The 63,603-nt window shown below is 44.6% G+C and overlaps 5 protein-coding genes across 5 annotated transcripts in view; 4 read left to right on the top strand and 1 right to left on the bottom strand.

Annotated features, from left to right (window-relative positions):
- Positions 1-2,892: 2,892 nt before the first annotated feature.
- On the bottom strand, positions 2,893-6,946 carry LOC110001105 (CD209 antigen-like protein C). Its single transcript, XM_020656538.3, has 6 exons — positions 6,376-6,946; positions 6,031-6,132; positions 5,741-5,947; positions 4,397-4,533; positions 4,183-4,283; positions 2,893-3,949 (listed from the first exon to the last, which is right to left on the bottom strand). The coding sequence occupies exons 1-6, from the start codon at positions 6,524-6,526 to the stop codon at positions 3,802-3,804; spliced, it is 846 nt and encodes a 281-aa protein (XP_020512194.2). The 5' UTR covers positions 6,527-6,946; the 3' UTR covers positions 2,893-3,801.
- A 6,121-nt stretch (positions 6,947-13,067) lies between these two features.
- LOC110001106 (probable ATP-dependent RNA helicase DDX5) lies at positions 13,068-21,138 on the top strand. The gene is made up of 13 exons (XM_020656539.2): positions 13,068-13,282; positions 15,258-15,441; positions 15,582-15,678; positions 15,788-15,921; positions 16,204-16,269; positions 16,676-16,817; positions 16,934-17,094; positions 17,429-17,601; positions 17,849-17,959; positions 18,078-18,139; positions 18,229-18,288; positions 19,761-19,982; positions 20,342-21,138. Exons 1-13 carry the CDS (start codon positions 13,242-13,244, stop codon positions 20,794-20,796), a joined length of 1,908 nt encoding a protein of 635 aa, XP_020512195.1. The 5' UTR covers positions 13,068-13,241; the 3' UTR covers positions 20,797-21,138.
- A 950-nt stretch (positions 21,139-22,088) lies between these two features.
- Positions 22,089-27,920, top strand: polg2 (polymerase (DNA directed), gamma 2, accessory subunit). The gene is made up of 8 exons (XM_020660469.3): positions 22,089-22,868; positions 23,638-23,743; positions 23,845-23,950; positions 24,655-24,840; positions 24,923-25,060; positions 25,176-25,256; positions 26,549-26,640; positions 26,746-27,920. Exons 1-8 carry the CDS (start codon positions 22,379-22,381, stop codon positions 26,909-26,911), a joined length of 1,365 nt encoding a protein of 454 aa, XP_020516125.2. The 5' UTR covers positions 22,089-22,378; the 3' UTR covers positions 26,912-27,920.
- Positions 27,921-28,252: 332 nt separating this feature from the next.
- On the top strand, positions 28,253-42,723 carry srp68 (signal recognition particle 68). Its single transcript, XM_065959899.1, has 16 exons — positions 28,253-28,411; positions 28,881-28,947; positions 32,036-32,149; positions 32,424-32,619; positions 32,723-32,805; positions 32,921-33,030; positions 33,657-33,736; positions 34,185-34,325; positions 37,709-37,807; positions 38,382-38,446; positions 38,583-38,736; positions 38,875-38,969; positions 39,720-39,849; positions 39,933-40,008; positions 40,126-40,178; positions 40,501-42,723. Exons 1-16 carry the CDS (start codon positions 28,324-28,326, stop codon positions 40,726-40,728), a joined length of 1,779 nt encoding a protein of 592 aa, XP_065815971.1. The 5' UTR covers positions 28,253-28,323; the 3' UTR covers positions 40,729-42,723.
- A 5,392-nt stretch (positions 42,724-48,115) lies between these two features.
- Positions 48,116-63,603, top strand: part of evpla (envoplakin a) — an 18,035-nt gene continuing 2,547 nt past the window's right edge. The window contains exons 1-22 of the mRNA XM_065959898.1: positions 48,116-48,280; positions 54,613-54,712; positions 54,811-54,965; positions 55,456-55,579; positions 56,107-56,238; positions 56,338-56,379; positions 56,489-56,650; positions 56,749-56,856; positions 56,939-57,034; positions 57,226-57,336; positions 58,020-58,166; positions 58,320-58,474; positions 58,572-58,669; positions 59,229-59,401; positions 60,078-60,253; positions 60,374-60,512; positions 60,604-60,797; positions 60,901-61,051; positions 61,200-61,283; positions 61,539-61,646; positions 61,738-61,830; positions 62,368-63,603. The exon at positions 62,368-63,603 is cut by the window's right edge and continues 2,547 nt beyond it. Of these exons, the coding sequence (XP_065815970.1) occupies positions 48,234-48,280; positions 54,613-54,712; positions 54,811-54,965; positions 55,456-55,579; positions 56,107-56,238; positions 56,338-56,379; positions 56,489-56,650; positions 56,749-56,856; positions 56,939-57,034; positions 57,226-57,336; positions 58,020-58,166; positions 58,320-58,474; positions 58,572-58,669; positions 59,229-59,401; positions 60,078-60,253; positions 60,374-60,512; positions 60,604-60,797; positions 60,901-61,051; positions 61,200-61,283; positions 61,539-61,646; positions 61,738-61,830; positions 62,368-63,603 (3,831 nt within the window). The 5' untranslated portion in view covers positions 48,116-48,233. The remainder of the gene's footprint in view (positions 48,281-54,612; positions 54,713-54,810; positions 54,966-55,455; positions 55,580-56,106; positions 56,239-56,337; positions 56,380-56,488; positions 56,651-56,748; positions 56,857-56,938; positions 57,035-57,225; positions 57,337-58,019; positions 58,167-58,319; positions 58,475-58,571; positions 58,670-59,228; positions 59,402-60,077; positions 60,254-60,373; positions 60,513-60,603; positions 60,798-60,900; positions 61,052-61,199; positions 61,284-61,538; positions 61,647-61,737; positions 61,831-62,367) is intronic.

The raw sequence follows: 63,603 nt of genomic DNA, 5'->3' as shown, positions 1-63,603 counted from the left end.
CATCAACAGTAAGTGCATCAACTTATATTCATATATATTTTTAATGCATTTCTACTCTGCCCTCATTCCATGACATATTTCAAATAAGCATGCATTTTTCTCCAAATCCACTGATCCTCACCCACAGCTTGGTCAGTATGCTATGAAGTTCTGTCTTAATGAGATACCTGTGGCCTCTGAATGTCAATGTCAATGTTAGTACATCCAATCTGCATGAGGTGGAACAGTGTCTCATCTGTCAGTCTGTTTCTCTCTTTAGATTAGATGTGCTTCATTGTTGAGAAGTTGCTCTCACAGATGTAAGTGCTCCCAAATATGCCGGCCATTGAGAGTGCAAAATCCCTGAGGAGTGGAAAGCGTGACTCGGGTAGTAGTCTCCAGAAGGAGATTCCCCTCTCTTGGCGCTTTGCTTGGAAGAAGGGGTCTGACTGTAGTTCACACAGTTGAAGCTGCAGCTCAGGGGGCTGTGCACTGACAGCAGCAGAGAGCGGGTCAGTGAATAACACCATGCGTGGCTTCATGGTGTAGAAATCTTGAAAGCGGTTCTTAAACTGCTGCTGCAGTTTTTCTATCTGTACTTGAGAAGTGTTTTCTCGCATTCGGGGGCATCTTTGCGCATCTGTTCACATGAGGGGAAGTGTGCCAAATTTGGACGGTCAGATGAAAAGTCTTCCTTAAACAGGGTTAGTTTACTCTGAAATGCATTCACGTGTGCATATAGATCCGACACAGTCTGGCTTCTTCCCTGTAACTGCATATTCAGGTGATTAAGATGTGAGGTAATGTCTGCAAGGAAAGCCATGTCGAAGAGAAACTCTGTATCCCTGAGTTTACTGCAGTAAGCACTTGTATCGCATCGGATGCTGTCCTCCAAGAACACTGGGATTTCAGCGCGCAGCGCAAAAAACCTCTCCAAGCATTTCCCGCGGCTCATCCACCTTACCTCTGTGTGCATCTGTAAATCCCCATACACAGCGCTCACTTCATCCAAAAAGGCTACAAACGTCTTATGATTGAGAGACCTGTTCCCTCCTCGAATGAGATTGATAACCTTGGTAACTAAATCCATGACATGGCTGAAGTTCATTGACTTGGCACAGAGGGCCTCCTGTAATATCAAAATAAAAGGATTTAGCTACATTTTAACCTGTGATAAAAATTCTCACAAAGAATACCCACATTCTATTAATAGCTAGCAACAACGTTACCCACCTGATGTATGATGCAGTGCAGTATTGGACAGTCAACGCCACTCTGTTGGAGGAGCCCGGCGAATCCAGTGTGTTTTCATTGCATTGACGGCGCACCATCGATAACAACAGCTGATAGCTTGTCCAGTTTCAATAACTCCTCGTGCACTTCAAATGAACTGTCAATGGCTCGTGCATAAATAAGAAGCTGGCTAACATCCGTCACATCCATACTCTCATCCAACGCTAAGGAAAAGTACTTGCAGTCATCAATGACTTCTTTAAGCTTCACCTCAACATGATTTTGAATGACGAAAATTCTTCTGGTCACTGTGCGTCGGGATAGAGAGATCGTTTCAAAATTCTTAGCCATGTTATCGTCTCCAAAAGCTTTAGCCATCTCTACTGCACACCGCTTCACTATTTTCGCCATCTGACCATCCTCTATCGGTGGGCAGCATGAATTACAGCTGGGGTCTTGTTCAAATGAGTTGCTGGTTTCCAACGACAGTGACACCAATAATTTTTGTAAATTGACTTGCAGGCCACACAGAATGAGGATGGGGCAGCATGCGGCCCGCAGGCTGCCAGTTGCCCATCCCTGGTGTAGGGTTTGGTTTGAAAAAGGGCCTGTGTCTGTCTCTGTCCGAGGTGCTGAACTGACAGAAACAGAGCGGGTTGTTTATGTTTCTGTCCGAGGTGCTGAACCTGAGCAGAACTTTTGTCTTAAATTTTCACCAACAAGAACAAACACAGATATGCTGTTTGTCTGCCTGGTGGAGATTACAAGTGTTTTCTTTCTTGATATTACATAAAGATGGCGCCGTGGATGGATGCCTCGGTGTGTTGGTGCGCGTTGTTTTAATCTTTATTCCGATTGAAAGCGATTCTGGATTCATGATAATGAATAATGGGAGCAAATATAAAAGCCTAAGTAATCATGACCAATAACAACAGTCCTTACATACTCTAGAAGAATTGAAAAGGATTTAAAATGATTAAATTCAACATCAGAAATGTGTTATGACTCGGCAAGAGAGTACGGACCCAAAAGGAAAACTCCGGCCACAGAGGCACAATCCAAACAGTCTTTAACGAGGGACAACAAAATAACACAATGCCAAAAGAGCATTGGTAGCGAGAAAAACAAAATCCACAAAGGTAGAGACTTCCACGAGTAGGCGGGCAGGCACGAGCACAAAACACCAGGCACTGAGGCAGAGAGACACAGAGACACAGAGGTAGAAGTTAGCAACACACTAGCAGTTCACACAGAACGATACTTAGAGATGTCGGCCAAAAACGAGGTAAATACCACAGAGAGATATTGTATACTCAGACGACGAGTGGTGAAAGGACCGGAGTAGATAAACTGTTGGAGATGAGGATGATTGATTGCACCTGGGCTGCCTGGGGAGAAAACCACGCCCACCAGCACTCACACACACCTGACACACAGGGGAGGAGAAACAGAGGGTTGAGACAAACAGAGGAAAGCTAACAACAAACATGAGGAAGGGAGGGGCTGCTAAGGATGAACCATAACAAAATGAGACCATTCTGCAATGTTTACATCATTTATGTTTACACATGGAACAATGCCCATGTATATTTTTATGAGGGCAGATGCAGGTGGTCGTAACTTCAACTTTTTAAAAGCCTCAATCAGGTTTCTGTAGTGGTTTCTAAGTAAATCTTATGTTCTTAAACTGAGTTCTTTCTTAACCACTCTATAGTGACGACATTAAACTGTTTTACGCGTTGAGTTGGCTTCACACATGTTCCCATGTGTCCACGCTAAAACTACCGTGTTGCTCCGCCGTCACTCGTTTATTTCACTTAGACAGCATAACACATAACAATACACTTCACTTCCTGTCTCCTGATCACATGACTACGGAAGTCCTACAGAATCAGAACAAATCTACAAAATAAAATAGGAATAATCTCAGTAAATATTTTCAAGATAAACACAAACATATCATCAAACTTATTACTGCAAAATGCCGCTTACAGGTTTCTATGTCTTTTTACCTTTTCGGGATTCTGGCAAATGCATCACAGTGTTTCCACAGTGGTGCCATTGGGGCGGCCCGCCCCCCTTGAAGGTCAAGTTAATTAAAAAAATTAAAAAAATAAATAAATCTAAATTGTTTTTTTTTTTTAGATTTATTTTTGGGCTTTTTGTGCCTTTATTGTAGAGATAGGATAGTGGATAGAGTCAGAAATCAGGGAAAGAAGTCATTTAAGGATACCTTTCTGATAGAACAGGACAGCTGTCATTAAAAGTAACATGAACACCATTAAAGTGTTTGTGTCGGCGTCCGTCTGCCCCCCCCCCCCCCCAAAAAAAAAAAAGCTGTAAGCCTAGGTGAAACACTGCATTAGTATATTTGTGGATTTGTTCAAAAGTAAGGGACCTTACAAAATAATGGTTTCTCACCCAGTTAGCAATCATCCCACTGACACTGGACGCTGCGCAATCTTCCCAGCCTGAACATGAACTCTGTGTGAATATTTTCCCTTGAAAAGCAGCGTATAAACATCTGCACACCTTGACTTATCGCTGGCTTTTAGCATAAAGTCAGGAAGGTCAAAGGTGGACGCAGGGCTACATATTAAAAGTCTTTTCACAGATCCAGAATCTTCGAAGTTCACACGACTCATCATTCCAGCTGTTCACCAAAGCGTACATCTTTATTTCAGTGCAGTCTTCATCTCTGTTTGGAACACCATTTGGCTCCCTTGAGTTCCAGTAGCTGAAATTCCCAAGTAAAAAAATTATAAATATATTCTTCTCCTTTGGCCACTAACAAATTCTATTATTATAAATATTTCCAGAGAAAATGTTTTAATTACATATTTGATCAATTCATTCACATTCACAAAATGTAGTTTTTTGCTTTTAGGATCAGTAAAATTAGTTTTCAGCTCGAGATGTATCTTGAGATGTTATTGTGCATCAACGCAATGAATAAAGTAGAGTGCAAACCTTGTGTTCAGCGGAGTCCCATCCACCCATTTCCACGTCCCCTCTTTCTCTCTGTCAGACAGTCCGATCCACACGAGCTTCTGGAAACTTCTCGCAAAGTCCTTGTTGACAAAGAGGATCAGTCATTTACAAACCTGAAATATCAGCAGGTTCTAACGGTCCTCCATCTGCAATACTGATTTTATTTATGTCTCACACACACACACACACACACCTGTTCTTCTTTGCTGTTGATAATCATCAGGTCTGCACCTCTCTGTAAGCAGTCAGCTCTACTTTCTTGCCAGGGCTTCTCCAGAGAAGAAATGTAATAGAAACTTCCGTTGAAATGCACCCAACCTTTAAGGCCTTCTGTTGAAATAAGAAATTGTTGCAGAAAAATGCAAAGGTGGTCAACAAATTATGCAGAATAATTTTCGAATAACCGCAAAGCTGCACTCTATGCTATAACATGGTGTTTTTTAAGAGCTATTGTCTAAACTACTAAAGGAAAGTCATTTCAACTTCATCTATTGCCGACAGATTCCAAAGGAACGTGTGAAATCTGTTTCTGCACTCCGTAAATGATTGCGCCCTCTCTGGTCAATTGTCGAGTTTCCATTGCGCGTTCTGTGATCCATCTCTGGTGCATGCCAGAAGCAACGCTCTGCTCTCCTCAATGTACGCACCGAGTCTATTTTCAACGGGGCTTGCTGCAGGCAAACAGGGAGTTGGTCAAGGGAACGCACAGAGCATCTAGTCAATTTCAAAATATAATCACTGTACGGACTCCTGATTGTATATCCCATCACCTAATCAACATTACGTCCAAACAGGCACCAAACAAACAACAAATCAAGGCAAAGTAACCTGTTCTTTTTGCACTTTGTCCCCATTATACCCACGTTATCTTGCGCTCCACTTAAAGTCAAGGTTGGTCATTTCCTCCAGATCCACTTTTTAAAATTTTGGTTGAAATTGTCTTTAGGTCCTGACAGAAATTAATAACTCATGTGCCATGAAAAAGGAACCAAGAAAATATATCATCTTGAGGGCGCGTGGCTTTAGAGGGAGCACAGAGGGGAGGGGGTGCAGACGGAGCACTGAGGGAATGCTACTTTCAAAATCATGCTAGTTTTGGAAAATTACCAACCCTGCCTTTAAGCTTCAGAAACGGACCCAGTGGGTTATAGCGCGCACCGTCAGGTGGAGCAAAACCATGACGGAGACGGAACACAAGGATGCTGTGGAATCCATTCAACTAAAAAACGTTTTAAAAGTTCATTTCTTCTCATAGTGAGGACGGACGTGACAAAAGTTTACTGTTTCACAAAGCTGCATCATCAAGCAAGAAAACAAGAAGAAAATCAATTTCTTTATCTTTATTTTTTTGGACTAAAGGAATGACAGTTTGTGTTGCAGACTGAATCTGTTTCCCGAGGCATATAACGTTATCAGGTGATGATGGACTGTTAGACGGAACAAAGAGGGGCGGGGAGTGTCTCTAACTTTGATTTACATAATCTGTTCACACAAAACAAAGAGTTTAGTTTAACATGAACTGAAAATAAATATTTACCAAGAAGCTTTTTCTGAACCTCCTCCAATCTGTTTTGTAGCATGTCTCGTTCTTGAGCCAAATTGTTGTAGCTGCTCTGTAACTGGTTCCTCTCTTTGTCCAGGTTGTTGTAACTGCTCTGTAACTGGTTCCTTTCCTTGCTCAGGTTGTTGTTACTGATGTTCAACATGATCATGTCTGATTTCCATTCAGAGTTGTGTTTGTTGTCTGTTCATGAGTGAACAAAAGACAAACAGACGCTGTAAACAACCATCACTCAGATGTATTAACCCTGCTTATAACGTACTCACATTGGATCATCAGAGTAATGAGTCCAGTCAGGAGGAAAACACACAGCAGACCCAGACACACCGCTGCAATTCTGGACAAACTCTTCTTGAAGTGTCCGGCACCTGAAGGTGAAAGGTAAAATTGTGAGGTGTTTGTTTCTCAGTGAAAAAGCTAATGAATTCACAAATTCCATCACATCATGAACACATCCCCCCCCCCCCCCCCTTGCATCCTCTCCTCTTTTCATCTTGAGATACATCATGTCAGTGCCTTCATTTCTTTGATAATGACCTCATGAACAATGACAGGCAAACTCATCTCTGTGTGCCACTAGACTAGATGACATGGTTGTGTGGGTTCATTACCTGTGAGTGAAGTTCCCGCTGTGCTCATCTCCAGAGTCTGAAATATTTCTTCATTCGCATAAATAATCTCCGAGCCGTTTAGTAAACCCGTCCTTTTGCAAGGCTGGCCTGGAGGTTCATCTACATTAGCATATATGTCTGATTCATCCATGATGTTCAGCTTGGTGGTTTGGTTTAAGCTTAGTCCTGATGTACCAATGTGTGTTTCTGTTAGTATAATGATCACTATAAGCTGTTGTGTTCATATATAAGTTGTCCCCTTTGTGAGACAGTCAGCAGCTCTGGAGCGTGCAAAACAGGAACCTGAGGGTTGGTGGTGAAAGTATTCTGGGTGACCACTTACTGCAGCTGCATGACGGTGGTTTTCATTTTCTTGTGGAGCTGAATCTGAAACTCAAACCGTGATCGGGCTGAGTAACTACATGAGAAAACAGACGGACAGACAGACAGGAGCTGTTTTCACACAGCACTCCAAAAACTTTGTAATAAAGACGCTGCGGAAATCCAAGACGGCTGGCAAGGTCAGAGTCTGATACTATAATCGTAGATTTTGCCTTGGGCAGAGTGGGCAAGATAATACTGGTGAGCAGAAAAAGCAGCGTCATCACTCACGTGATAAAACGGCCATCACCCCCAGGAGAATCTTCCTGCTGCGTTCACACATCAGCCCACCCTGACTTCAAACATACATTTTTCAAGGGGGCTGGCAGGAAAAGTTGGGTGAAAAACAAGGCTGTTTGCATTCCCAAACGCAGCTATAACCCAAGAACCCTCTTTAAACTCTGTTTAAGTTTAAAGCTGTTTACTTTATTATCTCTGTGTTATATGTATATATATCTATAGATATAGATATAGATATTGTGATATAGTAATGAATCAGAGTGTTAAGAAATGAAGAGAGTGAAAATGTGTTATGTGGTCAGTTGTGAGAAACCGGTTGAGTCCTCTGGAGATATTAAAGGGAACAGAAACTATTTTGACTTCTGTAAAGCTGCAGATCTGAATCTACAACAATGAACAAAGTAGGAGGTAAATTATGCTTTTAATATATCATAAATCATAGAGATAGAGAAAGCTCTTATACTTTATCATAAAACAGTTTATCACAAGTCACAATTTAATTTGACTGCCATCAATATAGCAGATATCAAATATATCCTAACTTAAAAGGTCACATATTCAAAATCCTCTTCACCATGTTCCTCTAACTCTAATATGTGCCCCTTCTGTCTACAAACCCCCCAATGATGAGAAAAGTCCATCCTCTCCGTCTTTTGCCTGCTCAAACAGGCCGTTTGGAGATTTTCCCTTCATGACATCACAAAGGGCAGTAGCCCCTCCCCCAGGTGGGTGACACTCCCACAGCTAGGTGTTTGTTCTGCCCTCTGAGTCTGCCTTCTCACCGTAAACAATAGGACATGAAGCAAGAAAGCCAGAGTACACCCAAGCCCTTCCAGAGAGGGGGTGTGGTCAGACACAGCTCATTTACATATTTAAAGCTACAGACACAGAAACAGCCTGTTCTGAGCAGGGAAATAGAGGGGTTTATAGGCATGATCAAATACAGGATCAGAGTGGATTTAGAACAAGAAACTTCACACACATGTTTTGAGGCGGAGGAGGATATGTGACCTTTAAACTATCTGGGAGTTATTCCTTTACAATAAAATGACAGAGTGAAGTCAAACTCCCTCTGGACTTGTTGTTCTCAGCTCTGTGTTCGTTCGGGACGCTGAGTGAGGCTTGAATATGATCTCAGGTGAAATGATTGAAGAAGGAACCAGCAGGGGCCCAAAGAGGATATCCTGTTTTTGTCTTCCTCTTTCATATGCTTTCAGACTAACGTCTAATGTATCAGGAGTAACTACAGTGGGGAGAGAGAGAGAGCGATAATTAAACTGGCTCATTAATGTTTGGTAAATTTGGGGGGAAATAATGTCTGAGGACCTGTGCGTTCAGCCCGGACTTTGTAAGACAGTCCACCGTTACGAGGATGACAAGGACAGCGTGGTGAACATCTACGTCAGTGCAGAGAGCCTGAAGGTGTTTGACAACCCGTGGGAGGGCAGGTCACCGAATATACCTGAACCTGCAGAGGCTCAGCACCCAGGTAGGGACCTGTCAGGCATGAGCAGTGAGCAGTGAGCATGTGTGCAAAAATAACAAAGTGACATACATTTAACATTTTACTCCACGATCTGCTGCATGGTAATCTGTTGACTCTTAAACGTTATTTTAAACTGAATAAAACACAGCTTAACTAAAGTATTTATTGTACCACCTTTTGTGGATTATCTATCCATTAAGCGTCTGTGAATCACCAAAGAAGGAGGAGTCGGGCAGATTCAGCGTTTCGGGTTGTTGTGTGTCTCCTCCTCCTGGCTGGGATCGCGGCCCTCATTTACCTCAGGGTCCAAAGTGAGTTTTGTTTTTGTAATGCAGCTGAGTGTTGTGCAAAGAAAAAAGTACAGAAATTAGATCCTCAGTTGTGTTATATTACGGTAACATGTTGTTGTTGCTGTTGTTGTTGTTTTCCTGTATCGGTTCAAAAGTGAAGAATGACAAAGCCAGCTGGAAAAGAGAGAGGAAGGAGCTAATGGAAGAGAAAGAGAACTACAAAGAAATGTGTGAGCGGTTGTTTGAGATGTTCTGCGGTAAGTGAAATAAAACATGTTGTGTCATATACACTCTACACCTGTCCGAGTCAGAGCAGAAAGCAGGAAGTGTGCGCAGGTGTGAATCACACTGTGAGAACAATTAGTCATGGTAACGTATAACTCATTGTCAGTTTAAAGGTACAGTCAGCAGCTTGTTCCTACAAAATAAAATACAGACTTATACAAAAGTAAAGCCGCTGACTCATAACTTCTGGGCCGCCGTACATGTGTGGCTGTGACTGTCTGCAGACACCTTGACCTCTAAATGTCCTCTGACTGGACTTTCATGATTTGGTTGACTCGGGACGTTTCTGTGCGGAGAGCTGGTGTGTTTCCTCCAGCCAATGACAGTAAGCTTAGGAGTGGATACAATAGAGAACAAACCATATGATGTATTTATGTAGACCAACCCGGAAGTAGCATCGCCCATGTTTGAAGCGTTAATGCAGCCGACAGAAGTAAAAAGCTAACGTTATGCTACAAGCTAACGACACCACGGTGGGATGATTGTGACGTCACTAGCGTTATGCTTCAGACGATCTCCGATAAACTAATCCACGTAGCTTAATAAATAGTTTACTAACATAATATTCACCTTAACCTAAAGATTAAACCTACAGGAGACATCTCCGACTAGTGAGAGAGTTCCCGCCCTCTGTGTCCGGCGTGATGACCTTTAATGTCCCCGACAACCACTGTAGACACATTTAGCCTCTTGTTAGCAACCGCCTTTTTAAAGACGAGTAAAAACTTCAAACTTCACAAGTGGAGGTATTACCTAACGTAGTTTATGTGCTCTAACAAAACACCAACATCTCTTCAGCTTGTGTTAACCACAGACCTTATTTCAGGAGTCTAACCACAAACACATTCAAAATCCCCGTTGACTTTTAGACGTTAGACCCCATGGCGCTCAAATGCTAACTTACTTCCGAGTTTTAGGACTCAGTCCTGTGGCGCTCTATTCGGCAATTGGACGTGATTCAAAATTAGTTGGCTAATTTATTTACTGTTATAGGTCTTTAATTTTGGAATGGTAAATGGACTTGAGCTTGTATATATCTTTTCTAATCTTCTGACATCTCAATCATTATCTGTAAAGCGTCAATTCATAACAAGTGTTATCTCGAGACGCTTTACAAAAGAGTATATGGGGTAATGTGCAGGAAGGATTTCTTAGAGCGCTTTTCCACCGCAGGTCAAACTTACCCGCTGATGGCAGAGGCTGCAGTGTAAAGGGACCAGAAGTAACTCATTCACACACATTCACAGTGAAGCAATTCAAACGGACGTGGAAGACAGTGGCTTGTCCAGAAGGGTGGCCAGGCCCCTTCAAATCTGATTAGCCACCCCAGGTGCCGCCCCAATATCCAAATTTATGATTGGCTCTTTAGCTAATCAGAGGCGGGACTTAGGATGAAATCAACTATTCTGGCTGTCGTACTTTCAGTTTGCTCTTTCCACAAAAAAATCCAAGCAAAAATGTGTGCACACTGTCCGACTTGCAAAAGACTTACTCGCCGATAAATGTATTTTTGCACGTTAGACAGCGTATAAGAGTTTGCATGCAGTTTTCAAAGTACTTAAAATCATGATGATGCACTTCTTTGTTTTTGAGTCCCTAAAGAATCAAGAAAATAAGATTTATATGTTGCCACATATCATTAGTCGGGGATAGAAAGGGTACAAAAGATAAATTAATTTTGCATGCTTGTGCCCACAAACTTCAGGCCGCCCCTGCATAAGTCCGTGCCCCAGGTGTCCAAAAAGCCTGGACACGCCCCCGCGTAGCAACAAAGAAGAGAAAATTAGGAAGACATAATAAATCAGTTAAAACACATACAGCTGGAAACAAAGTGGCAATCAAAATCCTAAACTCTGCAGGAGAGGGAAGAACTTCAATCTCTAGAGTTTGCTGGAGGGCGCAGATTGCACAAAATGCAGATTAATCCAGTTCAGTGAGAGCTCGAGGGACTTTAAGAACGAGCCACTCAGTAGAACGGGGTCATGTGGTGCCTGAATTCCACTCCAACAGATCGATTGAGTTTTTGCCTAAATACTGATGAAGATCAGGTGTCTTTATTCTCTGAAAATCTGGTTTAATGTTTTGGTTGGTCATTTTTATCAAGAGTGAAGAGTGTGGGATGTCGTGTTTTCTGAAGAAAGTAAATCAACCCTTAAATACTGTGATAATTCAGAAAACGAACAGAGTAATTATTGCTCTGTGTTGAAGCTGATGTAAATGTTTCTCCTCTGAAATGCAGGAAAGAATAACTTAACATGTGCAGAACTGGACGGATGTAAAAAACCCTGATAGAGGAGGCGTCCAGGACCGGGTTGATCCAACACCGCTGGAAAAAAAGTTGAACCCAGTGTCTCTTCTCACCTCATCGACCAATCAAAATCAAGAAGAGGATGGACTTCTGATATTAACTTTGTCAACAACAATCACCGAGGAGAAACTAATCTGACGCGTCTTTGTGTGTCTAGAGCTGCTGCTAAGGAGTCCTTTACTTTTAATTTTCTTTAATTGGTGAATTTCTTTGAATAAAAGCAAAAATTTAGCATTAAGAGCAATTTAAAAAGTTCATACTGTCACTAGTGAGGGACGTGGAAGTGCAGCAAGCTATTTTTCACAATAGCAACAAAAGGCACCAGTTAGAAGTGCTCTGAAATTGACTCTGGACCAATCAGAGAGCCCCTTCTGATAGCAACTAAGTTCTTTTAGTGCGAGGAGGATGGACGTTTTCTCATCATTGTGGGGTTTGTAGACAGACTAGCGATACATATTAGTGTTAGAGAAACATGGTGAAGTGTATTTGACAGAATATGTGACCTTTAATTCACTTTAAATTTGGTTTAAAGTCCCCATGAAATGAAAAACAGGCATCCATATTCCAGATTTTAATCGATAATCTGCCAAATATATGTCAATAAAGCATCATCTGAGTATTTTTACATTTAAATAACTGTATTTTCTTTTCTTGTAAAACGTTCCAAATGTCTGATGATGCATCCTGCACTCAGGTGTGTTTACACAAGCGACCAATTGCTGGAGCCATTACTGGTGTTTTGTTTTGTTGGGCTGACCATTGGGTGGCACCGTGAGCCCAGGCAGGGCCAAAGTAAAACAACAACATGCAGAGGAAAAAGGAGGGGGTGCGGGGGGGGGGGGAATATATGTAAAAAATATATGTAGGGAATAAAGTTGAAATATCTTTCAACATTAAATTTGAAATATCGGTTGGAATAGTCAAAAAGTTGAGAAAAAGGTAAAAAAAAAAAAATGTGTAGATTTAAAAAAAAAAAAAAAAAATGAGAGAACAAATGTTGTGATAAAAGTTATAATACAAAAGAAACAAATTAAAAATGTTGACAAAAAATGTAAAATATTAAGGTTTTTTTTAATGTCTAAAAAAGAAGTTAAAATACAATTTTGGGTAATTTCAACTTTATTCTCCAAATTCTATTTCAATGTTTTCCTCAACATGATAATGAATAAAACAATTCCTGCTCTCGTGATTGTTCCCTTATCCTCTTCCGTGAAACATAAATGTTTCAGTCGTTTTTAAAACTCCTCCTGTCACGACATGCGAGACAAAATAGTACCACGGTGTTGCCGGCAGGTGTTACGCCGAGAAATGCACCCCTGCCAAGAATCGCATGCACCTCGCGGAAATGTTAGAAAAAGGTATAAATCTTATTTCCGGTGGCAGATCTGTGACTAAAAAGTATGAGAAGTTTATACTTATTAAAGATTAAGTGTCTTTATCGATCTGTAGACTTGGTAGAAGACGCATTTTCATTACCCTGTGTAAATATGACCTGCAAAAAGTGTTTGACTCCTAAGTGTCTTTAGAGTAAATTTAAAGGAGGGTGAAAAATAAAGGCAGAATTGTGTTTTGATGGTTGATGCAAAATAAGGGAGTGTGGAAATATTTCTGCATTCTCCTCGGCAGGGATGCAATTCTCGGCGTAACACCGGTGTGTGAGCGTACCGCGCATGGATACACTGTGATCCGCCTCGTGTGACGTCACATCCGTCTCTCCCAGAGGGACTTTTGTCTGCCGGCATTTTCTTTTTGTTTTGGCCGATTCCTCGGTGTCCACCCCTGAGACTAATCCTCTGAGTTTTGTTTGAGAGGCGTAAGGGATCCAGAAAGAAGTCGGATTTCTCCCCCCCCCCCCCACACGCTTCTCTGCTACACCATGCCCGGGTTTTCAGACCGAGATCGTGGCAGAGACAGAGGGTGAGTCCAGTACCAGCTCCGTCAGCGCTGTCATGGCGACGCTCTCTGGACCGTCACCGCCGCCTTGCCGTTTACGTGTTGTTGTTTAGTTGTTGTTTTAAGCTTCAATCGTCGTTTAAAGTTCCGTGTGAGAGCCGACACTCGTCCCGTCGTTTCTGTGTTACGTAGTTTTCTCCGGTTTCCGTGCCGACAAAGAGGTTAAAATGGCAGCTGGCGGCAGGTTGCGTGTGCATGTGACGCAGTCTCACCTGAAGAGCTGTGTCGCAGAGGCCGTGTTTGTTTTTAATTAAAGACTCGTTTTACAGCTTTAACGTCAGCTCCAGGGGCTTTTACTGGACGTTCAACTTGTTGTGATTCATTGGCGTGTTTACAATCCGGTGCCTGCTTGTTGAAGTGGAGATGGGGTTAGAAACTTTCCCGACATGTAGTCTGGAGCTCTGAGCTGTTTGGGTGTGACGTGAACACGATGTGTGCGTTACGTATTCAGATGTAACGATTCACTCAACGATACTGGGTTCACGATTCTCTCACGATTCATTTCACAAAATGAGACAAATGATGACTGATAGAGATTCCTCTAGGGGGCTGCACACCTGCCTGTCAGTGGGGAGGTGATGTGAGCTTCTCCTTGTGGTGACTGCTGCATCACGTTGGTTGTTCTATTTGTGTAGTTCTGTCTTCTTGTAGGGGGGCGGCAGTAGCTCAAGTCTGTGGGGGATTTGGGCTGGTGTCCCGGCGCGGACCAAATCTGGAAGTTGGTCTGGTAGCTGGAGAGGTGCCAGATCACATCCTGAGCACTGCTGAGGTGCCCCTGAGCAAGGCGCCGAACCCCCTCCATCAGCCCAGGAGCGCCCGCCGTGGGCCGCTCCGTCACTCTGACATGTCTCCATTAGTGCATGTCCATAGGATCCATAGGATGTGTGTGTTGCGTGACTTGGAGAGTAGAGATGAAAATTCAGCAAATAAGTTTTACTTTTTAATCTAGTGTGGGATGTCGTGTTTAATCTAGTCGTGTTTTCTGAAGAAAGTAAATCAACCCTTAAATACTGTGATGATTCAGAAAACGAACAGAGTAGTTACTGCTCTGTGTTGAAGCTGATGTAAATGTTTGTTTGTCTCGTCTGTTATCTTCTCACCTCTTTCATTTTCTGTCTCGGGGAAGCCAAAATGCTTCCACACCTCCGATTTAAAAGACGGTGGTGCGTCCTCTATTTCTAAATCTTGCTCTGCAGCTGCCGACCGCCTGATGCTGCTGCAAACGCTCTCTCGTCATTAAAAAATGATTTTAAAAGAAGTGACGCTCAGAAAGAAACACACAGGGGGACTAGAGCCCTTAAACACGCTGATCCAACCTTCACAACAGGGTCCTAAGACGCTGACTAGACTCTTCTCCTCTGTCGCCCCCCGGTGGTGGAATGAACTTCCAAACACCATTCGATTCAAGTCCCTCTGCACCTTTAAGAAAAAGCTAAAGACCCAGCTCTTTCATGAATACCTACTAACTTAATGATGATGGTCTCCATATTATTGATGATGATGATGGTAATGACGATGGTTTTTGTTTGATAACGACGACTTATAAGATGGTTTCTATACTGATTAGAGCTCTCAAGAACTGCCCTCAATGTTGTGCTTTGCCTCTGGTCACTTCCTGTCAGCACCTGTGTGTCCAATCAGACTCAAAGCTGATCGTTTGCTCTTACTGACATTGTTCCCTTTTTTCTAGATCCTTGCTTGTGTTGTTCTTACTCTCTGATGTACGTCGCTTTGGATAAAAGCGTCTGCTAAGTGAATTGTAGAATTTTAGAAACAGGTCTTAACAATATAAACAATAAGAATCACACGTCATTAAAAAAACAGCAACCGCGAGCAAGAGTGTCTTTTGTCTTTCAAACCACATCAAGGGTCTCGAGGGTTGCTGATCATTAAAGTGGTACTTGGCAAGTTTTTCATGCGTGTCCTTCTCTTACATAAGGTACGGTGGAGGACCCCCTCGTTTTGGCGGCGGCGGCGGAGGAGGCAGTAGGGGCGGACCCCCCCCTGGAAAGTTTGGAAACCCTGGCGAGAGGTTGCGGAAAAAACACTGGAACCTTGATGAACTTCCAAAGTTTCAGAAGAACTTCTACCAGGAGCATCCCGATGGAGCTCGTAGATCACTTGTAAGACCCCCTTTTTCGCTGTTTCCCTTTACCAACGGCTAAAACGCTCCGACCCCAACAATGAATAGATTGTTCTACATATTCATATGTGTTCCTCAGTTTAACAGTAGTCTTTTGTTTATTTCCTCTTCCAATCACAGCAAGAGGTTGAACAGTACCGGAGAAGCAAAGAGGTGACTGTCAAAGGCAGAGATTGTCCCAAACCAATTATCAAATTCCATGAAGCTGAATTTCCAAGTGAGTAGAAATTGATGCTATCACATAAACAATCTAGAACAGTCATTTTCTTATCTGCTTACGCTGGTAAAACAACGTTCAACCAAACTCGCGTACCTTTCTGCCCCAGGCTACGTTATGGACGTCATCAACAAACAAAACTGGACTGATCCAACTCCCATTCAGTCTCAGGGCTGGCCCGTCGCCCTGAGTGGGAAAGACATGGTTGGCATCGCTCAAACGGGGTCTGGGAAAACCCTCGCAGTAAGTGAATTATTTCCATATTGTGTTTTTTTTTTGTAAAGCCCTTATTGGTTTTATTTGTTCTTAACCTCTCTATTTAAAGAGTGGAATTGAATTTCATTTGAGATTAAATGTATCTACCAACCTGAATTAATGCTGACAGCTGTCTGCTGAGACTTTCTGCTCATGGTGTGGAAATTCAAGACTTTGAGGCGACTAGCGTGCATGAGCACTCTGATATGTGCACTACTAATCAGAATGTGTATTTAAACCTCTTTCCTTTTTATTTTTCTCTTTGTTTAGTATCTTTTGCCTGCTATTGTGCACATCCAACACCAGCCATTCTTGGAGCATGGAGATGGACCAATCGTGAGTACACAGAACATTGTTATAGTGTGTAAACCTGTTTGATTTATTTTGAAGAATATGAAATGACTTTTGAGCTTTCCCAGTCTTAAACTAAGGGCTCAGATAATGCAGATTTCAATATGCTGTGCCAAACAATTTGTAAACAAAGGTTGCTACTGTGATACTTTTAGATGGAACGTGTTGTAAAATGATAAAATCACTCAAAATCATCATCGCATTTGTGATAGATTGCATCGAAAAAGTACCAAAGCTTTGAGATAAACTACAGAACTTGAGCCACAAGTTTCTGAAAGTTTCCCCACCGGAGTGGTAGAAAACTTAAGTTGACTGAACTATCTAAAATAAAAGTCAAAGATGCAATATTCAAGTGAATCTGATTTTGTACATTGCATGCATCTTTCTTTAGTGCTTGGTGCTGGCACCGACCCGTGAGTTGGCTCAGCAGGTGCAGCAGGTGGCTGCTGAGTATGGCAGGGTTTCCCGTCTCAAGAGCACCTGCATCTACGGGGGTGCACCCAAAGGACCTCAAATCAGGGACCTTGAGAGGGGTATGCCTACTGTGTTACTCTCACTAAATCAATTAATTCAATTCATCTGGCCCTTCTCTGCTGTGAGGCATTTGTTTTCATTTTTAATTATTATTATTGTAACTTCTTTTTTTTAGGAGTTGAGATTTGCATTGCGACCCCAGGTCGTCTCATTGACTACCTGGAGTGTGGTAAGACTAATTTGCGCCGTTGCACCTACCTGGTGCTGGATGAAGCAGACCGCATGCTGGACATGGGATTTGAACCTCAGATCCGCAAAATCGTGGATCAAATTCGGGTAAGTCGTGTTGTTTAATTCAACATGAAAGATAATTTATAGCTTTTGAGACATCGGAGCAGATTGTCTCAGTTAAATGTGGACAAGAGTTTAAAATATTCAATGGCTATAAACGCTCTGTTCTGGAGCTCCCCTTACATTTCATTGTCGCTAACCAACAACAATAACTCAGTTCAGTTTCTAAAAAAGTATGAAGGTGTTCTGAAGGTAGGAATTAAAAGCATATTGACCAAACAATCCGCTTCAAATACATTATCAGTCAAGCTCTTATTAATACCAGATATCCAGCTGCTGTGACCACATTTCAAAGTCCTCCTTTCTGCCTGTACACCAGCCAGACCGTCAGACCCTGATGTGGAGTGCCACCTGGCCTAAGGAAGTCCGGCAGCTGGCTGAGGACTTCCTGAAGGAATACGTCCAGATCAACATCGGCGCGCTGCAGCTCAGTGCCAACCACAACATCCTGCAGATTGTAGACGTCTGCAATGACATGGAGAAGGAAGACAAGTGAGTGGATGATTCCCTCTTAGAGAGTCTGTGAGCCGACTGATGCAGGAAAGTCTTTGTGTCGGACCTTTTTTAAAGGCTCGTTGTTCAAGAAACATTTCTGTCTGGATCGACACTAAAACGATGCATTACATTTATTTTTTGACTTTCACTATTTTATTTAAAGTCAACAGAATACAAAATGAGTAGGTTATGGTAGAAACAAAGTGTTGGCAAATCATTAACTTTCTATTCTCTTCTCTGTCAGACTGATCCGTTTGTTGGAGGAGATAATGAGCGAAAAGGAGAACAAGACCATTATTTTTGTGGAGACCAAAAGGCGTTGTGATGAGCTCACCAGGAGGATGAGAAGAGACGGGTAAGGTTCTCTTCTTTCTCGCAGCGCAATAGGGAATAGGCTTTGATAAACGATTTCATTTAAACTTACTTTACTTTCTTTTAAATCATTTGTTTTCTGTTTAATCTGTTTGTCACAGGTGGCCGGCAATGGGGATTCATGGAGACAAGAGCCAGCAGGAGAGGGACTGGGTCCTTAATGGTGAGACTATTGAATCACATTGAAAGTACGACATGAAGTAGATTAAAGCTGCCTTATAATTGACTCAAATTGTTTTCCTCTCTCTTCAGAGTTCAGGTATGGCAAAGCTCCAATCCTCATCGCGACAGATGTGGCCTCCCGTGGATTGGGTCAGTATGATTTCAAGTAGCATCACTTCCTTATCAGTGTTACACTTATTTTAAAGAAAGTGGTTTTGCTTTCTTTAACTTTTCTATGCATTTTCTGAGTTTTTCTCACCTTAAGGTGGAGTCTTTGTGGCAGGCGCTAGGCATGACAGTCCCAGGCCTCGAGAGGGAGAAGGATGACATATTGGAAGTGCTCTACTGGCTTGCCACCCAGTGGGCGTAGAGAGGTGAAAGCTCTTGTGTGCCAGTGATCTTCAAAAGGCTGTGTGGCTAAGCCTTTGTCTCTGATATGTTGTTGAAATACACACACATCTGTTCTCTGTCCATGGATTTCACCTGACAAACGCCATCCAGCTGTTTCCAACTCAAACGTAAAAAAAAGAGAGAAAAAAAAAGACATGCTTGATGTTGTGACTTTTGCCTTGCATGCTGTTTTGTTACAGAGCGCTGTATTGCAAGTCACTTGTTTGAGATTTGGAACAAATTTTTACCTTTGGGAGCTCTTATCACATAGCATGGGTGCTTGTGAGCCTGTCAAAGCTTTCAGTTGTTTTCTTTTCCCGTCAAAGTGCTGGATTCCTTGAAATGGAGAGAGCAGTTTGAAATCTTGTATTCGTCTCTGAAAATTGATGAGACCTGGCACATGTGTTTAGGGGGTAGTGGGAACACCTAGTGAGAGGAGAAAGAGAGTGAGACAGCTCAAACCAAAGTTCCTCCCTCGCCTGCGTTTTAAAGTCATGTCGAGACCTGCCAACGAGAGACATTTTCTCAAGTGAACACTGGCTTCTTGAAGGATCTTGCCTTGATGAGACTGATGAAGTGGGTTGTGGGAATTGTTCTGTGCTCGCTGAGGGGTCCCACAGGGATCAATGCTCGGGCCTTTTCTCATGTTTTTTTGAACCGGGCCCCTGCTCAAATTAGTACTTGGTCTATTTTGTCTTGGCAAGACGCGCAGTGCGGCCTTTTAATATCAAGCTTCTTTTGAGAGTGTACTGGGAAAAACGGACCTACAAAAAGTACCACACATTGGTCCTATATTGGCACATGAGGAGGCCCCAGTGCATATCGTGGCCCAACTGCGTAGAAGCTCCTGGAAGTCACTTGACAATTTGTGAGGGATTTCGCTGCATTGGGAAAGGACTAGTGAATGCATACTCCTTTATGGTAAGCCTTAAATCCATTTTTTTTTCTCCCTTGGTTAACAAAAGGGAGAGTGAAGGTCTTTTGGATCATTTTGATTATGGTAAGCAATTGGAGTGTGCATCGTTTCTCTCTTCCCACAGTAGTATTCCCGTGGAGTAGATGTATTCACAATCTTATGCTGTCCTAACACGTTTTCCCTCCACAGCCTAACGACCTCTTCTCTTCCCCAGCCGTCACAGCTGCTAACTTTTACCTTTGATCTGGCTGTTGTGGTGTGCAAAATCCTGTGTGGCCTCCATGTTTTGTTTTGCCACACTGCAACACTTTCACAGATGTGGAGGATGTGAAATTTGTCATCAATTATGACTACCCTAACTCCTCCGAGGATTATATCCACCGCATTGGACGCACAGCCCGCAGTCAAAAAACGGGCACAGCCTACACCTTCTTCACCCCCAACAACATGAAACAAGCCAGCGACCTGATCTCTGTGCTCCGCGAGGCCAACCAGGCCATTAACCCCAAACTCATCCAGATGGCAGAGGACAGAGGAGGTAAAATCTGTACTTGTTTACATTAATTAACATATCGAGTATAAGGAAGATCAAAGTTAATTTAGACCTGTCATTGTATGGTCGTAATTGCCGTGTGCCGTTTTCCGTCAACCGTCTAAGCTAACCAGCGATCCACTTCGGCTAATGCTGCGAGCCTCTCTACCTACATCAGCCACGTTAGGAGTGAACAGACCAATCAGGAAGATTTTAGGAGCAGCTTTTACCCAGAATTTTCAGGAGTGCATTTGTGAAAACAACTGAAACTCATGTTACAATTTAAATGTGAGAAACCCAGACTTTTTTATTTTATTTGAATGGTGTCTCCTTTGTTTTTTTTCTTCTGTCTTCACGTCATCCAGGTCGTGGAAGGGGGGGAAGAGGAGGCTACAAGGATGATCGTCGGGATAGGTATTCTGGGGGTGGGAGGAGCAGCTTTGGTGGTGGTAGCTACAGGGACAGGGACGGTGATAGAGGGTTTGGCGGGGGGCCCAAGAGTGCCTTTGGCGGCAACAAGGCTCAAAACGGTGGCAGCTATGGGGGTAACAGCGGTAACTCTAGTGGTAGCTATGGCAACAACAATTATAATAACAGCAACGGACAGGGTAATTTTGGTGGTCCGCCAAACCAGGTGGGTGCCTTTGGTAACCAAAGCTTTCAGGGGCCCCCTCAGTTCGGGGCCATGCAGAGGGCCGCTCAGAATGGTATGAACCACCCTCCATTCCCGTTCAGCTCGCAGCCGCCACCACAGGCCCAACAGCCACCACCCCCTCCGCCAATGGTGCCCTACCCCATGCCGCCACCTTTCCAACAGTAGATCATATTCGCACAATAAATGGAACCAACATGATTTTTGTTCAGTCCTGAAATCTTACAGGATGATGATGATTATTCTTATTATCCTTTGTACTGTTTAACTTTGTTTTGCTTACAGCAGGGTTGGAATTATTCAATACACCCAGAGCATTATTTGACTATAGTGCAACTTTGATTGCGGCACTTTTCCTTGACTGTTTTTTTTTTTGTTACATTCCTCAGTAACTTATTTTTACTAGGTAATGCAGTGTTTTCAGTTTGTGGTATGTTTAAAGTGATATAATGAGGATCGTATAAAAAAGGGTACGTGTTGGCCCTTTTAAATAAAAATAAGAAAATGGGACTTATGTGTTGTGTTTTCTGTTTGGTTTTTAGACATTTTGGTTACAAGAATCATCACAACGAGGCGAGTTGGTGCCTCCAAACTATGAATGCACACATACAGTGTCATCAACCTGATAGAAAGCAGCTGGCTACAGCCTTCCCTTTGCAGCTCCTAAACATCAAACCAAACTAACCGAGACCAAGACCAGAGTGCTCCAAGACCAAGACCCTATATATCACTCAAAAATCCTCATCTTGTGTGCAACGGGTGTGTCCCTCACTTAGACAATAACATGGGAAAGTTGTGGCCGTAATCGGTGGATAAAAGTCAAACTACAAATGAATTGAAGTTGTTAGTTCTTTTAAAAAGAGGCGTTTTCCTTCTAATGATGTCGAATAGTGGTGGTCATGACCGGTGTTGATTTAATATGTGGAGTCCGCCCAGTCTGAGACCGAGACAAGATCAAGTAAAAATGCTTTCAATTCCAAGACGAGACCTTCAAAAAGTGGTCTTGAGACCAAGACTGAAATCGAGTCCTAAAATACTGAAGAATAGTTTTAAAAAATGCTATTTATCCATAAACATAAACTACACATCGGCAGATCACCTGAGCACTAAAACATCCGACACTAAGAAAAGTCCTGATGATGTACAGACTCAGAGAGCACAGTCGAAAGAGCTGGCTCCCACAGGAGGCCACTCCCACTGTGACACCTTACAGGTAGAGACAGAGCCTCACATCACGTCCCAAATATCAGACTGTGAGAGTCGAATCCTTCCTCTAATAGCACACGTTAACCCTGAGTTTGAACACACAACACACAAAAACAATATAATAAAATCAATTAACTCCTAAAATAACAACATTAATTGAACTAAGTTAATTCTTCCCGCGGGGGGGCAGCACTGCACTTCTCAGTGAACAGCCTGCCGGAATTCAATTCGAAGAAGAAGTAGAATGACTTCCGGGTTATGCGCCACATGTGTTTCCTGTGAATTTCAAACTTGTTGTGAGACATGAGATACTTACAGATTTACTGCAAGGACAACTACATTTGATCTTTTATACTAACCTACACGCGCTAACACTTCCGGTGTTCCACATGAATCATCACTTGACCAGACCAATGCCTTTGTGAAACTTTAACTCTTCTTCGTTTACTGTTTGTGACAGTGTGTGACCCGTAGTGAGGTGTCGGATTTGCACCCTGTATGAGTGTTCCTCGCTGCAATAGACGATCTTTGCAGGCTCTTCACCATGCTGACTCTCTGCGTCAGAAACGTCCTGTTCAGAAGTTTCCCGTCCCAGAGCAGCAGCGACGCTGTGCAGCTCACTGTGAGACCCTGCAGCTCATCCAGGGCTCAGGAGGAGGACCTGCACCAGACCAGGACTCTGCTGCGGCTCTGCGTGGACAGGTACTTCCTCTCACCTGGTGAAGCCAACATGGAGCTGTTCCGGCGCGGGATGAGCTGCAGGTACGGACCTCTGGGCACCGAGCTGAGGAGAAACCTGCTGGAGCAGTGGTGGCACTCTGTGAGCCGGACCACAGCTCAGGTGTTTGGGATAAACACCCTGAGTAGCAGCAGCGGGGACACAGCCACAGGTGCTCCAAGAAAACTGAACATTGTTGAGAATGAACATATCAAACAAATATTGGAAGAGAAAGAAGTGAGTAAGGATCTGCTCATCCAGAAGATACAGGTGCTCCTTCAGAGATCCCCGACTGGGAGGACAAGCTGCCTTCAAGGTAGGATGCTGCAGACGAGACTGCCAGATTTGAATGGTCTATACTTCCCCCAAATAACGGTGACAGCAACTGGGGACCCACTAACCCTGGAGGAGGTGAAAGAAACATTTCATGTTGCCCACTATGACCAAAACACATCATATTATTCTACTAACTTATTGTGAGAAACGCTAGAAGCAGAACACCCGTGATCTCTTGAACTACGTTTTTTGTATATTTGACAATAAGAGAAATGCTATTTTTGGAAGGAATCTCATGACCCCACTCTCAGTGTCCAACGACCCCCCATGGGGTCCCGACGACCCCCACTTTGGGAACCACTGGTCTATAACATGGACAAGTACCAAAGCTTTGAAAAAAAACACAGATCTTGAGTCATATTTGAAAGCGAGTTGCAGAGAGAGGAGCGGTGGTCTTCTTTTGAGTCCTTTTGGTGTCTCATAAAAACACAAGCTGTTGGTTTATCTCTCTGACAGACAGGCAGAGGAAGTGACACTTCCTTAATTGCACAGATACATTTGAAACCGTTGTCAGGGTATTTGTGCAATTTAGACGGTGCAGGAGTTTGATTGATCCAAAGGCAACTGGACTTGGTTGAAGACCTTGAAGACGTTTCACCTCTCCTCCCTCCAAAAGGCTTCTTGACCTGAAACTGTTTCCTACCTCACTCTCTGAATGTCTATCAGCATAATGTTTCCTACTTCTCCGTCTTTACTGCGCAACATGGGAAAACCCAGAAGGTGAACGTGTCGTCGGGTTTTGTTCTCAGGTGCCTTGGAGCAGTTTGTTCCTTCGTTGGAGCTGGTGAACAGGAAGCTGCCGTTTGGCCTGGCAGAGACTGGTCTGTGTTTTCAGCCCTCAGGTGGCTCTGGTTGGTGAGGCTTCATCTCCTGCCTGTCTCTCTGTTTGTCTCATTTTTACAGATCTGAAGAAGTGCTGTTTTTTTATGAATTAATTCATTAATTTTTTCTTTCAGCCCCGGTGAGGTCACTCGGGCGTCTCTGGTTTGGTTCTGCTCGGCTCGTGCCTCCTCTCAGTGGCTGGATCACTGGACGAGACAGAGGCTGAAATGGTGGAGGAAAGTGAGTGTGTGAGGAAGTGTCTCCTCTGAAAGATGTTCAAAGCTGAAGCAACTTCTAGAGTCGCCTTGTACACCTTGTTACCTTCTTAGGGTGTCAAAACCTTCGATGCTTCAATACTTTTCAAACCACTTGTTTCAAAACGACACAATTTGTTGAGATTACTCGAGAGTCTTTTCAAAAACCTTCAGATCTTCACTCGTGTTTTTAACCAAGTTGTCGAGACAGAGGGATCGTTGTCTGAATTACCCAAATACATTGCCAATGTTTGTGCAATTTGTTGGTAATTTAAAAACAAGAAATGATTTGTTACTGGGTGCCTTTCACTTTTATTTATGATGCAGTTGTTTTGAAACACATCACTATCTTTTCTGCAATCATATCTAAGTTTAAAAGCCGTATAGATAATGGACTGATGGAGGTTGGAGGGGAGAAGAGATAATATCCTTTTTATTTTCTTGCTCCAATACAGTCTAAAAAGGTCCAAATATGTAATGACTTAACATCCATGACACATAATAAATAAACATTTATGACTGCATGATACACTCCAACACTCATCCAACACTAAATTTCCCCCCCAGGTAGTCGCTAATGTTTTTAAATTCAAGGTGTGAGTTTGTGAAGAGGGAGCTGTCACTTTAAATCATTTTGAAATCATGAGAACTTCAGCCACATGGAATCAATACCTCGTGTCTTTCCTCCAGTTCGCCCTGTCTCCGTCAGACTTCAGCAGTAGCGACGTGCCCGAGGAGGAGCTGGAGAAGGCGGCGTCCCGCGGGGTGAGGATCATCTACAGCTTCCCGTGGGGGGAGGAGACGCTGGAGACGCTGTGGAACCGAGGAGACGCTGAGCTGCTGCGGACACACGGAGGAGATCGCTCCAAGCTGCAGGTCAGCTGGCTGCTTTTTATTCAGCGCCGTCGCTGCCTCGTCGTCAGAGTAACCACCTGCAGTGTGTTCGTTTGTCTTCCAGTGTCGAGACGGCCGGAAGTCAGTCCCTCACGTCATCTCTGTGACCGCCAACGTGGACCGTGGAGCGCTGGCTTTTCTATCCAACTCACTCCAAACGCTCAAGAAAGAAGACAGCCGACAGAGGCTGCAGCAGAGGAAGGTGAAGACTAACTGGCTTTGTTTTTCTCTTCCAGCCTCACACTCGGGCTCCTCTCTTTGTGATGTTCTTCTCTGTTTTTTTGACTGAACTTTCTTTGGCTCTCTGGTGATTTTAGGTTCTGAAGCTGCATCCAGTGCTGGCTCCGGTCAAAGTGGCTTTAGATATTGGCAGAGGAGCGTCTGTGGAGCTGAGACAGGTAAGACAAAAGATGATGGATGCGCCTTAACCGTGGGTCAAGTGCTGAGTGCAAAGGTTCTCTCTAGCAGCCTCAGGACCCACCTTCAACTCCTTCATGTCAAATTGTGACCCAAATTTCAGATATTTTTCAACCAATCAGATTTAATTAAAGGCTTTAAATGTGATTTCTCACACTTTAATGTAGCAGAAATCAAGTATATCCTCTGAAAATAACTCTGAGTCCAGCTGTCTGTGATGTTTACCGAGCCGTATCTACAACGTGTTTACATCGCCAGGACAGCTGGCTGACTCCTCCCCTCGTGTATAAAAGTTGTTTAATTGAGGGACTAGAGAAAAGAAGAATAACATACTGTACTCACTGCTTAACTGTGTTTCTAGATCACGCTCATTTCAGGTAAATTTACATGCAGTGTGAAGATACCAGCATAATAAAGATCGCTAGCATTAGCATGCTAACACAACAATGCAGCGCGAGTTGTTTTGGTTTCATGCTGGAGCTCAAGGGCGACATCTGCTGGATCAAAACATCACATATAAAGACTTTAATGATGATTTGTGCAGTTTGGACCGCAGACGGTAGAAAACGTAACAGAAGGAAGGAAACGCTTCATAGATTTTTTGACACCATGTTTTTTTTCAGATACATATTAGACCCACTTTTGGGTCTCGACTTTGAATGTCACTTTGACACAGTAATTTTCAAACACATTAGAACCCCCCCCCTTCCCCCCGCCGTCACCGCACAGACTCAAAGTTTTCATTACTTAATTTAACCATTGCAATAACGAGCCTAAAGCCAACCGCCTGGTGACAATCAGAGAGGACCGCCATTCACCAGAAACACAAGTCAATCATCTGGATCGTGGTCGAGTGCAGCTCTCTTTTTCTTTACGATGTTACCTGCTGGTGTGAACACCCGTTCAGAGCGCACAGGCGTTCATGGTACACACAAATATTTGCGAGCCAGCTTGGAGAGTTGCGGTTTTGCAGCGACCCTGTGTCTCTCCACCAAAAGCAGCGGGCTGCTGTCTGCACAGAGAGACGAGTCTCACTCGTGTAAATTTGCATCTCCTGAATCCTTGTGAATTTTCCTGACTTGTACCTGCTGCGTACACTCAACATGACTTTACACGGAAATCTAACCCAGAGGGGGTGACAGGAAAAAAAAAAGTCTGGGTGAAAAAGTTGTCCTTTGTGTTCATAAATGCAGCTCACACTGGAAATGTGTGTTTGTGTTCACTGAGTAGGTGTCGGTTAAAGTGGATAAATGAGAATGTCATTCCTCTGCAGGTTTGTGAAGGGCTGCTGAAGGAGTTCATGGAGGCAAAGATCTCGACGTGGCCCGGGTATCTGGAAACATCAGCGGGGCAGCTGAACACAAAGTGAGCCGCGTGTAGCCTCGTAGTGGAGGCAGAAGCAGATTTATTTTCACCAGAGCTCCTCTAGTTCTACACTGATGTGTATCGTTGTTGCCGGTGCAATTTCAGGTATGACGAGATGGGCGTGCTTTTCACCGTGGTGGTCAACGAGAACACGTTGGAGAGCGGCCTCCTTCAAGTCCGCAGCAGAGACACCACCGTCAGAGAGACGATGCACATCTCTGAGATCAAGAAGTTCCTCTCCAGATATATAACCGCTGCCGACAACGTCTGAGGGGACCCTTTGTTTGAGCAACTCAACGGAGCTTCAGGATACTGGGCAAGGGGGGTCGGCACTATACCGGATTTTAAACAAGGCGATACTAGAAAACATCCAACGATATCAAAAACTATTCTGATTCCACGGCAACAAACATGGATGTCCTACTGCTGAATCCAGATGTGTGTGCGGTCCTTTTTTACTGAAGTCAGTGTGTGTCCTTCCTCTGGCTCCGCTCTGCTCCGTCTGTGCAGATTCCTCTGCAGCAGACACACAAGGCTTCTGTTTCTGCAGGATGCCGGAGCACGGAGCATCAATTTACCATAGAGCAGATCAAGCGGGACAGGAAGTCAGACACAGAAACAACATTAAAACATCTGGTTTACTTTGAGAGTTAAACACTGAGGTTGGGTTAGGCACTCAATGTTGGAGAATTTCCGGTTATTAATTACCAAAAAACTGAAAGCAAACTCCTGCACATTGTCTTTATTCAGTAAAAATATGTTAGACATTGTCGCCTTCAGAAGAGCTGAGCAGACATTTAACTCAGTTTTTCCAGTGGTAAGTAAAATCAAGTTCTTTTTCTGGAGAGCTCAACTGACCTCTCATCATCTCAGGATTACAACGCTGATTCTCCAGTGATAACGAGGTCATTGCAGCTTTGTTATCACAGGAAAAGAAGCATTGTTACCCTGAGATAATGAGATAAATAGGTCAAAATGTAAAAATGAACACAGTAGTGTACTTGTTAGCTCGAGAAAACAGATTGAGAAGAGAGTTCTGCTTAGTGTGTCTGTGTGTCAGCTCTGTGTGTTTGTAAGAGACGTAAAGTTTGAGTCTTTGTGAGACGCCTAAAGGAGAAACATCCGTACCAGCAGTTTAGGATTTAAACAGATCGTTGGCTTCGTCTCATCTTACAGCCTCCTCTCAAAGCTCAGTTCTCATAACGAGCGGTCAGGTCCATGTCGCTGACTGAATTCTGATGCTTTTTATTCATTTATATTAAACGTTCTCTTTGATATTATATTATTTTTAGTGTGTTTTATTTGTTATTTATGACTCTTGTTTATCAACATTTCTTCAACATAATATCTAATTGTGCGCACAAGATAATTACATTTTGTTCTGATACAACTTTTTAGTATAATAATTCTAACCATAGCTTTATTGAAATCGATTTACAAATTTCATATTGTGAATTAATTACTTTATTCTAGTAAATGTTTGAATTTAATCTCGAAAACTTGGGGGGGGGGGGGGGGGGGGGTCTTCTACGTGACCCGGACACTGTAAATAACAGTATACACATGAATGTATAAGATCTGCGAAATCTCGCGATAAGTCAGTGTAGTCTCGCCCCTCCCTGTGCCGTCATCAGTCGCTTCTTCTGCATGTGTGTAGCGCCGCTTAGCCGTTAGCATTAAGAGATGTCCGCAGACAAGCAAAACGACGCCAAATTCTCCGCCATGGATGAAAATAAAGAAAATTCCCCGGACGGAGGACTCGGACTGGAGAGTATCCTTCACAGCAGCTCAAATGTGTCGCCGCAGTTTGGTTGTGTTTTATGTAGCGAAACTATGTTAGCATCGGGAGCTAACGTCAGCTAGCCTTTTAGCTTACGTGTCACACTGGAGCTTCTGTTAGCTGGAGATTAAACAGAAATACTGTCTGACTCTGTTTGTGAAGCTAACTTTAAATAAGATAAATAACACATAGAAATACTGTCTGACTCTGTTTGTGAAGCTAACTTTAAATAAGATTAATAACACATAGAAATACTGTCTGACTCTGTTTGTGAAGCTAACTTTAAATAAGATTAATAACACATAGAAATCCTGTCTGACTCTGTTTGTGAAGCTAACTTTAAATAAGATAAATAATGTGAGGGTCCGTGTGTTCGAGCTGTAACCTCCTCATGTTTAAGATCTACACTGTGTGATAAAGTAGATGAGGTTGTCCCTTAACCTTTAACCTTTAACCTCAGTTCTGCAAATCATCAAGGAGTCTCAGCAGCAGCATGGCCTGAGACACGGAGACTACCAGAGATACAGGTGAGTTCAGGTCACACCTGAGCTTTACAGCTACACCTGAGCTTTACAGCTACACCTGAGCTTTACAACTACACCTGAGCTTTACAACTACACCTGAGCTTTACAACTACACCTGAGCTTTACAGCTACACCTGAGCTTTACAACTACACCTGAGCTACTACACCAGAGCTTTACAACTACACCTGAGCTACTACACCAGAGCTTTACAACTACACCTGAGCTTTACAACTACACCTGAGCTTTACAGCTACACCTGAACTTTACAGCTACACCTACACCTGAGCTTTACAACTACACCTGAGCTTTACAACTACACCTGAGCTACTACACCAGACCTTTACAGCTACACCTGAGCTTTACAACTACACCTGAGCTTTACAGCTACACCTGAGCTTTACAGCTGCACCTGAACTTTACAACTACACCTGAGCTTTACAACTACACCTGAGCTTTACAGCTGCACCTGAACTTTACAACTACACCTGAGCTACTACACCTGACCTTTACAACTACACCTGAGCTTTACAACTACACCTGAGCTTTACAGCTACACCTGACCTTTACAACTACACCTGAGCTTTACAGCTACACCTGACCTTTACAACTACACCTGAGCTTTACAGCTACACCTGAGCTTTACAGCTGCACCTGAACTTTACAGCTACACCTGAGCTTTACAGCTACACCTGAGCTTTACAACTACACCTACACCTGAGCTTTACAGCTACACCTGAGCTTTACAGCTACACCTGAGCTTTACAACTACACCTGAGCTTTACAACTGCACCTGAGCTTTACAGCTACACCTGAGCTTTACAACTACACCTGAGCTTTACAGCTACACCTGAGCTTTACAACTACACCTGAGCTTTACAGCTACACCTGAGCTTTACAGCTACACCTGAGCTTTACAACTGCACCTGAGCTTTACAGCTACACCTGAACTTTACAGCTACACCTGAGCTTTACAGCTACACCTGAGCTTTACAGCTACACCTGAGCTTTACAACTACACCTGAGCTTTACAACTACACCTGAGCTTTACAACTACACCTGAGCTACTACACCTGAGCTACTACACCTGAGCTTTACAACTACACCTGAGCTTTACAGCTACACCTGAGCTTTACAGCTGCACCTGAGCTTTACAACTACACCTGAGCTTTACAACTACACCTGAGCTTTACAGCTACACCTGAGCTTTACAACTACACCTGAGCTTTACAACTACACCTGAGCTTTACAACTACACCTACACCTGAGCTTTACAGCTACACCTGAACTTTACAGCTACACCTGAGCTTTACAACTACACCTGAGCTTTACAGCTACACCTGAGCTTTACAACTACACCTGAGCTTTACAACTACACCTGAGCTTTACAGCTACACCTGAGCTTTACAACTACACCTGAGCTTTACAGCTGCACCTGAGCTTTACAGCTACACCTGAGCTACTACACCTGAGCTTTACAGCTACACCTGAGCTTTACAGCTACACCTGAGCTACTACACCTGAGCTTTACAGCTACACCTGAGCTTTACAGCTACACCTGAGCTTTACAACTACACCTGAGCTTTACAGCTACACCTGAGCTTTACAGCTACACCTGAGCTTTACAGCTACACCTGACCTTTACAACTACACCTGAGCTTTACAGCTACACCTGAGCTTTACAACTACACCTGAGCTTTACAGCTACACCTGAGCTTTACAGCTACACCTGAGCTTTACAGCTACACCTGAGCTTTACAGCTACACCTGACCTTTACAACTACACCAGGTGGTCTTGCATTAGATATCTCACCTTTTCACAAAGAGGTGCACACATTGATGTGAGTATCTGAGTGTTTAATGGTTAGAAACTAACTTGTATTTTGTAGGTAAAGAAGCTGAATGTAAACCTCTCCTCCCATGTGGTTACCATGACACTGTTAATGTTGAACCTCTACCAACTGAGACGCACAGGAGTTTCATCTCCACAGACCATGTGAGGCCTGATCCATGGGGGGGTCTGAGCATCCAGAGCTGCTGTTGGAATACACAAACAGTCCCAGGAGAAAATTAATCAATTTGTTGTTGTTTCTCTAGAACGGTAGTTAAGGCGGAGGGTACATGTAGTTAAAGGGATACTTCACCTGTTGAAACATGAATCTGTATTGACATTGGGTCATATATGTAGAAATGTGAAATACATTTTGAAGTTGGTGCCTTCTTGGCCGTGAAAAGACAGAAAGTGTCTTTTTGGCTCATGTGGATGAAAGACACCAAATCCCAGAATGCACAGCACCGCAGGCCACGCTCTATTTACAGACGTTTACTTCAACTGATTCCGAGATTTCTTCCAGAAAGAATTAGCATCTTGGAATTCCTGGCAGAAAACAGACTCTATGTCAGTGTCCATAGACAAACAGTGAGAGCACCGACACTACCAGTCCGCCCCAGCTCGAGCCGACCCCGGCTCCTCGTCCTCAACGCCGCTATATTGCGGCTCGTAGAGATGGCCACAAACATCCGATTCCAGCTTTCTTCATAGAGCCTGTTAGCATAGCTTCCAAGCAATATGGCGGACGTTAAGTTTTGATTCTGGGAGTGAGTCCCCACCCACTGATCTGTGATTGGTCTGTAGCTTCAGTGGTCGAAAATATGAGGCACTAGCGTTGTAGTTTCACGCCGCTAACCGCAACAGCTTCCAGTGATGCAAAATTACGACATTTGCGTCACTGGAAGCTCCTTTTCAGATTTAGAAATACAAAAATTTCACGTCGGGAAAATGATAATCAGGGGATGCACGACCATTCAAAAATACTACCAGGTTTCTAATGATACAAAGATTGATGCAAATGGGTGAAGTATCCCTTTAAGGCGCTGAGGGAAAAACTGAAATGACTTCACCAGCGTAACATGTCAGCGCCTGTTTCCGGGGTATTTGGACTTTACTTTTGTACAACAGAAGGAGACAAAGACGACCTCTCATATTGATATACAGTCGATGTTGTCTTGTCTATTCTGGTGCATAAGGATGAAATGTGTCTGTTTGCTAAGTTACTTCGGTGTAATGTAACCGTGACTGTTTTCTTTTTCCAGGGGCTACTGCTCCCGCAGACTGCGTCGCTTACGTAAGACTCTTGGCTTCAAGATGGGCAACAGGCACAAGTTCATCGGGAAGAAGATAACAGTGGAAATGCTTTCTGACAGCAGGTGAGGATCGGATTCTGTGCTGAACGTTTCAGCAGGCTGATGAGGTGGACGAGGAGCATGGACAGTTAATTGATGTGGGATAATGAAGGCGTCGCAGGCGAGTTCAGCCTGCTCGTACCAAAGTGTCACTGCCAAACGAAAGCATTAAACCAAACATTGTGATGAATATGTAACCTAAAGATAATTCATGACAGTGGCGTCTGACATTTAGAATTCCTCTCCTGCGATAACAGAGAAAAACTTGCTACAAACAACTGATTTCCTCCCTTCTCAGGTATCTGTTGCTGGTTTTGATGGAGGCAGAGCGTGCATGGAGCTACGCCATGCAGCTGAAGCAGGAAGCCAACACGGAGCCCCGCAAACGCTTCCACCTGTTGGCACGACTACGCAAAGCTGCCAAGCACAGCGAGAAGCTGGAGAAGCTCTGCGAGAGCCCCCGGGTCGATGCCAAGACCAAGCTTGAGGCACAGGTACGCAGTGGACCTTTAGGATTGGCAGCCTGATCCAAAGGCCGCTGGACCGGTTGATATATAAAACACGGTTACACAAAGCTAACGTGTGTATTTGTTGCAGGCCTACACGGCGTACCTGTCTGGAATGGTGGAGTTTGAAATGCAGGAGTGGAAACGTGCCATGGAGGCTTTCAACAAGTGCAAGTGAGTTTCACCGTCTCTCAAAGTTTTTAAAAGAAGCAGCAGATTTTTGCATTTGTCGCCCCTGAGTGTTTTGTAAATATTAAACCCCCCACCCTTTTTTTTTTTGTCTGCTCAGAACCATCTATGAGAAGCTGGCCAGTGCGTTCACTGAGGAGATGGCAGCGCTGTATCGGCAACGTGTGGATGAGATTTCTCCCAACATCCGCTACTGTGCTTACAACATCGGTGAGTGATGCAAAGTAGGGGTCAAGTTGGAGCATCAAGGGCGCCGTGGTTGGTGAGAGCGCCCCATGTAGAGAGGCTGTAGTCCTCCAAGCAGGTGACCCGGGTTCAGATCAGACCTGAGGCTCGTTTTCTGCATGTCATTTCTCTCTCTCTCTCTCGCTCTCGCTCTCCCTCTCCCTCTCTCTAATGCTCTCTCTCTTTCCCCCCCTCTCCCTCTCCCTCTCTCTCTCTCTCTCTCTCTCTCTCTCTCTCTCTCTCTCTCTCTCTCTAACTCTCTCTCTTCCCCCCTCTCTCTCTAACGCTCTCTCTCTTTCCCCCCCTCTCCCTCTCTCTCTCTCTTCCCCCCCCTCTCCCTCCCTCCCTCCCTCTTTCTCTCTCTCTCTCTCACATTTTGTCCCGCCCACTTCACTTTCTGATTTACTAGATGTCACACAAGAAATAACCAATCAGCACTGAGAGCAGCAGGAGGTTGAGCATTTAAAAAAAAGATCACTGACAAGATGCATTTCAGTCTCCTGATCACTAATAATCGGTGTCGCCCTAAATACAGCGTCCCTCGTAGAGCAGAGGGATCAGGATCATCTGGTTCTTCTCTCTTCATGTTTTGTGTCCCGCATTTTTTGCAGGTGATCAGAACGCCATCAATGACTTGATGCAGATGAGACTGACTGGTGGAGGAGGAGGCATGATGGCTGAGAAACTGGAGGTAAGTTCAGGATTTTGGACATAATTTAATACTCTTGTATCATCAGTCGCTCGTGCGTGCCCACCTCAGGGCTGTCAGATTATATTCAAAGTTTGAACGTGGGGGAGAAAGATCACATTCAAACAGAAATGAGCCGTTCAAATTCAATCAGCGCATCAGGCCGTCTGAAGTAGTTTGCAGTTTGATCCAGCAGACGGCGCTCTCTATGTACCGTGACCTTTGCATGCACTCTTCAGACCTCAGTGAATGAAGTCAGTAATGTTGTGGCAAAAGCAACGGGGGTGCGATTCAGGAGATGCAGACTTACATGAGGGCAGACAGCAGCACACTGATTGGTGGAGACACAGGGTCTCTACAAACACGCAAATATTTGTGATTTGTGAATAATTATCCAATCCAGTTTATAGACATGTTCTCTCATGTGGTCTTGTTTTTTTGTCCTCCTCAGGCCCTGATCACTCAGGCAAGAACCAAGCAGGCTGCCACCATGAGCGAGGTGGAGTGGCGAGGGCGGTCGGTTCCTGTGAAGATCGACAAGGCCCGCATCTTCCTGCTCGGTCTGGCAGACAACGAGGCGGCTATCGCTCAGGTCAGTATTTAACCGCTTCCTGCTTTGTGATACCCAAAATAAATCCAGGGCCTTGTCGGTCGCAGCTCTTACTGTCACGACTCAGCCGTGCAGATAAAAGATACCTGCTGTCCCTGTGGCCTAGTGGACTCGTTATCCCGAGTCTGTTGCATGAAAATATCTCTCCCTCCTCTCGGGTTTCCTGCCTCCGTTTGCGTCTTTGTTTTCAAAATTCAGAAATTTTCAGAAATGAATAACTCATGTTCTCTGAAAAAAGAACAATCCGTCATCTGTATCAGTTTGTAAGTCTGTAAAAACTTTGACCAATGTCTGCCATGAGGTAACAATCTGATGGACCAATCAGACGCCTCCCTGTCTCCCCGCTCGCTCTCTACCCCTCACGTGCTCTAGCTCACACTCAAAGCACGTCACGATGACTTTAGGAGTTTATACTGTGAGTTTACTGACCGCTGAATGAGACATGAGACGACGTAGCTTCTACACAATGAGATGAGACGGTGCTCGTGCATGTCAGTGAGGGGCCGTGGCTTCAGAGGGAGCACAGAGGGGAGGGGGTGCAGACGGAGCACTGCTGGAATGCGACTTTCAAAATCATGCTAGTTTTCAAAAATCACCAACCCTGCCTTTAAAGTGTGGAAAGTAAGATGCAGGAAAAGAAAGGTTTAAAGTGTCTTCCTGAGTGACGTTTTCCTTTGCCCACCTCTTCCTTCCTCAATCAATTCCTTAATCTACCAGCAGGTGGCACTCTCTCCTCTTCACAGTCTCTCCCGTGTCTCATTCAGAGCCAGCTCAGCTCATTCCTCACACTCTTTCTGTCACCCGAAGGCCCAGCACACCCTCTCAGACACACCTGACACACCCACGGCCACTCAGGACTCTGGCATGCGACCTCTCTCATCGCATGACCGCATTCTGAGCATTTCAGCCCACACATGAACACGGGACAACACCCAGCAGGCGTATTAGCGTTATTATTTCTAAACACCTTAATGTTCCAAAGAGGCTCTTTCTGCAAAACAAACTGTTGGAGCCCAGAGCAAAACGCTGACTGAAAGATACTTCTCTTCTCTTTCTTTTTGAGGGGGGGGGGGGGTGTTGTGTTTCATCAAGCTTTAGATTCCTTCATTTTTCATTAACACCTGATGATCGGCTCGTTACCTCTGGGTACGGGAAACATTGACCTCGGCTTCTCTTCAGTCCCAGTAGAAGAGCTCCGTCGACTCTCTTTAATCAGTTAATCCGTCTGGCCCTCCCTCCGAACATCAGAACAGCAAGGTGCTGGACAGGTTGAGCCGGTCTTGAAAGGCGTTGGCAGGGTGTGTGGCACCAAACGACATCAGCCCTTTGACCCGTCTTTTGTTTGTTTATTATCAGTACAAGAAAATGTTGTGCTCTCTGCGGGCTTACCATCCTTTCTTTTAATGACATTATAAGAGTGTCCTTTTTTTTTTCTTATTTAGATTAATTTTTTGGGCTTTTTATTGGAGAGATAGGACAGTGGAGAGAGGGGCATCACCCCATGAGAGTGTCCTTGAATTCAAACAAAAACTCTGGCATACGATGAAGAGTCCCCCCCCTAATGACCCGGGTTCCCACAGATCCTTAAAAATCCTCATGTTTTTAAAACTCTGGATTTTTCACACATGATTAGTATCGCATGTGGACTTCTGGTAGTTTGGGATTATTATTGCCTGGTGTCAGTGTTTGGTGTAGTGCGGCCAAAGACTGTAAATATTAACGGATGAAGCCTGAGTGATGTCAGCAATCTGTTGTGACAGCAGGCTCCAGAGGCTCATGGGCAGCAGCCGCCATGTTGGAAATGCTGACTCAACCTAACGACAGGCTGAGAGCTGGAGCTGAGGCGGGTTTTAAACCTCTTGACAAACTGTTACATCGCGCCCACCTGTCAATCATGTCAGCTTATCGTTTTAGAAATCAAAAATTAGCCGTTTGAAAATATTCACCCCCCGTACAGTGTGTGCCCGTGATGATAATGGTGATAACGGATCCTGCCTCAAGTGGACACTCGGAAGAACTGCAGGATTTTGCACTTCCACCTTGGGGTAATTTTTCAGTAAGTAGAAAACGTTGAGGCGCTGCGTGATGACCACCTTGTCTCTGGGGCTTCAGGACATTTTCACACACAGGCCTATTGTACCAGCGTGTTGGTTTGAGGCGAGGTGAAGAACAATCCTGTCATTCACAAAGATTCAAACCCTGAAATTCCGGCGTGTCTGATGAGTAGTGTGCAGGAATGTATGAGCAGCCTGCCGGGCCACATACCTGCGTCTCTTCCCCCCCGTTTGCTACACTGTCATCCGGCTGTAACTGTCGCTCTTTGTATCAAACCAGCACGACTTCTAACCGTGCGCGCGTGTGTGTCTGACCAGTTATTACAGCTGCAAAGCCTTTAATCAGGCAACTATCAGGCCGACATGTCTACAGTGGATTTCCTTTATTGTTTCATGTTTATTCTTTTGAGATATGTCGCTAACCTTCGCTGTAGCTGACCACGCTGTAACGTGTACGTTTCTCCAGGCGTCAGATTCATGTTTGCTCTCCAGAATATTTCAAATGTTTCCTCTTGTCAAGTTTACAAATCGCACTCTTCCCCTCCCACATTCCTGCCGGTGTGAAACCTTCTGACACACTTCACCCTCCCTAATGGAATCACAGATAGTTCTACTCAAACCTGGGCACTTTCAACTTTGACATGTAAGCTTTCGTCTGCATCGGTTTAGTTTTAACCTCTGACCTGGTCCCATTGAGATTAAGAACCAGGAGAGACCTGGCGGAGACAATCGGCAACCAAAAATCTACAGAGTCTTACAGACGGAGACGCAAAGGAAGACAAAGTACAATTTACCAAACACAATTTGCATTAAAAGAGAAACCTCTATGGGGCGCCGGTGGTCTAGTGGTGAGTCCATGTGCCCCATGTGCAGAGGTCCAGGTCCTCCAAACGGGCAAGGCCAGGTTTCTAATTGGACCTGTGGCTCCTTTCCTGCATGTCTCTCTCTCTCTCTCTCTCCCTGATTTCTGACTCTGCCCAAAAATAACCAAACTTAAAGAAAAGAGAAGAACCATCTATGAGTCAGTTGTTCAAGCAGTCAAGCTAAAAACATCGACACCCTAAAGAATCTGATTTCAAGTCTTTAGCTTTATATCTAAAAACATGTTCAGACATCAGCTCAAAACAATAACAAAAGATGACGTCATGGCTGGCGAGGAATCATGGGAGTGATTCTCTGCTGCTTTAATCAACCACTTCAAAAAGTCTGTAAAAAGGAACCTTTCAACAGAATAACGCTCCCAGGGTTTTTTGAAACGGTTGCTTTGTTCTTCTTCTTCTGTAAATCTCACTGAGTGTTTGTGTCATCCAGGCATCTAATGAGGAGACCAAAGAGCATCTGTATGAGACGCTGCTGGCCGAGTGCAGAGACACCATCCAGGCCGTGAAAGAGGAGCTGAAGAGTGAGGCGGTAAGGTTAAAGATGTTTCAGTGTTATTTATGACCCAGCAGTTTAAAGGTGACATATCCTCCTCCCCTTCTTCAGTGTAAATAAGTCTCAGAGCTCCTCAAAACATGTGTGTGAAGTTTCTTGTTCTAAATCCACTCTGATCCTGTATTTGATCATGTCTATAAACCCCTCTATTTCAGCCCTGCTCAGAACAGGCTGTTTCTGTACCTTTAAATATGTAAATGAGCTGTGTCTGACCACGCCCCCTCTCTGGAAGGGCTTAGGTGTACTCGGTCTTTCTCGCTCCATGTCCTATTGTTTACGGTGAGAAGGCAGACTCAGAGGGCAGAACAAACATCTAGCTGTGGGAGTGTCACCCACCTGGGGGAGGGGTTACTGCCCTTTGTGATGTCATGAAGGGAAAATCTCTAAACGGCCTGTTTGAGCACACATTTTCTGAAAAGTGGAGCAGGAAAAAGACGGAGAGGACGGACTTTTCTCATCATTGGGGAGTTTGTAGACTAGAGACACATGTTGGAGTTAGAGGAACATGGTGAAGAGGATGTGACATTTTTAAATGTATTTGTCCTTGCAGAAGCAACGAGAGAGGGGCTCTGATGGTGACACCGGCAAAGTGTCCAACCTGCAGTTCCTGCACAGGTAAAAGAAGACTTCAGCCGTTTCATTCCAGGACCAAACACTTTATAGTTTCTGCCTCTCATGAGGGTCACTTTTCAGATCAAGTCGATCTGTTTACCCAGTATTTTTGTCCGTCCTCTGTGTTGCGTCCCGACAGTTACCTGACCTACATCAAGCTGTGCACGCTGGTGAAGAGGAACGAGAGCATGGCCCACACTCTGCAGGCTAAACTGAAGGAACCCGAAGCCGACGAGAACAAGAGAGGGCCCCGCCCCCAGGACCTCATCCGCCTCTATGACATCGTCCTGCAGGTAAATGTCTTAATGAGAGGATGGAATCACTGCCTCGTTTTCTCCAAAAAATAATTCTACATACATGTCACATGTTGATCAGGAAGGTCGTCAGTGTTTCTCCTCTCTCAACTTGTGTCCGTCTGTCTGTCTCTGCAGAGTCTGGCCGAGCTCTCCACCCTGCAGGGTCTGGAGGACGACCACACCTTCCAGAAGGAGGTGTCCCTGAAGACGCTCGTTTACAAGGCCTACAGGTCAGACGCTTTCCCTGCAAACTCTGCTCAAAAAATACAACCGAGATTCATGAGGACACGAGCTCTAAGTGGTTTCAGATGCTGTCATGACTTTTAATAAGATATCCGGCCACACCGTCAGTTAAATATATAAACCAGGGATGTGCTTTTTCACGACTGAAACCTTAACCCATGAGATAGCTTAGCGGTCTCACCCTCCATGTTCAGATGCTACAGTCCGCGTCACAGCTGCCATGGGGTTAAATCTGACCTCTGCCCTTTGCTGTGCGTCACACCCTCCCACTCTACTGCCAACGTTTCCTGACTCTCTTCAGCTGTCCTGTCTATTAAAGTGTTCAAAGAAATAACTTTTTAAATCTTAAAGTATATTTGCAGAACCTTTTATTTTTTTGTGTTGTTTTTTTTTATCATTCAGTGAAATTTTTTAAACAGACACAAAAGAGGAAACGAGATGAGGCTTCAAGTGATTCTTAAAAAACTGATCAGAATGCAGGAAATAAATTTCAGTTTCTGGGGAAAACCCAGACCTAAGGGATGGAGCAACTACTTAATGACAAATAGAAGACTAAAAGACTTTACACAGACTAAACATGGAGGCAGAGTAGTCGTGCATTTAAAGAGGTAAAGAGTTTTTTTTACTTTCTGTACGCTGTGCTGTGTCGATCACATGAACCGATTCCACAAACCAGCGTCCTCTCTCTTTGTCCATCGTTTGGTGTGTAACCCCGTGTTTCCTCCGCGTCCTCCCAGGTGTTTCTTCATAGCTCAGTCTTACGTGCTGGTGAAGAAGTGGAGCGAGGCGTTGGTGCTGTACGAGCGGGTGCTGAAGTACGCCAAGGAGGTGCAGTCTAAGGCCAAGAGCCTCAACAACAGCCTCAAGGTTAGTCCTCAGAAACTCGACTCATTCCCGACTCAATCATCTGTACTCGTGCAGAACATTCACCGCTGCGTCTTTGCGTGCAGGATCTCCCCGACGTTCAGGAGCTCATCGCCGAGGTCAATGCTGAAAAATACTCCCTTCAGGCTGCTGCCATTTTGGGTGAGACTGAAGTGTTTATTCTCCAACAGGACAAGAATCCTCTCAGTCTGATCTTCTTCTATGACCTGCCTCTTTTTCTGTGCACGACTCTGACGAGATGTTTTTTGTGTTTTTCAGACACCGATGAGACGGCTGAAGTTCCCTCTCAGCAGCAGGTCAAAGACAACACGGTGAGAGCTCCAAGCAGGAAACACTACACTATGATCAATCTCTGTTTTTAACTGGAAAAACACATTTTGGATGAGCAGCACTGTGGCTGTTTGCCAGGAGGCATAAGTCCCGCCCCTGGCTTCCCCTCTTTCCCTGTTTCTAGATTGATCGGAAGTTAGTCCGTGTTTCCAATATGATGACGGCCATCTTTATGCACCGTATCCACCTTAAAGGGTTTTTCTTTTTCAGCACCGGCGTCTTTTTGTTTTATACACTCTGGGATCGTTTGAAAAAGAGTTTTAAATTCTCCCTTTTTTTGCTTCTTCCTTCTCTGTCATGCAGCCCCTCTGCAACCGCCTGGAGACCTTCCGCCTGGACCCCGCCCTCGTGGGGAAGCAGCCCAACCTAGTGCAGTTCCCCCCCGACTTCCAGCCAATCCCCTGCAAGCCGCTGTTCTTCGACCTCGCTCTGAACCACGTGGCCTTCCCCCCGCTGGACGACAAAGTGGAGCAGAAGGGCAAGGGCGGCCTCACCGGCTACATCAAGGGCATCTTCGGCTTCGGCAGCTAACTCCGCCCCCCACAGTGAAGGTCCTGGTCTCCACAAAGGTTCCCGAGTTCACCGCAGAAACGAGCGGACTCGGGTCGAAGTTAATCAGAATAATTTCAGCTTTTTAAATATTTAATTTGTTTTAGTGCCCGAGTGCAGGATGAGATGAGTTTGTGTCTCTGAGGGAGGGCAGATTAAATCCAACTTTTCAAGAAGGATTTCAGAGAAGTTAACGAATCAGTTCAATGTCACCTCCAGTTTCAACATCTGACTGTGTGAAGGCTCCCTCCTTCACCCGAGCGGGCGAGGTGTCACCATAACGTTTACCTTTGACTGAATGTCATGAAATGTCCTGTCAGAGGAACAGGACTCCTTTAATGATCTCTCTTTCAGTGATATGAAAGCGCCTTCATGTTACCTTTTTGTTTTTATTCATCTGAGACGTCTTCATTGTTTCTTAAATGTTAAAGTTTTTTTTTTTTCTTTGGTACCTTTTTTAATTATTCGCCACGAGCTGTTTTCACACACGAGAGCATCCTGAGTGTCTTTTTCACTCTCGTCCCTCAGAGTCAAAGTCGCTCCTGTCAGGTCGAGAGGGGGAGGGGTCGTCGTCTCAGGAGGCGGGACATGGTGGGTGAAGCATCAGAGTCTGACCCTACAAAGACAGTTTTTTGCCTTTATATAGATACGTGTAATTGGACGTAATCACAGTATGAAAGAGTTTGAAGCTGCTTCACTCTCTGCACCAAAATTGTACCAGTCACGACCCGCTAGGCGTTCGCGTCTCAACCCGCAGACCGCTCTCTGGTGGGTTGAACTTTTGTGCATGTGTGAAAACGGCGACAGTTTCAGAACACTTTTTCCCGTCGCCTTTTTGTCTCATCTCTCCTTCCTCTGAAGAGCTCAGCTTCTCACACAGAAGTCGAGAGAAAAAGCTGAACCCTGTAAAAACTCAATGATGTCATCACCATGGACACTCATTTTCGACAAATAGAACTGATGGTTCTGTACACGTCACCCTGTTTGCCGAAGGAGACGTCCATTTACTCTTCAATGAACTCCTCACATGCAAAGAGGTTCCTGGTTCAGACTGATGGTGTATGCATCTGTAATTCCAAATCTGAACACTGAGGGTGCCTTAGATCGCGCTGTGCGGAATGCCAGGGCAGGCTGCACGGGTGGTACAGTGGTTAGCTCTCCCAGCAAGGAGGTTCCTGGTTTGAATCCCCGTCTGACAGGAGCCTCTCTGTGTGGAGTCTGCATGTTCTCCCCGTTCATGTGTGGGTTCTCTCCGGCTTCCTCCCACAGAACAAACACATGCTCGTTAGGTCAACTGGAGACTCTAAATTGCCCATAGGTGTGAATGTGAGTGTGGCTGGTTGTCTGCCCTGTGATTGGCTGGTGACCAGTCAATCACACCCTCTCACCCAATGACAGCTGGAACCCCCGCGACCCTGAACGGTAAAAGTGATATAGATGATGGATGTTTTTATTTACATTTCCTTCTTGTAGGACAGATGTATTTATTTGGACTGGAGGGACTGTTTTTTGTTTTTTTTTAAAGCAGCGTGTCATTTATCACCGCACCACGCCTGTTTGTCTGTTTGAGTCGGGACTCTTATGTTATCATCACCACCCGCACGTCGACAATAGAAAAAAATGTGAGACTAATCTTTTGTTATCTCTCGTTTGCCAGCTTTGATGTCACCACAGAGGGCAGCTCGTTTCCTCGCATCCTTAAAGGACCTGAAAACTGTCTGAGGGCGTTTTTAAATCCACTCGCTCGTCTGTGATTCTTTGTTTTTAATTAGATTTCTCTTGATTTTCCTTTTTGAGTGTTTTATGTTACAGAATGAAGATGAAGGTGCTGGAGGTGTTCCAACACGTGACCTCAATTAGCCTGAGATTAGAATCAAAATGTCATGATGATAAAATACCTGATGATTAAAAGATGTAATGAGAATTTATGATTTCATTATTTCCAGGCCAAAAAAATAAATAAAACATTTGCACCAATCACTGTGTCTTCTTTGTTGAATCCAGCGAGGCGTCAGGGATTGTGAGAACGATTTAAAGTCGGGGATGTTAGTTTTCTCCAGATCCACTTTTTAAGATTTTGGTGTAATTGTCTTCAGGTCCTGACAGAAATTAATAACTCAGGTGCTTCTGAATAAGGAACAAAGAAAATCCCTCCTCTGTAGCAGGGTAATGGTGCATTCATGCGGTGTCAGAAACGTCCGAAAAACGGACATGAACACCTACTAAGTCGGAGCAACAACTCAAAAAGAATGAGGTCCCCTCGTTTTCCCGACTTGACGTCAGAATCGGCATCACATGGGGGCAGAAATATTTTTATTCATGTTAACATAATGGTTATTAATTCTAGCGTTGCAGATCAACTTTTTGAGACGATGTTTCTACACGATGAACGATGAGCTGAGGTCCACTTCTTTAGAGGGGGGACAGAGGGGAGGGGGAGGGGGAGGGGTTGTAGACGGTGCACTGAGGGAATGCTACTTTCAAAATCATGCTAGTTTTCCCGAAAATGACCAACCCTGCTTTAACCTTGGAAATAAAACTCAAACATTAGTTAAAAACAAACCCATTGTGTCCTCCCCTTCTGGTGTCTGTTCCTGGGGGCTTCTGGCTCATCCTGCAGTTTTTTATTAGCTAATTTTTGTCCAATTTGTTTGTAAAATTGTCTGCGAGAAATGTAGCTTTTGTGCTTATACCGGCGTAGTTACATGGATGATACTTGCTGACATGATGAATGTGATCTGTCCTCATTCAATTAGAATTAACATTTGACAACATCAGCTCCAGATGAAGTAATGACGGGAGGGTAACGAGGTGTGGCGTCTTTGTTGACTTGTTGTTGGGTGTGTGAGATGCCTCCGCGGGGTGTGAATATGGATCTATGAATATTTGTTAATCAGAAGCATCGTCCCCTTAATGCATTTAAATATGAAAAGTGACGTTTTACATTGAGGGTGATGATGAATCACCTGTCGCCAGCGGCGTCGCTAGGAACTCCGGACCCCATGAAAAGATATCACATTGGGCCCCTACCACGGCCCACCTCCATCACACAAATGACCCATAAAAACATTGAAAATGTTGAAAATGGAAGATAAATAATCACTAATATTTCCTCATAGTTTAAAAATAATAAAACTTTGTAACATAATGCATCTTTCAGACATTTGAAGCATTCCCAGCAGCATTATTTTACTTATTAACTTGCTTTAGTTAATGTTGTAAAGGCTTTTATTGTCTAAAGTGATCTTATTGGTTAGCTTACTGAATTAGATTCCACCACACTTGTCAGCATGACTTTAAAATGAGGCTGTAGTTCTTCTCAGTTCTGACTTCACTTCTTCTTACACTGCATTATCATTTGTCTCACCTGACGTTAAAAATGTTGTTTTTTGAGCAGAAGTAGAGGACTCAGTTTTGATGCTAGCGCGACAACATTGATATCATACGAATTGACAGTTTACAAAAATCTTTGAGACAGACTCCACATTTTTCCAACAAGGAATGCTGAATGTTTGTTTATTTATTCAGACAATTTCAGTGATCTTAATGTGGTTATAACTAAGAGAAAAAAGCGAAATAAGAAAATACATTTTTATTTCAGGCCCATGAAGGGCCCCCCTCTCCACTGGGGCCCTGGCTCGTCAGTCCCACTTTTCCCCCGCACTACGACGCCCCTGCCTGTCGCCCCCACCCTCCGTACTCCTCCCTTACCTGAGGAGTTATCTGCCGTCTGTCATCATGATCATGACACACACACACACACACACACACACACACACACACACATCCTGTGTCACTACAAACCACACGCAGCTATGTGAAGAAGATGTTTGTGCCTTGATGAGGGAGACATACATTCTTATCTACGTTATGAAAACTAAAAAGATAAGCCAGAGTCCTGAGTAGTCCTTCCGGTTTTCCTATCCTCTGCAGGGGCGTGTGCAGACTTTTTTTGACGGGGGGTGGCCCAGATATACTCGGGGGGGGGGGGGGTGGGGGGTGGGGGCACACATACGCAAATTAATTTAATTATTTTGAACCCTTTCTGTCTCCAACAAGGATAGACTTTTAAGTTACACAATTTGGATCTGTTTAAAATATATTCATAGGAAAGTTCAGTCCATTGTAAGGTTCTGATAAATTTAGTTTTACTGTATTTAATGGATAGGGCGGTCGCGTTGGCGGCCCCATTCCTCCCCCCCCCCATGACGCCCTTCATCATAGGTATTGTGGTTATCTCATATTGATTCCCTCGTCTTTTGTACCTCGCTGTGTTTGCTCTAAATAAAGGGCCGGGTAGGATACAGTCATCAAAGCTTTGTAAGAAATGTACTTTGGTAAACCAGACAACCGTGCTTTGTTTGTCTGCTGTGTGTAGTTAAGAGACGGACACACCCTCTGCCGGGTTTCCACCTTCTGTTGTTTCCTCTCTGCTCAGGTGTGTAACGTACCTGGAGGCACAGTACGTGAAATAAACACAGGATACTTGTGACCTAATGAAAGGTTAAAGGGCTCAGTGAAGACACCCCCTTTGCTCCAGTCATGCCCCGATATCCTAAGTTACATAACCTGACCCTATGGCCGTTAGTCGCCACGGCAACCAAAACAGCATCGTCCCCCTTCAGCTGACCCAGGCTGGGCCCCTCCCAACCGTGTAGACCAATGGGCAGCGAGAGCCAGGACAAGTGGGAACCTCCTCCCCCCCCCCCCCCACCATGCCATGCCAGCTCTCCCCGCCCACCATACCCACAACCAGAGCTTCCTACATGTTACCTTCTTTACCACTCGACCTTCCCAGCCCGAACAGCATTGCCACCTTCAACAGACCCAGGCTCCAACAGCTGATCCTACCTACCCTACCTAAAGACCCCTAACGGCCCCTAATGGCCCCTAATGGCCCCTAATGGCCCCTAACGGCCCCCATAACCAGGATGCACCATAGCCGCCTAAAAAAAGTAAAATCGCTTTATCTGACAGCCTTTATCTTCACGATGTGTTTAAGCAGTTTGGAAATGTGACAATAAAATAACAGGTTAGGCCTAGCGGTTTTGTCCCTATAAACAGAGGCCCTGGGTTCGAATCCGACGTCGGCCCCTTTGCTACATGTCATCCCTCACTTTCTCTCCTCCCAACATTTCCTGTCTCTCTCCAGCTGTCCGATCAGATAATGACCCACAGAGGCCCAAAAAAGAACTTTAAAAGTATTTATTATTCAGGCTGTGGTGTAGATAGGAGGTGAAAACTGAAGCACAACACTCGGTATCTCGTAGCAACAGAAAGAGTATCTGTGTTTCCAGACAGGTGGACACACCCAGAGAGAGAGAGAGAGACTGTCTCTCTCTCTCTCTCTCTCTCTCTCTCTCTCTCTCTCTCTATCTCTCCTCTCTCTCTCTCTCTCTCTCTCTCTCTCTTCTCTCTCTCGTCTCTGTCTCTCTCTCTCTCTCTCTCTCTCCTCTCTCTCTCTCTCTCTCTCTGCGAAGAAAGCTGCCACGCTGCATTCCTCGCCACGGTTCCCTTTTGTTGATAACGCTGCAGAGAAAACGCCCTGATCCTGTATGCAGGACTGTGTGATGTATGAAGACGTCTTAAACCATTAACACCACCTTAATGTGGACCGTATGACGTAACAAAGACTTCCTGTTTTGGCCAAAGCTGGTCTTCACTCCTTCCCAGTGTTTACTGTAAACACGGTCAGGTTGTCAAAAGTGCCCCGTACATTCAGACTTTTTCATTTAAAGCGATATAATCTCTTTATTTTCTAACTTACAGATTCATAGTTTCCGGCCATTTTTTGCCTTAAATGGAAAGGACAGGCTGGAGAGAGAGAGAGGGACATGTTGGACGGAGGAGAGGGGGGGGGGGCGATGACAGAACAGGAAGCCGCTACGCTACGCTAACCACTATGTAGCATATCTGACGCCCCACAGAAGCTTCCACAAGAGAAGGAGACAGCAAGCGGTGATCCTTCTGGTGTCTCAGAAAGATGCAGGGAAGTTATTTATGTGTCTGTTACAAACAGGAAGTGACGCAGAAACGCTGGCTACGTATTTAAGGCAATTCAGACAAATTTCCCCCCCGGGATTAATAAAGTATTTCTGATTTCGTAAATTCTGATTTCTGAAGAAGTTTGCTTTAAATTTTTGCTCATAAAAAAAAGATTGTATGGGCGCGCTGGTGGTCCAGTGGTTAGTGTGCACGCCCCATGTATGTCTCCTCTCTCTCTCTCTCCCTTATTTCAAACTCTATCCACTGTCCTATCTCTCAATAAAAAGCCCCTAAAAATCTTTAAAAACAATAAATCATATATTGTATCCCTCGGACTTTCTGATTTTCTTCTGTTGTATCGAAACCGTTTGACTTTTTTATTGAAGGATCCATCTTCACATTTGTGCAGCAAAGGGCCGAGGTCAGATTCGAACCCGCGGACTACAGCCTCCGTCCATGGGGCGCTCAACATAACCTCTACAGGCCATATCCAGTGCCCTCTGTCTCTGAATTTGGTCGACTTCGTTACTCATATGGGATTCATCTACTCGTATGTGGATTTATTTTTTTGCATTTGCTGATCTATTTTACATTTTCACAACTGTTATGCAACGATAAAGTGTCAGGTGGGACAGACGATAGAGAGGTGTAATACTTCTTTAAATCAGCTGATTACCTAAACCCTGTCATCACACTCCTGACCTTTGACCTTAAAAGTGAACCGGCTGTGTTTTAGTGAGGTCGAGGACAGGAAGTATTCAATATTCATTCAAAGATTTTCACAAGATTTCACAAAGCACATTTCATTGATGTGAATCAAAATGTTTAGTGTGTCTGACTCCCTGCAGGAACCCAGAGCCCCCCCCCCCCCCCCCCCCCCAGCGCCTGAAGGGCCCCTGCTCCCTAGGAGACATGTGACAGTGTGTCAGGGCCCCGATGAAAAGGAAGGGCAGGACGTAAGGAGAAAAAGGAGAGTGCAAGGGAACAGGTCTGTCCGGTCCCTCTCTCTCTCCCTCTCTCTCTCTCTCTCTCTCTCTCTCTCTCTCTCTCTCTCTCTCTCTCCCTCTCTCTCCCTCTCTCTCTCTCTCTCTCTCTCCCTCCCTCTCTCTCTCTCTCTCTCTCTCTCTCCCTCTCTCCCTCTCTCCCTGTCTCTCTCTCTCTCTCTCTCTCTGTCTCTCTCTCTCTCTCTGTCTCTCTCTCTCTCTCTCTCTCTCCCTCTCTCTCTCTCCCTCTCTCCCTCTCTCCCTCTCTCTCTCTCTCTCTCTCTCTCTCTCTCTCTCTGCTGGGTGGATGTGAGGGGCGTGCGACGCACCTGTTAACGTGGTGTGGGAGGAGCCTCTGATGTGTGTGTTTGAGAGGAAACCAAAGGGAGAGGAGAAACGGAGCAGGAGTCACAGGGTGAGGAAGACGGAGACGAAGAAGGAGTAAAAAAAAAAAAAAAAAAAAGAGATATTTCTGTGGGATTTTTCTGCGTGACCCCCCACCCACCCACGACCTCCAAGATGTTTAAGAAAAAGGAAAGTAAGGACAGTACGCTCAAGATGAACAAGTGAGTTTCCCTTTTTGTTCCCTGAGGAGTTATTGAATGTAATGCATGAATGAATGTGTGTGTGGTGACACTTTATCTCAGGCCCCCCCCTCCCCCCCTCCTCGTGTTTCCTCGTTCTCCTCCACAGTTTGTGTTACACTGAGGCTGAAGGACACTGATTTTAAACTGTTGATTTGAAGAGTGATGGTTAGAGCTCGCTCAGGTGTTAGTCAGGGTGTTGTCAGAGCCCTGAGCTCAGGTTTACTCTGTAAACACCGAGAGGGGAACTCGAGTGTGCTTTTCCTGAACAAGTCACAGAGAGGATTGTGAGGAGGACAAATCCAAAGAAAATGTCACCTCAAGGGTCGACTTTCACCTCCATGTTTAAGAAATTCAAACGACACAAAAATAAAGACTCCTCTGTGTTTCCTTCATGGAGAAAATGTGTTAATACCAGTCAGTGATTCAAAGGGGCTCTTGTACGTTCTTGTGTCTTTTTTTGGGGGGGGGGAGTGTTGGTTGTCATGACAACAGATGATTTAACTCAAATCATAGCTGTTCTGATGCCATGGCAACACAAAGTTAAAAGTCTTAGACCTCCAACGTTGGGTGATTTCTTAGTTTTAAGTTCCCCAAAAAATTGCAAAAACATTTCGACAACTTATTGTGCAATGTAGAAATTTGCTCTCTCTCTCTCTCTCTCTCTCTCTCTCTCTCTCTCTCTCTCTCGAACACACACACACACACACACACCCTTTAAAGTCATGACTTGGAAAATACATCCTGAATTGATGATATGATAAAAAAATAAGCTTAGCATAGGTGTTTTAACTTTCTCCCTCGTTGGCAGATGTTTTTCTTCTCTTATTTGAAGCATCTGAGGCTTGTTTTCTGTTTTTTTAATATCTCAACATAAGAAGTTCATGAGGACTTAAAATATGTATAAATCTATAATTTGTGTATTTAGATGTTTCTGACTTGAGCTCAGGTCACTAAGATTTGAGTTTATGCAGGTTTGATCGGGGGGGGGGGGGCGTTGAACGCTGTCCTCGACTGATGTTATTCACATCAAGTTTTAAAAGACGGCTTCAAGTTTTTGAGTTTTATTCAAACTCAGAGAATATCTTAAAGTATCACAGGAAGTCACAGGATCACCTCTGATACGACGCCATAGGATGAGTGTTTGTCATGTCGGTTGCATAACAGTGACTCGTCATGAGGGGGGGGGGGGGTGTCCGGCCTGTGGCCTCACGGTGGACGTTCTGTCTCCTTGCTGAGGTGTGGTGCTGAGGTGTGATGAGGGCTGGGCAGTCGAGGCGGCTCAGCTGGTTTCTGCCTCCCGTGTGGGCGTTGGTTCCCAAACTGTACTTCATGTTGCGACACAGAGTCAGCTCGTTAAATCAATAAAGAGACGTTTAAAGTAGACGAATGGAGGTAATGATTATTTCATTTGTGACTCATCTTTAAAACATTTGTTTGATAGAGCCCGAGCTGCGTTTGTGTCCGAGCAGCAATCAGAAAATGAAAAGCAGGAAATCAACAAATATCTGAAAAAATGACTTTAAATGTTGTCTGCTAGGCACGACTCTGACACCACATGTTTTAAAACAATATTAAATCATTATTTAATCAATCAAAAGTATCAGAGCTTTACAAAAAGGTCACATATTTGGTCCTATTTTTAACGAATGCTGCAGCGAGCAAGAGAGAGAGAGAGAGAGAGAGAGAGAGAGAGAGAGACAGAGAGAGAGAGAGAGAGAGAGAGAGAGAGAGAGAGAGCAGTGTCTGAATGAAACAAATATGTTGTCAGTGTTTTCAGACTTCATGTGCAGGAGTTTGTCTGCAGTTTCTGCTCATTAAAAACAATAAACGACTCAACATGTGGAGCTTACGACTTCTGTTTCTGTGTCTGTGGCGGTGTTTTTAATACCGTTTGACTTGAAGTCGCATCGTCTGGAAGTTTATAAATCTGATATAGTGACGACCAGAAACATATTTCTTTATTTCTTGCTTTGAAAAACTGAACATCGGTCGTTTATGACAGGAGATCACACAGCACTCAGGGTAACATGTGGGTGTTGGTGGGTGTATGCAGGGCCGCCCATAAAGGGGGTAAGGGGGGGGTCTTTCTGGGACCCGGCTGCGTGACGGCCCCATGAAGTTTAGCGTAAACAGAGTCCATCCTAGATTAAAGCAAAAAACAAAAATCAAACCTAAAGATTCACAATTTCTTATTCAAGGAGGAATACACATTTGATTTATTGTTGGGCGTGCCCTTTGACCTTAACTTGATGTCCGACCACCACCCGAAACCCCCCTGCACAAGAGGAAGTCTGGCAGAAAAGAAAAGGAGGCTAACGTTACATCTTCTCTCCTTCAATCGAGGATGCTAGGATGGGCGTTTATACCCAGTGAAAAGTGGACTCGTTCTGATTTTCTCCTGGACCGCTCCACTCACTCTGGATTTTTCAGTTTTCCTGCTCTAGGTTACATAATAGGTGACGTAGCCTCAATGAATGAACCTGATTGGATGAACGCACGGCTAGTCCCTGGACTCATTTGCATAGACTACAGCTCTGGTCTGTTCTGTGAGTTCCTCTTGAAACTCGCTGTAACTCATCCCAACATGCACTGCCCGCCTGCCTCTCAAGCTCTCCATAGAAAATGAATAAAAACCATTGAGGCGTTATCCGTCATCGTTTTAACCAGTAGAGCTGTACGATAAGGCGTCATCAGGAGCCAAGCCGAGGAGGTGAATGTTCAGTTTGTTTTTTTAGTTTGTCAGAGACCGCGTACAAACTCAACATTCATCTCATTGAGATTTAGCCGATTAGCTTGATTCCACCTGCAGCCACACCGAGCAGGTAGACACACAAACAGAACAAAATACACAATTAATAATTTCAGAATATGATTAGGAGCTGATTACATCAAAGCCTATTTACCTAAACTGAAACCTGCCTCCCTCCACACCCACCAAGAGAGCGCACTATCATCTGTTCACACACACCTGAAAATGGTCTGCTATGTACGGTTAGAAGTCGTGACAATGAGAAATGTTTTAATCAATCGGGATCACACATGATCAGATTTTCAGGATCCATTGTTATCATTTTACGCCTTAGCCAGGAGGTCGGTGCCCATTCACTCCCCCCGCCCCGCCTGACCCGGCTGTGTGACAGCAGGAAAGGAGAAGTGACTTAATGTCTGAGGGTCTCAGACTGTCTGGGTCCTAGAGTCGGCCTTTGTTTTCATCTGGTCGCTGCGATTTTAAAGTTTCCCCCTGCAGAGAAGAGTCAACCTTGAAGGTCTACTTTCAAGCTTTCAATAAACCGGACTGCTCTTCACAAAGTCGACGTTCAGCTTCACTTTCTTTGTGATCTTTTAACGTCTCAAAGCTCCTATAAAAGTCCATAAAACTTAGTGACTTAAAGAGTTGAGCTGGGAGGAGTTGGGAGTGTTTGTGCTACGAGCTCTGTGATTTTGTAACTTTAAAAAAAAAATGCAGACAAGCCCTCGGAAATAATGCGGCTTGTCCTGTTCTCCTACTTTCTAGTCGAATCAGTCGTAGCTGCTGGTGAAGCCGCTGTGGTCATTCATGGAATCAAACGCCAATGTGAAACAAAGGTTCATTCTTTGCTGCTGAGAGTTTAACGTTAATCCACCAACTTGTTAAAAAACAGGGTGAAACAGTTACAGTATCAGTCGTCTGCTTTTATCCAGAGCAGAGTCGTCTGTTTGTGTTCAAGGCTCCGCTGTGTTCAGAGCAAACAGTCGGTACAGGAGACACACCTCAGATCAGCTCACACGCCCGTTACTCTCTATCAGACCTCTTCACAGGTCAGCGTGTGTGTGTGAGGCAGATTCATGATCACAAAGGACACAAACACTCGATGTTTAATCATGTGATTGGTGCAGCTAACCTCCCTCCATGTGTGTCCTTAACCTGCACTCTCATCAGGCTCAATTTAGAAGTTAGAGGTTTCAAATTTAAGGTCGACATCTTGTGAGTATAATCACACTTTACAAGAAGGTTCGACAACAGCCTGAATCATGTATTTGGTTCATTTATGGACTTAAATTTATTAGGGATGTAAATACTCCTTCATGGGTTTGTCCAGGTGGTCCAACAGAGGTGGTTTTTAAGGTCACATATTTTATAAAACACACTTCATCATGTTTCTCTAACACTAATAAGTGTCTCTAGTCTGTCTACAAACCCCCCAATGATGAGAAAAGTCCATCCTCTCCGTCTTTAGCCTGCTCCACTTTTCAGAAAATGTGTGCTCAAAACAGGCCGTTTGGAGATTTTCCCTTCATGACATCACAAAGGGCAGTAGCCCCTCCCCCAGGTGGGTGACACTCCCACAGCTAGGTGTTTGTTCTGCCCTCTGAGTCTGCCTTCTCACCGTAAACAATAGGACATGGAGCGAGAAAGCCCTTAGACTGTAAATGTTAATGTTTGAAGCCTGAGTGACGTCACCCGTCTGTCCCTGCAGGGGGCGCTGGAGTCCCATCGATGGCGGTCTCCATGCTGGAAATGCTGTCTCAGTCTAACTTTCAGTCAACCTAACGACAGGCTGAGAGCTGGAGCTGAGGCGGGTTTTAAACCTCCTGACAAACCGTTACACCACGCCCACCTGTCAATCATGTCAGCTACACGCCTTATTGTGAACAATCGCTCACCTTTATCAAGACCAAGACACAACCTTAATCACATAAAACACTATTTCATAAACGGAGGATTGTTTTTTATATTCAGAAAGAAAACACGTTAAGATACCTTCTGTGAACATCACCATTTATTGTATGTCTGATATGTGTATCTGTGTATGTGTCTGATTGTGTGTGTGTGTGTGTGTGTGTGTGTGTGTGTGTGTGTGTGTGTGTGTGTGTGTGTGTGTGTGTGTGTGTGTGTGCGTGTGTGTGTGTGTGTCACATACCTGTCCCTCCTGCTGAGTGAGCGGGGATAGTGAGGGCGTTTGTCATTGCGGCTGAAGAACCAGCTGAGTGAGTCTCTACATTCCTGTGTCGCTCCATCATCTCATAGCTGCGTGGAGATTAATCTGATTCAAGTCGCTATCTGACTCATAAATCTGCTCGGCCTGACATTGATGCTTACTTTCTCCTCGTGGAGACAGATCTCAGAGGAAGCCGCGGTATGTCGGTCAGTTAACCTGCCAGCTGCATGATTGTTCGTCGACATTCTTTGGATCGGTGTCTTACACATCAGGGTCATCGATTGGAGGTTTTTAAGAGCTCGGATAAAGGGAGTCTGTTCGGGTTGTAGAATCCGCCCTGTTGCACAAATTCAAACAGCAAGAATAGCAACATGTGGGGTCGTCATGTCACATTCAGAGTGATTGTTTGGATGTGACCAGATTATTTATCTATGTAACACTAGAGACGGGAGCTTTGAAACAGGTTTGAAAGTGCAAATGTTGAATTAAATGGAGACGTCAAGATGTAGAAGATTTTAAAATATTAAGGACGTTGCCCTCCGTTGTGTTGAAGAGCAACTTGCAGGTGTTCCCATTTTCATATTCACAAAACCCTGATGATTTTGTTCTCTTGAGCTTCAATTGAATCTGTCTTCTTCTCTTGTTTCATGGTTTGGTAACCTGACTCTTAAAAACAAAAAATGCTCTTAATCAAATTGTCAAGTGAGCGAGCAAACTGATTGGAGAGTCTCAATCCAACCTGATGGTTCTCTCTTCTTTACAGCTGCAGCGTGAGGCGAGCACTTTTTTTACCGACCGCTCTCATCCCTTAAATGGGGAGTTTCAGCTTCTCTGCTCTGGCCGTCGATTTTGGACAAAACGCTACAGGAACTCTTTAATACCTGCAGCTAGAGCAGAACAAAGCGAGCTCAAGATGAAGTACTTTAACCATGTCTGGATATATTCAGCTGATGTAATCGATGATATTTGTTTTTAATGTGTTGTATCTGTCTCTTTGACGCTGGATTCCTGTCTAAACTACAGATTTAGCTTCAGGTACTAATAAAGAAACCTTAAAAACTGCAATTTAAATCCCGCCTGATGAAGGGCTCGGGTCCTGAAACCTCACATGTGGTGATACATCTCATTCAATGTTAACTGGAGCAGCTTCTGGTGTGCACACTTAGTCTTCCTTCTTCCGTCTCTGGGTATATTTTTTTGTACTCAGCGGCTCAGATGTGCTTTCTGTTTTGATATTTTTGTGAGAAGTATTGAAATGCAATCTGAGGGAAATCCCAGCTCCCTCCACGGGTCTAACGTCAATCCTCAGATTTAGAGAGTTTGAGACTCAGAGGCCGACTTTTGAAGACTTCAATCTGACTTTTTCTGACTCTCTCTCCTCCCACCTCGCAGGACCCAGGCCGGAAACCTGCAGCTACTGGTCGCCCAGATGCAGAAGAACGCCGACACGGTGGAGAAAGACATCCTCCGGTCTGAGGAGCTGCTGGCTGTGGTGAGAACACACACACACACACACACACACTCACCTTCTTGAGGGCACTTTTATAACTGCAAGCTCTGTCTTGATGATTTGTGATCTGCCTCGTCCAGGATGCTGAAAATGACAAGAAGGAGCAGCCCTTCGAGCACCAGGCGGAGATCTCAGACCGGCTGGGTGAGGCCGAGGGTCTGCTCAAAGACCTCTTCCTCGACATCGACAAAGCCAAGAAGCTCAAACACCCGCAGGCCAAAGACATCGACAGAGAGTGAGTGGACACTAAATTAATAAGTCAAAGACGTAGAGGCGACCAAAGTGCTGAGGGTGTCAGAGATCAGAGATATACAGGTGTGGGTCAGGCCTTAAACTCCACCCTGCACATCCTGTACCTGACTGGGAGCCAGTGAAAATATGCAAGTACAGGAGAGAGTCTATTTCTTTTCCTGGGTTTCAGTTAAAAATGTAGCTTCAGTGTTTAGTACCAACTGCCAGCAGGACAGGGACGAGCGACTGACGCCGAGGTAATGGCGTTAGAAAAGTCCAGCCGGGAGTGCCTTGGTTGATTTTCATGAACAAAACAATATGAAAAAATACATTTGATTATAAAAAAAAATGCTGGAAGTAAATAAAGAGGAAATGAAATATACATCGTTAAAATTCAAGGTTTGATTTTTCCCCTTTGCATTCGTATATCTGTTTTTTATTGTGTTGCCCTCGTACAGTCTGTGTTAATATGGATGTCTGTGCGTCTCCTCCAGTGTCATTGAGCTCCACGAGCGCTGGCTGAAGGACTGCCTCTTCTACCGAGACATCTACGAGCAGATAGACGACGTGTCGCTGATGCCCAGAATCGAGTGGGGGCCGGTTTTCAACGAGAAGCAAGTAAGTATCACAACCTGACCCCGTGCATCAACGTCGACGATTTGGTCTCAGAAAGCAGTTTGTTTTGGTTTCATGCTGGTGCTCAAGGGGCAACAGCTACAGGATCAAAAAGTCGCACATTCCTCCTTTAAAGACAATCACACATCAGGATCTCTGTCCTGCTCGACATGCAGCTCATACCTGAGGTTTTTAAACGACGGTGATATCTCCACCCTCAGACTAGGTCGGCCATTTTCATTCTCGCTACAGAGGAGTGATGTCTACGGGGAAAACTCAGGAGGGGGTCATTACATTTAAAGAGACACACACACCAAAACGGAGCGTTCTGAGAGAGCTGGTTTATACAGGCTCACAAACCTCCTCTGGTGCTTGATTCATGTTAGATTTTGACCAAAGCACAGCACAGATGTTTCATTTAGACCACAGGGGGGCTGTTTGAAAAGGTGGAGGAGGGGGGGGGGGGGGGGGTAATATGTCCTCTTTAAAGTCAACATGTGGCTGACTGTGTCCTTCCTGTGTGCTCTCAGAAAGAGGTGAACGCGGAAGAGTACGGCCCCACCATGGCCGACCTGGAGAAGCAGATCGCCGCTCACAACATCCTGCACAAAGAGGTGGAGGCCTACAACTCGCAGCTCTGCGTCGCCTCAGCGGGCAGCAAGGTAAACCACTCTGCACACGTGTATGAAAACACTTTAACACGTTCTCCCGGATCACTCTGAAATTTTCATGACGGCCATGTTGCCTTCTTGTGTTTTCAGGAGAAATACACAGCCCTGAAGAAACAGTACAACAACCTCCTGGTGAGTGAAGCTGGAACATTTTCTGTGCACGATTTGGAGTAAAAGTCGTCGACTATGAAGACGAAGAAAGAACATTAGAATGTAATCTGTATTTTCTCTCTCTTTTCAGGATAACTCAAAGTGGCGTCAGCACTACCTGAAGAGCCTGTACGAGTACATGCAGGGCTGCAACAAGGAGCTGGCCTTCCTGGGGGAGGAGCAAGATAAGATCAAAAGTGAGGACTGGAGCGACCGCATGGTGGACCCGCCGGACGTCCGCAGGCAGTACGAGGTCAGCAACCGTCCTGACACCTTCTAAAGGGTTAAATATGAAGGCGGAGTCAAAGACGTTACTCATGTGTTTGTGATGTTTTTTTCTCGCTCCGTCAGAACTTTAAGAACAACAACCTGCTGTCCCACGAGAGCGAGGTGAACAAACTGCAGGATGAAGGAGACAGACTTGTCGACATGAAGCATCCTGCCAGCGCCACGATACAGGTAACGCAGCCTTCATCAGGAAAAAAGACTCAAACTTTACAAACAGAAGAGGTTTTCAACTTTTTAAAACTCACATTTACAGGCGCAAAGAGACGCTCTGCGGAACGAGTGGCAGAAATTCCTCAACCTCTGCATCTGTCAGGAGACTCACCTGGACAATGTGGAGGAGTACAAAAGGGTAAATATGGAGCACAAAGTGGTTTTTATGTGTCAGGAGGATTTCATGGCTTTGGCGCCGACTTAACAGGTGTCATGTTTTTTTTTTAGTTCATTTAGTCATTCTTACTTTTTGTCCACGTTTATGATTTTTTAAAAAGAAGGATTATTTGTTGTTTTAAATCATGTTTGTCTTTTTTTTGCCCTTCTTAGTACCAAATGGAGACGGAGCAGCTGTCGGAGACACTGACCAAACTGAACAACAGCCTGGACCCAAAGGTGGTCAGCAAACAGAGCAACTCAGAGACTCAGCTGCAGCTGGAGGTACACAACCACTCTATCGCCATGGTTACAAAAAACTGCAGGGCGCTCACATTAAACCTACACCGCCCTCTGGGAGCAGATTCTTCCATTTTATCTATTTATAAACATGTATTTGTGAAGGTGAAGAAGATTTTTTTCATTTTTTTTATTTAACCAGGAACGAAAAATTGTTCATATTAAAGAGCATCCTGGCCATTTTTTTAAGCCTTCATTCGACCAGGACCAGAAAGTAGTTCAAATTAAAAAAATCGCACAAACAACGAGCAGCCACACCTTTAAATACAAAGAAATACATTATTAGACATTAAAGGCTTAATATTTTTCACACTGAAATATAATAGAAATCAAGTATATCCTCTGAAAATAACTCTGTGAGTCATGACTGTCTACAATGGGTGTAACACCCGAGTCCCACTGTCTGTGATGTTTTCCGAGTCCTATCTGGGTGTGCGGTCAAAGAAATCCATCCAACACGTGTAGACAACGAACAGTGATGAGAGAGAAAGTGGTTAAAACAAAAAACTTCAACTAATCAACCAATACATGATCACAAAGATATCATATTTAAAGAACTTCAGCACGGTTTTTCCTGCAGGAAAACGTTCGAGATGAGGATTTGTCGCTTTGTGTTTTTGAGATGAGTATGTGTGAGACATATTTTTTCCTCGTCGTTTGTTCCTCAGGCGGGGGAGAAGGCGGTGCAGAACAGCGAGCAGTTGCTGGCCGACCTGAGGAGACGCAGCACCACCATCGCTCCCCTGAAGCTGCGGCGCAGCACGGGCAACAGACCCATCACGCTGGAGTCCCTGTGCGACTGGGAGACGGACAAGGTGGAGCCTCTTCACATGATTCTCTCCTCTTTTGGTTCTTCGACTGATAAATGTGCTTTTGTTTGTCCGGAGTAAACAAAGAGGTGACATATCCACACCTGAGAGGATTGTAGTGATACTCACAGATGTTCTTTATTTATCGTTGTCATGTAGGCATCTCTGAACAGAGGGGAGAAGGTCACTCTGAAGTCCAACTCTGACATTGAGAACTGGGACATCATCTCCACCGACGGGTCCACAGGAACCTTCCCCGGAGTTTGCTTCCAGATCCCCCCGCCCGATCCAGACGCCATCGACAAAGTGGACCTGTGAGTAAAACCAGCGCTGTGTAGCTACGATGAACGATGCAGGAAAATGCAGTGACCTGTATTCTCATATGTTCCTCTGTCCATGTCCCCTCATCAGGCTGGGAGATGAGCTCACAGACATCAAGAGGAGGAGAGCTGCTCTCGCTGCTTCCCTGAAGAATAACAAATCAGCCGTCTCCAGGCCCGTTCAATCAGGTCATTACCTTTAAATTCAACCTTTCATATCCTCTTCATTAGTTCTGTAAATCATGACATGAAGTATTTGAGAGCACTTGCACAAAAAGTTTCCCCTTCATCTTAAAATGAGATCCATCCATAAACATCCTCACATGCGTTGTTGCTCAGCTTGTTTTGAACAAGTCCTTCATGTGTTTTTGCTTTTTTTTTTTTTTTTACTATGAAAGCATCATCTTCTCCATGATAAGAGCGCCTCGTTTTGATTTGTTTTCTTCCTTTTTTGTTCCCCATCAACATGCGCCTTCCTCACACTTTACATTCTACAATTCACTTAGCAGACGCTTTTATCCAAAGCGACGTACATCAGAGAGTAAGCACAACACAAGCAAGGATCTAGAAAAAGGGAACAATGTCAGTAAGAGCAAAAGATCAGCTTTGAGTCTGATTGGACGCTCTGCCTTTCATTGGCAGAGCGTAGTGGGCGGGGGGGAGTGTAGACCTGGATGAGAGCGTGAACTCCTGATCACTTCAGACTCTTCTCTTTATTAAACAAAAGTCTCTCGTTCCCTTCCTTCAGCTGCACCATCCTCCTCCCCGCTGGATCCCAAAGCCACAGCGCTGGCCCAGCAGCTGGACAAGCTTGACGACGACCTGGCCAGCGCCGAGGAGAGCATGCTGAGCCGCCTGCGGACCCCGCTGGACCGCAGTGACCCGGCCGGAGATCTGGCCAAGAGGCTGAGAGAACAGCAGGTGAGAGGAGCAGAGTCACACACACGGAGGAGAGCACCAGGAAGTGTGTTTTTCATCTCTTCTTAAGTTGCTGATGTTTTCACTTTTGGAATATTTGCATAGGATGCACAGGACAACATGTTTTATTTTAACCAACGGATGCATTGTCTTCGTTATTCTGAATCTCTTGTCCACAAATGTTGTGCGTTGTGCAATAAATGTGCTTATCTAAATCCATCTATCTCCACAGATCGAACAAAGATCTAAGAAAGATATTGGCAGAAATATCGGTATCTGATTGTTATCGGTATCGGCCCAAAATATTTCCATATCAGTCGGGCCCTAATAGAAATGAAAAAAAAGTGAATCTAATCACAGATTGTATTAATAATGGCGTCCAAACAGACCGACTGTTTCTCACAATCAAAGCACTTTCAGGACCAAAATTTTTTTTCTTGTTTCACTCGGTGACTAAAACTGATTAGATGTCAGGTATTTGATGAAACAGAATTTGATGGTGATTCAAAAATATACAAAACTCATGAAAATGTCACAAAAATGAGCGACGTGTGTGAACGCAAACAGCCGACATTTTCACACGACTTTACTCGCCTGTGTTCTAGTAAATGGCGGGCTGTCCTGACATTCTCAGCTTTGATTTCAGTATCATAAATAATCTCCATGTGTCCCCTCACAGCAAGCCGCCGAGGCTCTGAAGGCTCTGGAGAAGCAGAAGTTGGCTGCGCAGGCTGACCTGCAGCCGCTGCTGTCCAAAGACCCCAGTGTCACCTCCTCGGGACTGCCGCTCAAACTGAGCACTGCCAACAACAAGCACGACAGCATCGCTGCCCTCGCCGACCTCTACAACAAGAAGTACGTTTTGGTTTGAGGTGTTTCACATGAGCAGTGGCATGGTGTGGGATTTTAGATTTACCTTATTGATGGTCATGTTGTGGTCTCAGTTCACTCATCAGTACATGTGTCGTTCTTCAGAGCTAATGCGTCTCTCGGCCTGGAGAATCAGATCAAAAAGGTGGACGGCCTTGTTTCTGGATTTGAGAAAAAGCTGAGTGATGACAGTCCAATCCCTGACGTACCAAACGCTCTCCAAGCCCGCACTGATGACATCCAGGTGAGGACATTTTGCAAAAAAAGTATTTTTTCATCAGCTCTATTTTTGATGTGACAGATTTGACATTGCGCGTCTTCCTTTCCGTGTTCAGTATCAGCGGAAGGCTGTGACAGCGGCTCAGGACGACATGAAGAAGCTGAGTCAAGATCTGGAGGCCACGGATCAGCTGTGCAGCTCTCTGCAACAGGGCTACCAGGAGTACTGCCCCGACATCCAGCGCCAGAGGACTGAGGTCAAGCAGCTGCAGACGCGCTACGCTAATGTGGCTAACCAGCTGAAGGAGAGGTGAGGATCTACAAATGCTTTGAAAGGACCAGAACCTGAGCTACTCAGCAGATCTTTGAACTGAAGTAACCATAACGCTGCACTTTTACAATTTTTATCATAGAGAAAACATCTTACAAGACGCTGCAGGCAAAAACCAGGAGTTCCAAAGCACAAGCAAATCCCTGAAATCTTTCCTGGACAACCTGCCGAAGGACCAGATCAATCCCAACGATGACCTGTCTCAGATCGCTGCCAAGCAGAGCTCTCAAGAGGTGAGACTCAAAAAACCCAAAAAGCAGGAGCATCCACTCTTTTCTTCATGTCTTATTCTTTGCATGACGCTCAAGTAAATCTGTTAAAAGAAGCTATGTACAAATAGAAGATTATTTTAACAACAAAATCTCTTTGAATGACACACAGAGGGTGGCAGAGGACCTGAAGAGGAAGGGAGACGACATGGACAGAGTGACCGACCTGTCTCGAGACCTGCAAAGTCTGCTCAGCGTAAGGCTCAAATCCATGATAATACAATGCTACAAAAAAACAACAAAAGAAATGCATTTCTGGTTGTTTAAAATGAACACATTTAACCATCTAATATCTCATGATTCATAACTTTTAAATGCATTTATTAAACAGTTGTTTGCAGATATTCTACACATTGAAACCGACGTTTAAGATTAGCATGCTGGATTGGATTATTCTTTGCAACAAAAAAGGAAAGTCATACCTGATTTTTTTGTTGTTGTGTCCGTGCAGGATTATGAAACCAACGTTGACAAATACAACAGCACACTCGAGGACTCTGGAGCAACGGTTGCACAGAAACCGCGCCTGTCCACACTGACTGAAGCTGTCCAGAAAGAGGTAACATTCAACTCTCTATTTTTTTTGTTTTTACATATATTTAAAGCTGAAGGATGCTGATGGATTTGCTGTATGCTCATTTTTCCTACAGGAAAGGGATCTGGTCAACCGTTACGCTGAAGCGTCAGCTGAAAGTTCCCAACGGCAAAAGCAGATGGACTTGGCTAAGAATCTTGTTTCACGCGTAAGACGTCAAGCCGTTAATTTAACTGCACTTTGTTTACTTGACTTTAAAGGCTTTATATGTGATTTTTCACACTTGTAATAGAAATCAAGTATATCCTCTGAAAATAACTGTGTGAGTCATGACTGTCTACAATGGGTGTAACACCCGAGTCCCACTGTCTGTGATGCTTTCCGAGTTTTCCGAGTCCTATCTTCAGTTTGTTTACATCGTCGGGACGGCCAGCTGACCGCTGTATGTGTACTCAAAACAATAACCTGTTTCAAGTCCTGTTTGCTGATTTATTTCCTTGACTAGAGAAAAGAAGAATAGCATACTGTACTCACTGCTTAACTGAGTTTCTAGATCACGCTCATTTCGGGTAAATTTGTGTGAAGATACGAGCAAAATAAAGATCACTAGCATTAGCATGCTAACACAACAATGCACCGTGACGCATATAAAGCCTTTAAGATATGTTCTCTAAAATACTGAAAAAACACAGATGGCCTCCACTTGACCTGTAACCATTCACTTCATTTGCTCTTCCTGCTGCAGAATGACGAGAAAATCACCATGGTGGCACAGCAGCAGGTGCAGCTTGAAAGCCAGCAGAGGAGTTCTTTGGAGTTAGACACTCTGGCCAAGGAGCTCGAAGAGGAGAGGGAGAGGGCGACTCATGTCCAGGTCGAGTTAAGAACCTATAAAGAGAGGCTGCTGTCCCTGAAGAGTCGCAGAGGAGTGGAGCGTTTCGAGGAGACAGAAGTGCTGCACTACTACCGGGACCCAAAACTGGAGAGCGATTTGGCCGACCTGCAGAAAATTCTAAATGAAGAGATCTACAAGCGTAGCACCACCGTGAGTGAGCTTGAGTTGATCACCAAAAAAGTCACCATCCAGGAGGAAACCCTTCAAAAAGCCGCGCCAAAACTGGTGACCAGAGAGGTGACAGAGTTCGAGAAAGATCCTCAGCTGGACGTAGAGGCTGCGAAGACACGAGACGAAATAGAAAGGATGAGAAATGAAATCAGAGTGAGAGACGGAGAGCATATACAGATGCGGACGGAGGTCACAATCCTCCAGCAGAAGAGGCCGCCGATCAAAGAGAGGGTGGTCAAGAAGGAGGTGGTGAAAGTGGAGAAGAACCCGGAGATGTTGAAGGCGGTGCGGACGTTTGAGACGGAGATTTCCGACGAGAACAACAAGGTGAAGCTCCTCAACGATGAAATCTTCCAGACTAGGAGCATGATCAACGCACTGGAGAGACTCATTCCAAACATCCAGCCAAAAATTATCACCAAGGAGGTGAAAAAGATTGAACAGGACCCCGAGCTCATCAACGAATCTAAGACGATTCGAACCACCATAGAGAAAGAGAGGTTCGAAAACAACTCTTTGTCCAGAGAGTTGTCCGAGCTCCAGAGCCGCTACAGAGAAGTTCAAACCTGGAGGCCCAAAGTCGAGGTGAAGGAAATTGTCAACGAGCTCTACCGGATCGACCCCAACACAGAGGTGGAGATAATGCGGCTCAGGAAAGACATCCAAGACTCCACCAAACAGCACACTGATCTCGAGAAAAATATCAGCCAGGTCACGTCTGAGGTGAACATCCTCCGGGCTGAGAAACCCAAAGTGGAGATGAAAGAAGTTCTCCAAGAGGTGGTGAAGGAGGAGAGAAGCCCTGAAAATGAGCGGGAGATCCAGAGGCTGAACACCCAGGTGAACCATTCGCACTCCACTTACAGCACCCTCTGTGACCAGGTGAACAGACTCAGGAGGGAAAGAGATGATCTG

Source organism: Labrus bergylta, chromosome 1 (assembly GCF_963930695.1).
Source record: "Labrus bergylta chromosome 1, fLabBer1.1, whole genome shotgun sequence".
Lineage (NCBI taxonomy): Eukaryota > Metazoa > Chordata > Actinopteri > Labriformes > Labridae > Labrus > Labrus bergylta.
The sequence above is the reverse complement of the archived record's forward strand: the minus strand, read 5'-3'. Positions and strand labels throughout refer to the sequence as shown.

What these genes read in the sequence shown, in the direction of transcription:
- srp68 (XM_065959899.1), top strand. Translation starts at nt 28,324, where the DNA reads ATGTCCGCAGACAAGCAAAACGACGCCAAATTCTCCGCCATGGATGAA. An exon ending in GGAGACTACCAGAGATACAG is followed by an intron (nt 28,948 to 32,035) that starts GTGAGTTCAGGT and finishes TTCTTTTTCCAG; the next exon opens with GGGCTACTGCTCCCGCAGAC. An exon ending in CTCGTTTACAAGGCCTACAG is followed by an intron (nt 38,970 to 39,719) that starts GTCAGACGCTTT and finishes GCGTCCTCCCAG; the next exon opens with GTGTTTCTTCATAGCTCAGT.
- LOC110001106 (XM_020656539.2), top strand. Translation starts at nt 13,242, where the DNA reads ATGCCCGGGTTTTCAGACCGAGATCGTGGCAGAGACAGAGG. An exon ending in AATCAGGGACCTTGAGAGGG is followed by an intron (nt 16,818 to 16,933) that starts GTATGCCTACTG and finishes TCTTTTTTTTAG; the next exon opens with GAGTTGAGATTTGCATTGCG. An exon ending in GATGGCAGAGGACAGAGGAG is followed by an intron (nt 19,983 to 20,341) that starts GTAAAATCTGTA and finishes CACGTCATCCAG; the next exon opens with GTCGTGGAAGGGGGGGAAGA.
- polg2 (XM_020660469.3), top strand. Translation starts at nt 22,379, where the DNA reads ATGCTGACTCTCTGCGTCAGAAACGTCCTGTTCAGAAGTTTCCCGTCC. An exon ending in CCCTCAGGTGGCTCTGGTTG is followed by an intron (nt 23,744 to 23,844) that starts GTGAGGCTTCAT and finishes TTTTTCTTTCAG; the next exon opens with CCCCGGTGAGGTCACTCGGG. An exon ending in GGCTGAAATGGTGGAGGAAA is followed by an intron (nt 23,951 to 24,654) that starts GTGAGTGTGTGA and finishes TCTTTCCTCCAG; the next exon opens with TTCGCCCTGTCTCCGTCAGA.
- LOC110001105 (XM_020656538.3), bottom strand. Translation starts at nt 6,526, where the DNA reads ATGGATGAATCAGACATATATGCTAATGTAGATGAACCTCCAGGCCAG. An exon ending in AGCGGGAACTTCACTCACAG is followed by an intron (nt 6,133 to 6,375) that starts GTAATGAACCCA and finishes TTTCACCTTCAG; the next exon opens with GTGCCGGACACTTCAAGAAG. An exon ending in CATTACTCTGATGATCCAAT is followed by an intron (nt 5,948 to 6,030) that starts GTGAGTACGTTA and finishes ACTCATGAACAG; the next exon opens with ACAACAAACACAACTCTGAA.